Source organism: Haliotis rufescens, unplaced genomic scaffold, assembly GCF_023055435.1.
Source record: "Haliotis rufescens isolate VD_foot unplaced genomic scaffold, xgHalRufe1.0.p SCAF_61, whole genome shotgun sequence".
In the NCBI taxonomy this organism is placed as follows: domain Eukaryota; kingdom Metazoa; phylum Mollusca; class Gastropoda; order Lepetellida; family Haliotidae; genus Haliotis; species Haliotis rufescens.
Genome location: NW_025964346.1, coordinates 1448421 through 1515809, shown reverse-complemented (window position 1 = coordinate 1515809; position 67389 = coordinate 1448421). Strand labels below are relative to the sequence as shown.

At 43.2% G+C, this 67389-nt stretch overlaps 4 protein-coding genes across 5 annotated transcripts; all 4 read left to right on the top strand.

Annotated features, from left to right (window-relative positions):
• Nucleotides 1–7701: 7701 nt before the first annotated feature.
• On the top strand, nt 7702–11470 carry LOC124114428 (ankyrin repeat domain-containing protein 17-like). The gene has a single exon (XM_046474984.2). It carries the CDS (start codon nt 7998–8000, stop codon nt 10473–10475), a length of 2478 nt encoding a protein of 825 aa, XP_046330940.2. The 5' UTR covers nt 7702–7997; the 3' UTR covers nt 10476–11470.
• A 1810-nt stretch (nt 11471–13280) lies between these two features.
• LOC124114429 (ankyrin repeat domain-containing protein 17-like) lies at nt 13281–20933 on the top strand. Of its 2 annotated transcripts, XM_046474986.2 has the most exons (3): nt 13281–13450; nt 17600–18253; nt 18566–20933. In XM_046474986.2, exons 2-3 carry the CDS (start codon nt 17636–17638, stop codon nt 19958–19960), a joined length of 2013 nt encoding a protein of 670 aa, XP_046330942.1. In that variant the 5' UTR covers nt 13281–13450; nt 17600–17635; the 3' UTR covers nt 19961–20933. The 2 variants fall into 2 exon arrangements, with proteins under 2 accessions (XP_046330942.1, XP_046330941.2); XM_046474985.2 differs by having other exon boundaries at nt 17600–20933.
• Nucleotides 20934–23350: 2417 nt separating this feature from the next.
• Nucleotides 23351–34337, top strand: LOC124114431 (ankyrin repeat domain-containing protein 17-like). The gene is made up of 3 exons (XM_048386872.1): nt 23351–23539; nt 31420–31719; nt 32071–34337. The coding sequence occupies exons 2-3, from the start codon at nt 31456–31458 to the stop codon at nt 33853–33855; spliced, it is 2049 nt and encodes a 682-aa protein (XP_048242829.1). The 5' UTR covers nt 23351–23539; nt 31420–31455; the 3' UTR covers nt 33856–34337.
• Nucleotides 34338–37872: 3535 nt separating this feature from the next.
• On the top strand, nt 37873–56275 carry LOC124114432 (kelch-like protein diablo). The gene is made up of 7 exons (XM_046474988.2): nt 37873–38018; nt 43016–44061; nt 45423–45615; nt 46548–46745; nt 47600–47700; nt 49801–49938; nt 52048–56275. The coding sequence occupies exons 2-7, from the start codon at nt 43032–43034 to the stop codon at nt 52239–52241; spliced, it is 1854 nt and encodes a 617-aa protein (XP_046330944.1). The 5' UTR covers nt 37873–38018; nt 43016–43031; the 3' UTR covers nt 52242–56275.
• Nucleotides 56276–67389: the final 11114 nt, after the last annotated feature.

The window sequence follows — 67389 nt, the reverse complement described above, 5'->3', positions numbered from 1 at the left end:
CCCGCTGTATCTGTCGGAGAGTCTTCCACACACACACACACACACACACACACACACACACACACACACACCCTGTATCTGTCGGAGAGTCATCCACTCTCCCCCGCTGTATCTGTCTGAAAGTCATCCACACTCCCCCGCTGTATCTGTCGGAGAGTCATACGCTCTCCCCCGCTGTATCTGTCTGAAAGTCATCCACACTCCCCCGCTGTATCTGTCGGAGAGTCATCCACACTCCCCCGCTGTATCTGTCGGAGAGTCATCCACACTCCCCCGCTGTATCTGTCGGAGAGTCATCCACTCTCCCCCGCTGTATCTGTCTGAAAGTCATCCACGCTCCCCCGCTGTATCTGTCGGAGAGTCATCCACTCTCCCCCGCTGTATCTGTCGGAGAGTCATCCACTCTCCCCCGCTGTATCTGTCTTAAAGTCATCCACACTCCCCCGCTGTATCTGTCGGAGAGTCATCCACACTCCCCCGCTGTATTTGTCGGAGAGTCATCCACACTCCCCCGCTGTATCTGTCTGAAAGTCATCCACACTCCCCCGCTGTATCTGTCGGAGAGTCATCCACGCTCCCCCGCTGTATCTGTCTTAAAGTCATCCACACTCCCCCGCTGTATCTGTCGGAGAGTCATCCATACTCCCCCGCTGTATTTGTCTTAAAGTGATCCACACTCCCCCGCTGTATCTGTCGGAGAGTCATCCACGCTCCCCCGCTGTATCTGTCTTAAAGCCATCCACACTCTCCCGCTGTATCTGTCTGAAAGTCATCCACACTCCCCCGCTGTATCGGTCTGAAAGTCATCCACACTCTCCCGCTGTATCTGTCTGAAAGTCATCCACACTCCCCCGCTGTATCGGTCTGAAAGTCATCCACACTCCTCCGTTGTATCTGTCTGAAAGTCATCCACACTCCCCCGCTGTATCTGTCTGAAAGTCATCCACACTCTTAATGTAGTCTTAAAGGGGCACCGATCTAACGGACTGGTTGTTGCCTTTGTTATTGTTTTTCCCCCGTGAGTACCCGGATGATACGCAACGCAACTGAGCGTGACCAGAGACTGGGGTACAGTCTGCAAGGACAGCTAAATAAACTTGGAGGCTGGAGGCAATATTTGTTTTACGCATTTTTGAACACTGATTGGTTAACTGTGATCTATAAAGATTTCGACAAAGGGCGCATGTTAATTCATTTCTTCAGCCTAAACAAACAGACAAAAAGAACAAGGGAGCTCATCGGACGTCGTCATTTGGAAATACCCCAGATGGTTATAGTTTAATACTAAAAACAGTATCCATGCAGTGAAAGCATTTTCAGATTTCGGCTTGCGTCCATAATACGATTACTACTCCCTTGTTGTCATCCACGTTTTCTCGTATAACCCTACACTTGTGTATTTGTCGTCATTCAGTTAATGAATTTATTACAGGTACAATTAGTGGTAGCACCACTTATATTACCTGACAAAGGTTCCCATTTGGCATTTATTGTGTCTGGGGTAATTATTCAATCTAAATCCAGGTTTGAAGTGAGGTGAAATGTGTGTTAGGTAATATGCACGTGGCAGCCCAGCAAGAGATGAATGATCACTTGATTTACTTTTTTTTGTAAATCAACGGATCGTTCCTAGTCATCAAAGGATTAACAGAAAATACGTTGATTGATTAATCACTGTTATCTTGCACAGTGGATATGTCAAGAGTGAGTGTTTACATGTCTAGGTTTACTAAAACAAAGGGAATACACTCATATCATGGCGCGAAGTGCCGATGTAAAAACACCATACTTTGTTCAAAGGGTTAACTGATAATACGTTGATTGATAATTGTTATCTATGACTCAAAGGAATTTTTAGGAACCGTGGACGCTATGAAAATAGTTGTCACGTGGGCTTTCTCAGCCGACCATTGAGACTTGACACCTATGTAAAACACCTGAAACAATCCAAGTGATCAGTTGAGAAACGAACACGGGTTAAAATATCCCAAAACGATATATAGCTTTTAAAATATGTGATTGTTACAGAGACACGTGACATCGAATAAGTTTCTTTGTACAGCTGCAGACGAGTGGGATATTGTTCCTTTGTGTGGATATTCACGGATACATTCCTCGAACAAGGAAGCTGCCTAAAACTTATACACATAAATTTGGTAGGTTGTAATTATGATATCTGCATTTTGTTTTCCTTCATTTGAACCGAATCGTTCTTGTTTCTCTACGTCTTGGTTAGGAAATTCTTCAATGCGCGATAGACGTTGTTGTCACAGGTCTTTTCCTTTGTAAGCGTGTATATATTACCGTCAATTTGTAAAATGTGATTCTCTCAGGCAATTTATAAAATGTGTAAATATTTCAGTCATTTTGACTAAAAAATCTGTCCAGATTGATCAAGACGATCAAAAGGGCCTACAAACATCACAACAGATTATTATGTAGGATTAAAAGCCAAACAACTTAGAAATGTACTTTTCAACGTTACATTTTCAGTCTCTTGGTGATGACATTAAACATCAAAATGTTTGGAATTCGTTGTCATAATAATACAGATGGAAATGTTTTTCAGTCACTTTGTAAAATAACTGAATATTTAGACGTTTAATAAATTTGTTTCACATTTGACAGTAAAAAAATATACACACTATAAAAAAGCATATGCTCAGGTGAAATATATTCTTTGTGTTGCAAGTCAAAATAGTGTAAACGAAAATCGCAAAATTACCAAGCAAGTGACTTATCAAAACTTCGTCACCATTACCGATGCTACCCACAAAGATACCTACATTTCCTTATTATCTCGAAAACTGTATTTCATTTTGTTGATCAATGTGACCATACGCCCTTATTACTACCCATAAAAGTGACTAATGCGCTTACGAATGGCGCAGCAGAGGTCGCGAACTAGTCTAGATTTCTGCTATACATCCGGGTATTCACTGGGAAAAAACAATAACAAAGGCAACAACCAGTCCCTGGGAATTGCGTTAGATCAGTGCCCCTTTAATGCATGCCCCCATACCCCCTTACATAGCTTCGCGGGGACCCCATTATTTTGAATACCAATGCAATCACTGATATGTACATGTATTTCTGGGAATGTACAGTTAAATTCCGCTGTAAGCTGATTCTTCAGTAGAGTCATAATGTGTTGGATGGGTACAGTGAAGGGAGGGGCGGCAGTCTATAGATATACAACGTATGCATATATATATGAGGTCACGCATGCAATGTTTTATCATATACATATGAATTAAATACTGGAATTTATTACTTGCAATTTATATATTTTTTCGAAAACAGTGTCTGATAAATTACTAAGTTCTCCCTGTCGCCCCTTTACCACCGCCGTATAAAGGGGGTTTGCGAAAAGAATATAGTTCGTGAATAAAACTAGCCCTGTTAATATATGTTATGCCAAATATATTATTTCATATCGAGTATTAAGTTCCGTGGACATTTTTGTTTGTCATAATTAAACGTTCCTGTTTAAAATGAAAACAGAAATCATTTTCAAACAGCGATTATTTCATTGGCGTAGGATTACATATACAAGTAGTGTGTGAGTGAGTTGGGTTTAACGCCGCTTTTAACAGTATTACAGTTATATCGCGGCGGGAGGAAAGCCCGAAGTGATGCAGGTCTCAGACGTTTACCACTTCGGTGAAACCCACGAGCACGGGTATGGTGCTGACAAACCTAGAAACATAATCGGGGCGAACCTGGATTCGAACCCACAATCATTGGTTTCTGGCTCGCCCAAGGGACGCAACTCTGCACAGCGAAACGCGGCGCCTTAGACGACTGGGCCACCCTTGCCCCCTATACAAGTAGTACTGTGACCATGTCGAACGATCAGCTGAGCGCTCTCGAGGCTTACAAAATCCGCCAAATTTGATCAAATTTTCTCACAGATAAGTATGAACGTTGACATAAACACATTTATAGAACCCCTAACATTTTAACTGAAACATTGTTGCTTGCTGTCATGAATTAAATTAGGAAAGTTCAATTCTCGGAAAATTCAAGCCGGTGTCAGAGAGTGGGATTTCCCCCCTAGTCTAAATTCCCCCCGGAAAAGGGGCTATATAGCCTAATTTCCCCCCGGAAAAAAGGCTGTATAGCTAAATTTCCCCCGGGGAAAAATGACTACATAGCCATATTTCCGCTTTAGAGTCAGATTTCCCCCCTTAACACAAGGGGGGAAGTATGGCTATATAGCAGTAATTTCCCCTATATCCCTCAGATTTTTCAATGCAGTATTAAAAAACATAACCTACTGCACCATTTAACAAACATTGATCAAACAGCAATGGCAAAAGCGAACTTCTTGCATGCCATATTTGACAGAGAAATTTGAGTTAAACGTGTCTCAATTGAAAACAAGCTTTTAGTGTTGAAAACATAGACGATTCCGACTTGCCACTTGTTATTCATGCCAGAGAACCTATTTATGAACTGTTGCTGGATACTAGTAAATACTTCACTGCTGAAGAGCAAGAGGTCCCAGGTTCGAACCCCGTTAGTGTTATTTAGAATAAAGCTTTATTACCCCCAGGGGAATTTGGATTATATTTGAAGTGAAAAGAGTATACATACACTCATTACGAACAATACAATTTCAGACCAACACAAATATCTGCACTCATACATAGCACTCCATGCAAACTTACATAACACTCCATGCATGCAAACATACACACAGAACATACATGCATAACATAAAGCAACAAAATATGCAAGATAAAATATGGATTAACACCAGCACAAAGGAATTAAACAATGATTAAGAGACAAGTTGACTTGGTTCATCATTTAAAAATAAAATACTAACGGGAACAAATGAAGATTTGGCTCTATTTTATTTAAAACAAGGTACACGATATCTTCTTCCAGATGGTAAAACGTCATAACAAGGGTATACAAAGTGATTTGGTTGGTCTAAACTTCTATTTGCAGGCTGTAAAACACGTTGATTGTAAAGAGAGTCCAGACTGTTGAATTTGCATCCTTGGATTTTTGCTAGCCACTGTAGTTATTTTAGTTTTTAACCTAAGGGCTGAGATTAGTACAGGTCCTAAAAGTGTTGTCGCAAGCATAGCCTGCAGTTCACAACCCTGTGCACTAAACAGAATCCGATCATCAGTTGGTAAATGAACAGATGACGGAAACAGTACTCACGTATATATCTTCCACTGAAACACGAGTTGAAAAACTTGCGGGGTCACCTTTGGCAAGTGATCTTGTTCATGCATGCCTCTGTCTACAAACAGTAAATGGCTACCAAGGAGTGAATGTGGTAATGGTAGTGTGAATGGGTAATCTTCTAGCGCCTGACAGGCAGCTTTGGTTGCATATTTCACGTGTAGCTGGGAAGTTCTGGAATGCAAAATATACGGACCTCTGATCGGGGCAAGAAACGCCATGAGCACGCACAGATATATGCGCTATATACGTTGTAAATATACCTTATAATATACTTGGCAGTGAGAGACTGAGGATTCTCGATGACAGAAAAGTGATATGTCACTGCAACCATGGTAAGGAGAACGACTGCCGTTCAAGTTTACAGTGCAGACCTGATAGAAATCAACTAGCAATGTGTTTCAACTAGCAATGTGACGTATTGTTACTGAAGACAGTTGGAAGATTTTAGATTCGCTGATTTACCTCAAATACCCAACAACAAAATAAAAAAATTAAAAAAACACATACCCTACTAAATAAATATATAATAAATAAAACATTTCATTTCGTCAGTGACAAAAGGCTGATCTGATCTGTCGAGTGACAGATCCGCCATATCTCCCTGTCGAAATGAACTATCCTCTATTTATTAGAATTAAGAATGTATGGCGCAAAACAAAAACAAGATTTTAATCATGGTTTCTCTTGTAAATTACTCCATCAGCCAACTGTACATCTAGGTACTTTTGATAATAGACATATGTTTAATTATGGGGCAAATCTGACTCCAAAGCGGAAAATTGGCTATATAGTGTATTTTCCGGGTGGGAAATACGGTCATATATTGTGCTTTCCGTGGAAAGTATGGCTATATAGCCAGTTTCCCGGGGGAAATTTGGCTATATAGCCCCTTTTCCGGGGGAAAATAGGCTAGGGGGGGGAATTCCACTCTCTGACACAGGCGCTTCTCGCCTCGGCGGTACGTCTCGCTGTCGCCAGTTGTGCCTAATGTCTGGCGAAGCATGTCCGGCACAAGAGTGATATTAACATTGCCAAAGATGTTATTTCCAGACATCAGACTCGTCAAAAAGTTCCTGTGGTCAGTTGAAGAGAAGTTATGCACCTGCTGTTGAGACTGAGTACAGTCGGCATCTGACGTAAACAAAGGGGGATAACTCTTTAATGTTTTGATTCAGGAGAAAGTAGTCCGGCACCTTGTTTATATCAGTCACTAGTGACTGATATAACTTTTTTTATATCAGTCACTAGTGATCAGTCACTGATAACTTGATCTACCGTCACTGATAAATTCCAGTATTTCATTCATATGTATATAATAAAAATAAAAGATGTATATAATAAATAGAAAATTCAATGACTGCGTCACTCGTGAAAATATTAGACTCTCTCCACTTCACTCGATGAGATAAAAGTGGTATTTGAGAAAACACATTAAATATCCTCTATATACCATTAATATGTATCCTAAAGAATAAATATGTAAAACAGACAAGGTACCACAGCCATCTGTTTCATAGCGAAGGAAGCGCCTGCCTGGAAGCCAGGGCACGTGACAATTAAATGGCGGTAGTCCGACTGGCTGGCTTCAGGTTCCACGTGCTGTATTCAGCCCTCACATGTGAAAGTTGGAAACACAAAAAGAAACTCCTGCCAAAATGGTCACAGGGTTTGGAATGGCATTTTTCTGATGTGTGTGGGATGTTCGGTAACATTTGTCGTGCTTGTTTTGGTCAGTGACAGAAACCATGACTCAGAATCAAGTTCTGACTTGAAAGCTTTTATATGATGCTACAAACATGAACAAAATTACCCTTATTGTCCTATTGCTCGGAGCTCTCTATACTGTCTCTTCCCCTGGTCACAGCTCCCCAGTTCTGCGAGGCGGCCACATCCATACAAGGAATGATTGAGTTGTAAGATAACATGTTAAGATAAGATATAACACTTCATTGTTCAGAAGGAAATTTGGGTTAAATCAGCACTAGGTCTCATACATTTTGTATCGTAAAACGTATTAAAAAACCTGGTACTAGCTGGTTTGAATGAATTTCCGGCCCTGTTTCTTCTCAACATCCGCAATCGTCGTCGGCAGCCAAAGGAAGTTGCTACTCCGAATCACTAAATATTTTTGTTTGTTGGCAAGTCTGATTTCTATTTCATTCCAACTACTCCGTCTTAGTATAGTGAGAACTTTAGGGGAAAGCAGGGGAGGGGGGGGGGGGGGGGGGGGGGGGGGGCGTTTATGTGTAACCTAGAACCTATCAGACTGAACAAACGTAAGACCCTTGAAGATCCGGGCTTCGGCAACCCATGCTTGCCATACAAGGCAACTATCCTTGTCGTAAGAGGCGACAAACAGGATCTGGTGGTCAGGCTCACTGACTTGGTTGATGCATGTCATCGTATCCCAATTGCATAGATTGATGCCCATGATGTCAATCACTGTATTGTCTGGTCAAGACTCGATTATCTACAGACCGCCGTCATAAATCTGAAATATTGCTGAGTGCAGCGTCAAACAACAAACAAACAAACCTGAAAATCAAACACTTCACATCAATGCATTATTCGATATCATTTAATCTCATCTAAGTTACGTTAATATTAATAATCTTTTAATAAAGATAGCCTGTGTTGGAAAAAGACTTCCCCAAGGTAATTTGAAAGTGTAACATCACATATCTGATTATTGGCATCTTGTAGTTGAACGCACACGGTTTGACCAAGGATGTTTTGTTTCTGGTTTGTTACAGAAGGACCCCAAGCTACAGTGTAGCACCTCTAGTCCAATGGGTCAGTGTTGTTCCAAGGAGGTTGTCCACATTGAGAGGCTCAACGTGGCGGGACGTGTGCAAGGCGGCGTAGGACAAACCTACACTGCAGAACACATCACTGGCGGGATAGCAAACGAGGGGTCAGCTGAGCGTCCACACAATGACACTATTACAGTGGGGATAGGACTAAATGACAACCACACAGGAAACATAGGCAGTGTACCACGTGATTCGAGTGGCAAGGGATACACAAACGGTATACCACGTGCTTCGAGTGACATGGGAAAAGAGAGCGGTATACAACGTGCTACGGGTGCCATGGGAAACACAAACAGTATATCACGTGCTACGGGTGACATGGGAAACACAAGCGGTATACCACGTGCTACGGGTGACATGGGAAAAGAGAGCGGTATACCACGTGCTTCGAGTGACATGGGAAAAGAGAGCGGTATACCACGTGCTACGGGTGACATGGGAAACACGAGTGGTATATCACGTTCTACGGGTGGCATAGGGAACACAAGCGGTATACCACGTGCTATGGGTGACATAGGAAACACGAGCGGTATTCCACGTGCTACGGGTGACATGGGAAAAGAGAGCGGTATACCACGTGCTTCGAGTGACATGGGAAAAGAGAGCGGTATACCACGTGCTTCGAGTGACATGGGAAAAGAGAGCGGTATACCACGTGCAACGGGTGACATGCAAAAAGAGAGCGGTATATCACGTTCTACGGGTGGCATAGGGAACACAAGCAGTATACCACGTGCTATGGGTGACATGGGAAACACGAGCGGTACATCACGTGCTACGGGTGACATAGGAAACACAAACAGTATACCACGCGCTATGGGTGACATAGGAAACACAAGCGGCATTCCACGTGCTACGGGTGACATTGGAAACACAAACGGTATACCACGTGCTACAGGTGACATGGGAAACACAAACGGTATACCACGTGCTACGGGTGACATGGGAAAAGAGAGCGGTATATCACGTGCTTCGAGTGACATGGAAAACACGAGCGGTATATCACGTGCTACGGGTGACACGGGAAACACAAACGGTATACCACGTGCTACGGGTGACATGGGAAAAGAGAGCGGTATACCACGTGCTACGGGTGACACAGGAAACACAAGCACCACAACACACGCATCAGGTGAACTGGGACACCCGGTGTCAGCAAGGGACATAAGACCCCCTGACACTCCAGGAGACAGCTGGACCAGAAACTCAACAGTGCAGGATCCTGCGGTAGGAGGGGGTGTGTCATTCCAGGATATTGACGAGCTCAACCTTTACGTGGCATATGCTGTAGGTGGTGAGAAGAAAGTGCAGTGTCTTCCCTTACAGGAACTAGTTGACATCAACAGGAGAGACGACATCGGGAAAACACCCCTGATTGTGGCCGCTTGGAAGGGTCGTCGGGGGGTGTTTGGCCTGCTTGTGAGTAGGGGTGCTGACGCATCAGTCCAAGATGCTAATTCGAACAACATCCTCCACTGGGCGTCTCACGGGGGCAATGTGGACATGGTACAGTATGTCATCTCTAGTGGTCTTGTTGACATCAACAGTCGCGGGAGCCAAGGGTATTCGCCCGTGATGATGGCGGCAGAACGCGGACACAAGGAAGTGGTCGCCTTACTGGCACAGAAAGGATGTGACATGTCGCATGTGACCAATGGCGGTAACAATATCCTTCACGTTACCTGTACTGGAGGTGATGTGACGATGGTAAAGTGTCTCCTGTTGATGAATATTGTTGACATCAACAGCAGAGGGGCGAACGAGAGAACGGCGACGATGATGGCCGTATTGAAGGGACATAGCGCTGTGTTTGAGCTTCTTGTAAGTGAAGGCAGCGATTTGTCACCCGTGAGTAGCAACAACAACAACATCCTTCACGAGGCCTGTGTGGGTGGAGACGTGAGCATTGTCAACTACATCATCTCCAAAGGTGTCGTTGCTATCAACAGTAGAGGTAAGTACGACAGGACGCCAGTGATGGTTGCAGCGGAGTTTGGACATACTAATGTACTCGAGCTACTTGTGAGGGAAGGCGGTGACGTGAACGTCAGGTCGTCTGAAGGCAACACCATCCTCCATGCAGCGTGTCTGGGAGGACACGTCAAGATGGTGCGCCACGTTCTCTCGACGACACGCGTCAACGTCAACGCCAGAGGTAAGAAAGGGCGGAGCCCCTTGATGTTGGCGGCATGGATGGGGCACCAAGAGGTGTTTGAACTCCTTGTGAGTGCGGGTAGTGACGTGTCACTTGTTGATGATGGAGGTAACAACATTCTCCATGTGGCTTGTCGTGGAGGACATGCGGACATGGTGGCGTATCTCCTGTCGAAAGACGTTGCAGACATGGAGGCGATGGACAATCAAGGACTAACAGCAGTTAGGATAGCTGAAGAGAAAAAGAACAAAGCTGTTGTGGGCGTACTGTCGTCCAAGTTTAAGTCGCCAAGTCATTAAACACATTTAGACAAACTCAGAGTGATATGCATAATACGTTAACCTTATGGGCAATCATACAATCAATATGAAGTCGTTTGGGATTTTACTCTGCGGAGCAAATACTTAATTTATATCACGACGTGTCAGCTTAGGGAGAAAGCCGGAAGTTATTCACTATGGCAAAACCCAGAAGTTCGGGCATATTGTTGTTAAACCAAGAAACACAATAACAGCGAAACCGAGACTTGGACTCGAACCACGATCACGGGAAACTCCACTGCTGGTGATGAATGTGAGTGAATGGTGATTTAGGTCTCCGTCTGCCTCTAGAGTCTGGCTGACTTTGTGTAGACTTGTTCCCTGTATAATTGCTAACTCACCCACATGTGGTCCAGGTGCAGATGTCCGCCGTGTAGTGTAGATTGTGTTTGTAGTCAATAAAGGTCGCATCTTTTTAGTGTATTTTATTGTTGAAAAATGATTGTGCCTGTGTGCGCTCATTGCATTGCATTTGGACAGTGATCAGTTGTCAGGAATGTAGTACTGTTTAATGTAAACAGTTTTTGGAAGTTATTATATTTAGATGCAAGGGTGGTATGTAAACGTCCGGTATACCGTGGACTGATGTAGAATATTCTGTAATGTTCTAGTGCTAGACTGGTAAGGGCTCTGGTAAGGGCACTGTGTAGAAATTTTCAGTCATGGTTAGACGGTATGTAAGGGGACAAGAGCAGCCTCTTGTATCTCTCACACATTTTCATCTAAGAATACATCAAGGCCAGCTTTCGTGTGAAGATCACATCCTATTCCCTGCCTAGGCCCATCTCGGAACATTAATCACAATCGCTGCTGGGTGAAAATGCTATCATCACTGACTTTTGCTATCAACACTGCCATCATATATTTTGCCATTGAATATTGTACTACCATTCGATTGTGTACTGCCATTATAATTGCTGAGCAATAATTTGTGTTGATTTGTAAACTTAGTTAATTTTGTATTACATTTGCTGATTGTATACCACTTGTTGGTTGTTTGTTGGTTTCACACTAAATTCTTTTTTAACTTATTGTTTCAATTTGGGAATCGACACGTAAGATGAGAACTTGCGGATAAATACTAGTATACATGTTAGTCACTGAAATACACGACACGGGGCTGACTTACGTTTGCTACTAATCCACGAGTCCATATACGTTAAATTAATTTTTGCTTTTTGGAGATTTTAGAGAGGTGTTCCCGAACATTGGCGTTAAACAATCGGTTGGGATTAGACCAGTTTATGCGAACGTCGCAAGTGCGACTTTCATACATTTGGGGCTCGTCTCTATATATGTCTCAAACAATATCGATGAAACGTTAGATTTGAACTCATTGACTCATATACTGTCTATATGAAGATTCATATTCCAATAACTGGCAAAAAATGAAAATCAGTTCTTACTTATACTGAATCCGTGGCGTCGATCGCCTCTTCTACAGAACCAGCAGTGGGGTATCTAGGATTCCAAACTAAGTTCCCTAGGCAGGCGAACTGAGAAGGACTCAAAATTTCTAACACAATTTGGTATTTTAGAAAAGGTTTTCTCAAATTAGGATGTATGTTAACATTGCGTCCAATGCAGTAGTGTAATACTCAGCACTATCATTGGTCCTGTTGTTAGTGATACACGTCACCGCTACAAAAGCATGACATCGGTTATCATTGGTTATAATTATAACCACGTGACCATACGTCATACTCCCTGAACATAGTAGAGTATATACAGTATCCGGGATTCGCACCCAAGAACAGCACATCCTGGCAGTGGAATCACCTCCAATAGCGCCTTAACCGACTGGGCTGCATGTGACTCATAACTTTATACGACAAATGTTAATTCTATTTGGTAATGTTATGTGCTAGAATGTTAACCCGCCAAAGACATCGCGATGCAGAGTTGCGTCCCTTGGGCACGCAAGAAACCTATGATTGTGGGTTCGAATCCCGGTTCGCCCCGATTATGTTTCTAGGTTTGTCAGCACCATACCCGTGCTCGTGGGTTTCACCGAAGTGGTTAACGTCCGAGAAACAGTTTTTGATATTTTCTCATCTGTGAAACTCAGTCCAGAGTTATAGATATTGTCAGCAGAGAAGGAAATAATTGAACTTGTTCGAGGCAACATCAAACAATTATATATAGATCTTGACAAAGGCATCCTCAGCGGTTTTCTTGTGCTAGCCCACTGAGATACCATGCCGCTGTTTAACATGAATACCCCACTCAGACAAAGTATACTGACTCCGAGGCGACCAGTCCTTGTTTTAGCCCCTTAATGCCGAGCGTTAGGCATCTGAGTATAAGGCAGGCATCTTCTAACGTTGTTTGGTATGACGCGGTCGGGGATCGAACCACGGACCTTCCGGTCTCCGGGCAGACGCTGTACCACTAGACCACGTAAGCGTCAGGTAAGGACAAATGTTGAAAGTTCAAAACTTCATAAAAATACAATAACATCAAGGCCAACCGGGATTCGAACCCAATATCGTAATATTCTGGCACGCCTTAGGGACGCAACTCTACATCGAGTAATACATGTTGAATCCCTGTAGGTTGATATCGTCGCCAGCTTCTTGTACGTGTATGTGTGCAAGCTTTCGTTTACGCTCCAAATATCGGGGTTACAAAATTTATTTAAAAAATGAACAATTACCACTCGATATCCCAGAGACACGTTAGCTACATTGTTACACGAGGAGCACGGCTATGGCGCAGACAAACCCACTGTTATCAGTAGCTCCCAGTATCTAAGGGGCATAACTCTGCACAGCCTTCCCCTCCAACTCTACATGACACAGCCTGGCGACGTACATGGACTAGCTGCGATCTCCGGATGAATAAACGTTCCACTCGTTGTCACAGGATGTAACACTGTATGAACTATGTTGGCGTGATGTGTCGTTGTCAAGGTGACGATGCTGTAACCGACGTTCGGGCTAGCGTACATCATTGTAAGTACTAGGCCGAGGTGTCTGTCTCATTGTATCTACCCGTTTCATTATCATATACATTATTATAACTCCGAGGAACGAGACGGGGCGGGATGACCTGGGTCACCATGACCTAACTACACTAGAACTGGTGATGTCACCTTTAACCCTTTCGCCCCAAAAAACATGTCCCAGTACCCGGCTGGCCGATAAATCGGGCGGCTACTGTCCAAGTCCCACACACGGCTGCCTGATAAATCGGGCGGCACGACCGTGTTTACAAAATCGCTCTTTCTACTTCCTCTATCGTGTGTAATCTCGTTCTAAAAGTAGAAACAAGACGTAATGACACGTCATTCTATGGAATGTCCCCGTGTTTTTTTCCGCGGATATGTGACCTGTTTTCGCGACAGGTAATTTTTCTTGCTTGAATCGTTAATCTAGTGTAATGGCAGCCAAATAAGATTCGGATAGCGATCAGATGACTAACAACGACTCTATCGGGAATAATAATGTGTTTGATTTGAATAATTTACGCGAAGGGGAGAGGGAATTTCGCGAAGATTTTGGTGAAGATTTTGACGGTTTCGACGAGGTGCGTGAGTGTGAGTGTCGTGTGCAAACAAGACTATGATAGCCTGAAATCTTCAACAAAAAAATCCTGATTTAAGTTTATTGTCATTTTATAAAGTATTTTAAACTTCTATTTCCGCCCTAACCTTATATGGACATCGCCAGTGCAAGGCTATGGGTGTTGTGTCGTGCCTTTGTCTACCCGTTCACGGAAACCGTCCTCCATATATACATGCCGTATCAACAACCAATTTATCCAGACAACGCATTTATCAGAAACCAGCTATCTGATGAAATGTGATCAGTGGTATGGACGAGAGAAATGCTATATCATTACTTGTTTCAAACGTTAAGGATACTTTTGTCAGAGTTGTAATATTTGTACCCACAATCCCCCGCTGTATCTGTCTGAAAGTCATCCACACTCCCCCGCTGTATCTGTCTGAAAGTCATCCACGCTCCCCCGCTGTATCTGTCTGAAAGTCATCCACACTCCCCCGCTGAATCTGTCTGAAAGTCATCCACTCTCCCCCGCTGAATCTGTCTGAAAGTCATCCACACTCCCCCGCTGTATCTGTCTGAAAGTCATCCACGCTCCCCCGCTGTATCTGTCTGAAAGTCATCCACCCTCCCCCGCTGAATCTGTCTGAAAGTCATCCCCCCTCCCCCGCTGAATCTGTCTGAAAGTCATCCACACTCCCCCGCTGAATCTGTCTGAAAGTCATCCACACTCCCCCGCTGTATCTGTCTGAAAGTCATCCACACTCCCCTGCTGTATCTGTCTGAAAGTCATCCACTCTCCCCCGCTGAATCTGTCTGAAAGTCATCCACACTCCCCCGCTGTATCTGTCTGAAAGTCATCCACACTCCCCCGCTGAATCTGTCTGAAAGTCATCCACTCTCCCCCGCTGAATCTGTCTGAAAGTCATCCACCCTCCCCCGCTGTATCTGTCTGAAAGTCATCCACGCTCCCCCGCTGTATCTGTCTGAAAGTCATCCACCCTCCCCCGCTGAATCTGTCTGAAAGTCATCCCCCCTCCCCCGCTGAATCTGTCTGAAAGTCATCCACACTCCCCCGCTGAATCTGTCTGAAAGTCATCCACACTCCCCCGCTGTATCTGTCTGAAAGTCATCCACACTCCCCTGCTGTATCTGTCTGAAAGTCATCCACTCTCCCCCGCTGAATCTGTCTGAAAGTCATCCACACTCCCCCGCTGTATCTGTCTGAAAGTCATCCACGCTCCCCCGCTGTATCTGTCTGAAAGTCATACACACTCCCCCGCTGTACCCGTCTGAAAGTCATCCACACTCCGCCGCTGTATCTGTCTTAATGTCATCCACAATAATCAGTGATTGACATCATGAGCATCGATCCATTCAATTACGAATGATACGATGACATGCATCAAACAAGTCAGAGAGCCTGACCCCCCAATCCCGTTAGTCGCCTCTTACGACAAGCATCGTCGCCTTTTACGGCAAGAATGGGTTGCTGAAGACCTATTCTACCCCGGATCTTCACGGGTCTTTATACCTGTCAATGATATGAGACATAAAGCAAACACAGACGGCCATCACAGAGAAATCAATATCAAAGCGTTTTAGGGAGATACGGTTACCGCAGCAGAACCGTATCACACCTCCTTCCAGGCTGATATGGCTTGTGGATACATCGTGAACGGGCGATCAGTATCAGCCCAGGAGGTAAACAATTAGAGTTACGTCTCTAAGTGCGTCGTCTGCTAGTCTTGTCCAAACCAGGTGAAAAAAATACATTTTACAATTTGCTGTCATGGTATATGATAGAAAGGTTATTTTATCGCAATTTTAATATCATAACCACCCCCATCCCTAAATCATACCTCAGGCCCTGGCGTTGATAAATGTTCTAGGGTTGACATCCATGGGGTATCATATAAAACTACCATACACCAACCTCTAGAAATCACGATTGAATATTAAATGTTCTCTTGGTATTAAGAGTTGAAACATGTAATGCTGTTGTTAGAGTGTTATTTGTGCTCAGGATTGCCTAAAGTTCACCATTTCAGGTCTACTTTCAATTAAACCCCCTTACTTAGATTCGCGCCTACGGCCTCGCGGCTACCGCGTCAAAGGGACCCCATTATTTTGAATACCAATGCAATCACTGACATGTACATGTATTTCTGGGAATGTATAGTTAAATTCCGCTGTAAGCTGATTCTTCAGTAGAGTCATAATGTGTTGGATTGGGTACAGTGAAGGGAGGGGCGGCAGTCTACAGATGTACAACGTATGCATATATATATGAGGTCACGCATGCAATCTTATACCCATTAATATGTAGCTTAAAGAATAAATATGTAAAACAGACAAGGGACCACAGCCATCTGTTTCATAGCGAAGGAAGCGCCTGCCTGGAAGCCAGGGCACGTGACAAGTAAATGGCGGTAGTCCGAGTGGCTGGCATGTGAAAGTTCGAAACAGTAAAAGAAACTCCTGCCAAAAAGGTCACATGGTTTGGATGGCATTTTTCTGATGTGTGTGGCATGTTCTGTAACTGTAAACCATGACTCAGACTCAAGTTCTGACTTGAAAGCTTAAAATATGATGCTACGACCATTAACAAAATTACCCTTATTGTCCTGTTGCTCGGAGCTCTCTACACTGTTTCTTCCCCTGGTCACAGCTCCCCAGTTCTGCGAGGCGGCCACATCCATACAAGGAATGATTGAGTTGTAAGATAACATGTTAAGATAAGATATAACACTTCATTGTTCAGAAGGAAATTTGGGTTACATCAGCACTAGGTCTCATACATTTTGCATCATAAAACGTATTAAAAAACCTGGTACTAGCTGGTTTGAATGAATTTCCGGCCCTGTTTCTTCTCAACATCCGCAATCGTAGTCGGCAGCCAAAGGAAGTTGCTACTCCGAATCACTCCAAACAAGCGATGACTGTCATGACGCCCTACTCTTCACCCAGCTAAATATTTTTGTTTGTTGGCAAGTCTGATTTCTATTTCATTCCAACTACTCCGTCTTAGTATAGTGAGAACTTTAGGGGAAAGCAGGGCGGGGGGGGGGGGGGGGGGGGGGGGGATGTGTAACCTAGAACCTACCAGACTGAACAAACGTAAGACCCTTGAAGATCCGGGCTTCGGCAACCCATGCTTGCCATACAAGGCAACTATCCTTGTCGTAAGAGGCGACAAACAGGATCTGGTGGTCAGGCTCGCTGACTTGGTTGATGCATGTCATCGTATCCCAATTGCATAGATTGATGCCCATGATGTCAATCACTGTATTGTCTGGTCAAGACTCGATTATCTACAGACCGCCGTCATAAATCTGAAATATTGCTGAGTGCAGCGTCAAACAACAAACAAACAAACCTGAAAAACATACACTTCACATCAATGCATTATTCGATATCATTTAATCTCATCTAAGTTACGTTAATATTAATAATCTTTTAATAAAGATAGCCTGTGTTGGAAAAAGACTTCCCCAAGGTAATTTGAAAGTGTAACATCACATATCTGATTATTGGCATCTTGTAGTTGAACGCACACGGCTTGACCAAGGATGTTTTGTTTCTGGTTTGTTACAGAAGGACCCCAAGCTTCAGTGTAGCACCTCTAGTCCAATGGGTCAGTGTATACCACGTGCTACGGGTGACATGAAAAACACAAAAGGTATTCCACGTGCTACGGGTGACATGGGAAAAGAGAGCGGTATACCACGTGCTTCGAGTGACATGGGAAAAGGGAGCGGTATACCACGTGCTTCGAATGACATGGGAAACACGAGCGGTATATTACGTGCTACGGGTGACATGGGAAACACAAACGGTATACCACGTGCTTCGAGTGACATGGGAAAAGAGAGCGGTATACAACGTGCTACGGGTGACATAGGAAAAGAGAGAGGTATATCACGTGCTTCGAGTGACATGGGAAAAGAGAGCAGTATACCACGTGCTACGGGTGACATGGGAAACACAAGCGGTATTCCACGTGCTTCGGGTGACATGAAAAACACAAGCGGTATTCCACGTGCTTCGGGTGGCATAGGAAACACAAACAGTATACCACGTGCTACGGGTGACATGGAAAACACAAGCGGTATTCCACGTGCTTCAGGTGGCATAGGAAACACAAACGGTATATCACGTGCTACGGGTGACATGGGAAACACAAGCTGCATTCCACGTGCTACGGGTGACATTGGAAACACAAACGGTATACCACGTGCTACGGGTGACATGAAAAACACAAAAGGTATTCCACGTGCTACGGGTGACATGGGAAAAGAGAGCGGTATACCACGTGCTTCGAGTGACATGGGAAACACGAGCGGTATATCACGTGCTACGGGTGACATTGGAAACACGAGCGGTATATCACGTGCTACGGGTGACATTGGAAACACGAGCAGTATACCACGTGCTACGGGTGACATGGGAAAAGAGAGCGGTATACCACGTGCTTCGAGTGACATGGGAAAAGAGAGCGGTATACCACGTGCTTCGAGTGACATGGGAAAAGAGAGCAGTATACCACGTGCTACGGGTGACATGGGAAAAGAGAGCGGTATACCACGTGCTACGGGTGACACAGGAAACACAAGCACCACAACACACGCATCAGGTGAACTGGGACACAAGGTGTCAGCAAGGGTCATAAGACCCCCTGACACTCCAGGAGACAGCTGGACCCGACACTCAACAGTGCAGGATCCTGTGGTAGGAGGGGGTGTGTCATTCCAGGATATTGACGAGCTCAACCTTTACGTGGCATATGCTGTAGGTGGTGAGAAGAAAGTGCAGTGTCTTCCCTTACAGGAACTAGTTGACATCAACAGGAGAGACGACATAGGGAAAACACCCCTGATTGTGGCCGCGTGGAAGGGTCGTCGGGGGGTGTTTGGCCTGCTTGTGAGTAGGGGTGCTGACGCATCACTCCAAGATGCTAATTCGAACAACATCCTCCACTGGGCGTCTCACGGGGGCAATGTGGACATGGTACAGTGTGTCATCTCTAGACGTCTTGTTGACATCAACAGTCGCGGGAACCACGGGTATTCGCCCGTGATGATGGCAGCAGAACGCGGACACAAGGAAGTGGTCACCTTACTGGCACAGGAAGGATGTGACATGTCGCATGTGACCAATGGCGGTAACAATATCCTTCACGTTACCTGTACTGGAGGTGATGTGACGATGGTAAAGTGTCTCCTGTTGATGAATATTGTTGACATCAACAGCAGAGGGACAAACGAGAGAACGGCGACGATGATGGCCGTATTAAAGGGACATAGCGCTGTGTTTGAGCTTCTTGTAAGTGAAGGCAGCGATTTGTCACCCGTGAGTAGCAACAACAACAACATCCTTCACGAGGCCTGTGAGGGTGGAGACGTGAGCATTGTCAACTACATCATCTCCAAAGGTGTCGTTGCTATCAACAGTAGAGGTAAGTACGACAGGACGCCAGTGATGGTTGCAGCGGAGTTTGGACATACTAATGTACTCGAGCTACTTGTGAGGGAAGGCGGTGACGTGAACGTCAGGTCGTCTGAAGGCAACACCATCCTCCATGCAGCGTGTCTGGGAGGACACGTCAAGATGGTGTGCCACGTTCTCTCGACGACACGCGTCAACGTCAACGCCAGAGGTAAGAAAGGGCGGAGCCCCTTGATGTTGGCGGCATGGATGGGGCACCAAGAGGTGTTTGAACTCCTTGTGAGTGCGGGTAGCGACGTGTCACTTGTTGATGATGGAGGTAACAACATTCTCCATGTGGCTTGTCGTGGAGGACATGCGGACATGGTGGCGTATCTCCTGTCGAAAGACATTGCAGACATGGAGGCGATGGACAATCAAGGACTAACAGCAGTTAGGATAGCTGAAGAGAAAAAGAACAAAGCTGTTGTGGGAGTACTGTCGTCCAAGGACAAGATGCCAAGTGACTGAACACTTTTAGACAAACACAGAGTGATATGCATAATACGTTAACCTTATGGGCAATCATACAATCAATATGAAGTCGTTTGGGATTTTACTCTGCGGAGCAAATACTTAATTTATATCACGACGTGTCAGCTTGGGGAGAAAGCCGGAAGTTATTCGCTTTGGCAAAACCCAGAAGTTCGGGCATATTGTTGTTAAACCAAGAAACACAATAACAGCGAAAACGAGACTTGAACTCGAACCACGATCACGGGATTAAGGCGGCAGCTTGGGCGACTCTCTCACAAATGTGGAAACTCTACTGCTGGTGATGAATGTGAGTGAATGGTGATTTAGGACACTGTCTGCCTCTAGAGTCTGGCTGACTTTGTGTAGACTTGTTCCCTGTATTATTGCTAACTCACCCACATGTGGTCCAGGTGCAGATGTCCGCCGTGTAGTGTAGATTGTGTTTGTAGTCAATAAAGGTCGCATCTTTTTAGTGTATTTTATTGTTGAAAAATGATTGTGCCTGTGTGCGCTCTTTGCATTGCATTTGGACAGTGATCAGTTGTCAGGAATGTAGTTCTGTTTAATGTTAACAGTTTTTGGAAGTTATTATATTTAGATGCAAGGCTGGTGTGTAAACGTCCGGTATACCGTGGACTGATGTAGAATATTCTATAATGTTCTAGTGCCGCTAGACTGGTAAGGGCACTGTGTAGAAATTTTCAGTGCTGGTTAGACGGCATGTAAGGGGACAAGAGCACGCATCTCGTATCTCTCACACATTTTCATCTAAGAATACATCAAGGCCAGCTTTCGTGTGAAGATCACATCCTATTCCCTGCCTAGGCCCATCTCGGAACATTGATCACAATCGCTGCTGGGTGAAATACTATCATCACTGACTTTTGCTACGAGGTATCACCACTGCCATCATATATTTTGCCATTGAATATTGTACTACCATTCATTGTGTACTGCCATTATAATTTCTGGGCAGTAATTTGTGTTGATTTGTAAACTTAGTTAATTTTGTAATACATTTGCTGATTGTATACCACTTGTTGGTTGTTTGTTGGTTTCACACTAAATTCTTTTTTAACTTATTGTTTCAATTTGGGAATCGACACGTAAGATGAGAACTTGCGGATAAATACTAGTATACATGTTAGTCACTGAAATACACGACACGGGGCTGACTTACGTTTGCTATTAATCCACGAGTCCACATACGTTAAATTAATCTTTGCTTTGTGGAGACTTTGGAGAGGTGTTCCCGAACATTGGCGTTAAACAATCGGCTGGGATTAGACCAGTGTATGCGAACGTCGCAAGTGAGATTTCATACATTTGGGGCTCGTCTCTATATATGTCTCAAACAATATCGATGAAACGTTTGATTTGAATTCATTGACTCATATACTGTCTATATGAAGATTCATATTCCAATAACTGGCAAAAAATGAAAATCAGTTCTTACTTATACTGAATCCGTGGCGTCGATCGCCTCTTCTACAGAACCAGCAGTGGGGTATCTAGGATTCCAAACTAAGTGCCTAGGCAGGCGAACTGAGAAAGACTCAAAATTTCTTTCACAATTTGGTATTTTAGAAAAGGATTTCTCAAATTAGCATGTATGTTAACGTTGCGTCCAATGCAGTAGTGTAATACTCAGCACTATCATTGGTCCTGTTGTTAGTGATACACGTCACCGCTACAAAAGCATGACATCGGTTATCATTGGTTATAATTATAACCACGTGACCATACGTCATACTCCCTGAACATAGTAGATTATATACAGTATCCGGGATTCGCACCCAAGAACAGCACATCCTGGCAGTAGAATCAACCCCGATAGCGCCTTAATCGACTGGGCTGCATGTGACTCATAACTTTATACGACAAATGTTAATTCTATTCGGTAATGTTATGTGCTAGAATGTTAACCCGCCAAAGACATCGCGATGCAGAGTTGCGTCCCTTGGGCACGCAAGAAACCTATGATTGTGGGTTCGAATCCCGGTTCGCCCCGATTATGTTTCTAGGTTTGTCAGCACCATACCCGTGCTCGTGGGTTTCACCTGCACCTGCCCTGCCCTGCGAGACCTGCATCACTTCGGGCTTTCCTCCCAAATTAAGCGGACACGCAGTGGTATAACTGGAATACTGTTCAAAGTGGCGTTAAACCCAACTTACTCACTCACACACACACTCAGTCTAAAGACATTTTACTGATCCAGACATTAATGTATATCTCAACATGTAGAAGCGGGGAACGCGAGGAGCAACTAAACTTTGTACAAAAGATGAAGGTGTTTTTCCAAAATGAAGGATTTCCCTTTGTATTTTTCGCATATCAACACAAAGAACTTCCACTTTGTGGGACGGTGGGGTAGCCTAGTGGTTAAAGCGTTCGCTCGTCACGCCGAAAGCCTGTGTTCGATTCCCCACATGGGTACTATGTGAAAAGCCCATTTCTGGCGTACCCCGCCGTGATATTGCAGGGTTCGACGACTGCATACACGGGTTTGGTCTCCTCTCAGACGTGTAACAGTGAGTCAGTCGAGCTTCCTGGTTTGTTGTCCAACTTATTGTATGATGATAGTTATTCTGGAAGTAGCAGTAGATGCGGTGTATTGAATCACTTTGTACACAACAGTACTTTACGGAAATAAAACAGTTTTTGATATTTTCTCATCTGTGAAACTCAGTCCAGAGTTATAGATATTGTCAGCAGAGAAGGAAATAATTGAACTTGTTCGAGGCAACATCAAACAATTACATATAGATCTTGACAAAGGCATCCTCAGCGGTTTTCTTGTGTTTTCTGTTTAACATGAATACCCCACTCAGACAAAGTATACTGACTCCGAGCCGACCAGTCCTTGTTTTAGCCCCTTAATGCCGAGAGCCAGGCATCTGAGTATCAGGCAGGCATCTTCTAACGTTGTTTGGTATGACGCGGTCGGGGATCGAACCACCGACCTTCCGGTCTCCGGGCAGACGCTGTACCACTAGACCACGGAGACGTCAGGTAAGGACAAAAATGTTGAAAGTTCAAAACTTCATAAAAATACAATAACATCAAGGCCAACTGGGATTCGAACCCAATATCGTAATATTCTGGCACGCCTTAGGGACGCAACTCTTCATCGAGCAATACATGTTCAATCCCTGTAGGTTGATACGGCCACCAGCTTCTTGTACGTGTATGTTTGCAAGCTTTCGTTTACGCTCCAAATATCGGGGTTACAAAATTTATTAAAAAAATGGACAATTACCACTCGATATCCTAGAGACACGTTAGCTACATTGTTAACACGAGGAGCACAGCTATGGCGCAGACAAACCCACTGTTATCAGTAGCTCCCAGTATCTAAGGGGCATAACTCTGCACAGCCTTCCCCCTCCTACTCTACATGCCACAGCCTGGCGACGTACATGGACTAGCTGCGATCTCCGGATGAATAAACGTTCCACTCGTTGTCACAGGATGAACTATGTAACTGTAACACCGTATGAACTATGTTGGCGTGACGTGTCGTTGTCAAGGTGACGATGCTGTAACCGACGTACGGGCTAGCGTACATCATTGTAAGTACTAGGCCGAAGTGTCTGTCTCATTGTATCTACCCGTTTCATTATCATATACATTATTATAACTCCGAGGAACGAGACGGGGCGGAATGACCTGGGTCACCATGACCTAACTACACTAGAACTGGTGATGTCACCTCTTACAGTTGTACCCGCCTCGGTGTGTTAGTGTCGTGTGCAAACAAGACTATGATAGCCTGAAATCTTCCAATCTCATTCAAATCAGATCTTAGTTTTCTTAAATTGATTTTCCTGATTTAAGTTTATTGTCATTTTATAAAGTATTTTAAACTTCTATTTCCGCCCTGACCTTATATGGACATCGCCAGTGCAAGATTATGTGTGAGTGTTTGTTTCCTGCCTTTGTCTATCTGTTCAAGGAAACCGTCCTCCATATATACATGCCGTATAAACAGGCAGTTTATCCAGACAACGCATTTATCAGAAACCAGCTCTCTGATGAAATGTGATAAGTGGTATGGACGAGAGAAATGCTATATCATTACTTGTTTCAAACGTTTAGGATACTTTTGTCAAGAGTAGTAATATTTGTACCCACGCTTCCCCACTGTATCTGTCTGAAAGTCATCCACACTCCCCCGCTGTATCTGTCGGAGAGTCATCCACTCTCCCCCGCTGTATCTGTCTGAAAGTCATCCACACTCCCCCGCTGTATCTGTCGGAGAGTCATCCACTCTCCCCCGCTGTATCTGTCGGAGAGTCATCCACTCTCCCCCGCTGTATCTGTCTGAAAGTCATCCACTCTCCCCCGCTGTATCTGTCTGAAAGTCATCCACTCTCCCCCGCTGTATCTGTCTGAAAGTCATCCACACTCCCCCGCTGTATCAGTCTGAAAGTCATCCACGCTCCCCCGCTGTATCTGTCGGAGAGTCATCCACACTCCCCCACTGTATCTGTCGGAGAGTCATCCACACTCCCCCGCTGTATCTGTCGGAGAGTCATCCACACTCCCCCGCTGTATCTGTCGGAGAGTCATCCACACTCCCCCACTGTATCTGTCGGAGAGTCATCCACACTCCCCCGCTGTATCTGTCGGAGAGTCATCCACACTCCCCCGCTGTATCTGTCGGAGAGTCATCCACACTCCCCCGCTGTATCTGTCGGAGAGTCATCCACTCTCCCCCGCTGTATCTGTCGGAGAGTCATCCACACTCCCCCACTGTATCTGTCGGAGAGTCATCCACACTCCCCCGCTGAATCTGTCTGAAAGTCATCCACACTCCCCCGCTGTATCTGTCTGAAAGTCATCCACACTCCCCCGCTGTATCTGTCTGAAAGTCATCCACACTCCGCCGCTGTATCTGTCTGAAAGTCATCCTCACTCCCCCGCTGTATCTGTCTGAAAGTCATCCACACTCCCCCGCTGTATCTGTCTGAAAGTCATCCACACTCCGCCGCTGTATCTGTCTGAAAGTCATCCTCACTCCCCCGCTGTATCTGTCTGAAAGTCATCCACACTCCCCCGCTGTATCTGTCGGAGAGTCATCCACGCTCCCCCGCTGTATCTGTCGAGAGTCATCCACACTCCCCCGCTGTATCTGTCTGAAAGTCATCCACACTCCCCCGCTGTATCTGTCGGAGAGTCATCCACACTCCCCCGCTGTATCTGTCGGAGAGTCATCCACACTCCCCCGCTGTATCTGTCTGAAAGTCATCCACACTCCCCCGCTGTATCTGTCTGAAAGTCATCCACACTCCCCCGCTGTATCTGTCGGAGAGTCATCCACTCTCCCCCGCTGTATCTGTCTGAAAGTCATCCACTCTCCCCCGCTGTATCTGTCTGAAAGTCATCCACACTCCCCCGCTGTATCTGTCTGAAAGTCATCCACACTCCCCCGCTGTATCTGTCTGAAAGTCATCCACTCTCCCCCGCTGTATCTGTCTGAAAGTCATCCACACTCCGCCGCTGTATCTGTCGGAGAGTCATCCACACTCCCCCGCTGTATCTGTCTGAAAGTCATCCACACTCCGCCGCTGTATCTGTCGGAGAGTCATCCACACTCCCCCGCTGTATCTGTCTGAAAGTCATCCACACTCTCCCGCTGTATCTGTCTGAAAGTCATCCACACTCCCCCGCTGTATCTGTCTGAAAGTCATCCACACTCCCCCGCTGTATCTGTCGGAGAGTCATCCACACTCCCCCGCTGTATCTGTCGGAGAGTCATCCACTCTCCCCCGCTGTATCTGTCTGAAAGTCATCCACACTCCCCCGCTGTATCTGTCGGAGAGTCATCCACTCTCCCCCGCTGTATCTGTCGGAGAGTCATCCACTCTCCCCCGCTGTATCTGTCTGAAAGTCATCCACACTCCCCCGCTGTATCTGTCTGAAAGTCATCCACACTCCCCCGCTGTATCTGTCGGAGAGTCATCCACTCTCCCCCGCTGTATCTGTCTGAAAGTCATCCACACTCCCTCGCTGTATCTGTCTGAAAGTCATCCACTCTCCCCCGCTGTATCTGTCTGAAAGTCATCCACACTCCCCCGCTGTATCTGTCTGAAAGTCATCCACACTCCCCCGCTGTATCTGTCTGAAAGTCATCCACTCTCCCCCGCTGTATCTGTCTGAAAGTCATCCACACTCCGCCGCTGTATCTGTCGGAGAGTCATCCACACTCCCCCGCTGTATCTGTCTGAAAGTCATCCACACTCCGCCGCTGTATCTGTCGGAGAGTCATCCACACTCCCCCGCTGTATCTGTCTGAAAGTCATCCACACTCTCCCGCTGTATCTGTCTGAAAGTCATCCACACTCCCCCGCTGTATCTGTCTGAAAGTCATCCACACTCCCCCGCTGTATCTGTCGGAGAGTCATCCACACTCCCCCGCTGTATCTGTCGGAGAGTCATCCACACTCCCCCGCTGTATCTGTCGGAGAGTCATCCACACTCCCCCGCTGAATCAGTCTGAAAGTCATCCACACTCCCCCGCTGTATCTGTCTGAAAGTCATCCACATTCCCCCGCTGTATCTGTCTGAAAGTCATCCACACTCTCCCGCTGTATCTGTCTGAAAGTCATCCACACTCTCCCGCTGTATCTGTCGGAAAGTCATCCACATTCCCCCGCTGAATCAGTCTGAAAGTCATCCACACTCCCCCGCTGTATCTGTCTGAAAGTCATCCACACTCTTAATGTAGTCTTAATGCATGCCCCCAAACGCCCTTACATAGCTTCGCGGGGACCCCATTATTTTGAATACCAATGCAATCACTGATATGTACATGTATTTCTGGGAATGTACAGTTAAATTCCGCTGTAAGCTGATTCTTCAGTAGAGTCATAATGTGTTGGATGGGTACAGTGAAGGGAGGGGCGGCAGTCTATAGATATACAACGTATGCATATATATATATGAAGTCACGTATGCAATGTTTTATTATATACATATGAATTAAATACTGGAATTTATTACTTGCAATTTATATATTTTTTCGAAAACAGTGTCTGATAAATTACTAAGCTCTCCCTGTCGCCCCTTTACCACCGCCGTATAAAGGGGGTTGGCGAAAAGAATATAGTTCGTGAATAAAACTAGCCCTGTTAATATATGTTATGCGAAATATATTATTTCATATCGAGTATTAAGTTCCGTGGATGTTTTTGTTTGTCATAATTAAACGTTCCTGTTTAAAATGAAAACAGAAATCATTTTCAAACAGCGATTATTTCATTGGCGTAGGAGTACATATAAGTAGTACTGTGACCATGTCGAACGATCAGCTGAGCGCTCTCCAGGCTTACAAAATCCGCCAAATTTGATCAAATTTTCTCACAGATAAGTATGAACGTTGACATAAACACATTTATAGAACCCCGAACATTTTAACTGAAACATTGTTGCTTGCTGTCATGAATTAAATTAGGAAAGTTCAATTGTCGGAAAATTCAAGCTGGTGTCAGAGAGTGGGATTTCCCCCCTGGTCTAAATTCCCCCCGGAAAAGGGGCTATATAGCCTAATTTCCCCCCGGAAAAAAGGCTTTATAGCTAAATTTCCCCCGGGGAAAAATGACTACATAGCCATATTTCCGCTTTAGAGTCAGATTTCCCCCTTAACACAAGGGGGAAGTATGTCTATATAGTAGTAATTTCCCCTATATCCCTCAGATTTTTCAATGCAGTATTAAAAAACATAACCTACTGCACCATTTAACAAACATTGATCAAACAGCAATGGCAAAAGCGAACTTCTTGCATGCCATATTTGACAGAGAAATTTGAGTTAAACGTGTCTCAATTGAAAACAAGCTTTTAGTGTTGAAAACATAGACGATTCCGACTTGCCACTTGTTATTCATGCCAGAGAACCTATTTATGAACTGTTGCTGGATACTAGTAAACACTTCACTGCTGAAGAGCAAGAGGTCCCAGGTTCGAACCCCGTTAGTGTTATTTAGAATCAAGCTTTATTACCCCCAGGGGAATTTGGATTATATTTGAAGTGAAAAGAGTATACATACACTCATTACGAACAATACAATTACAGACCAACACATATATCTGCACTCATACATAGCACTCCATGCAAACTTACATAACACTCCATGCATGCAAACATACACACAGAACATACATGCATAACATAAAGCAACAAAATATGCACTATTAAAGAAGATAAAATATGGATTAACACCAGCACAAAGGAATTAAACAATGATTAAGAGACAGGTTGACTTGGTTCATCATTTAAAAATAAAATACTAACGGGAACAAATGAAGATTTGGCTCTATTTGATTTAAAACAAGGTACACGATATGTTCTTCCAGATGGTAAAACGTCATACAAGGGTATAAAAAGTGATTTGGTTGGTATAAAATTCTGTTTGCAAGCTGTAGAACACGTTGATTGTAAAGAGAGTCCAGACTGTTGAATTTGCATCCTTGGATTTTTGCTAGCCACTGTAGTTATTTTATTTATTTAACCTAAGGGCTGACATTAGTACAGGTCCTAAAAGTGTTGTCGCAAGCATAGCCTGCAGTTCACAACCCTGTGCACTAAACAGAATCTGCTCATCAGTTGGTAAATGAACAGATGACGGAAACAGTACTCACGTATATATCTTCCACTGAAACACGAGTTGAAAAACTTGCGGCGTCACCTTTGGCAAGTGATCTTGTTCATGCATGCCTCTGTCCACAAACAGTAAATGGGTACCAAGGAGTTAATGTGGTAATGGTAATGTGAATGGGTAATCTTCTAGCGCCTGACAGGCAGCTTTGGTTGCATATTTCACATGTAGCTGGGAAGTTCTGGAATGCAAAATATACGGACCTCTGATCGGGGCAAGAAACGCCATGAGCACGCACAGATATATGCGCTATATACGTTGTAAATATACCTTATAATATACTTTGCAATGAGAGACTGAGGATTCTCGATGACAGAAAAGTGATATGTCACTGCAACCATGGTAAGGAGAACTACTGCCGTTCAAGTTTACAGTGCAGACCTGATAGAAATCAACTAGCAAAGTGTGTTTCAACTAGCAATGTGACGTATTGTTACTGAAGACAGTTGGAAGATTTTAGATTCGCTGATTTACCTCAAATACACAACAACAAAATAAAAAAATTAAAAAAACACATACCCTACTAAATAAATAATAATAAATAAAACATTTCATTTCGTCAGTGACAAAAGGCTGATCTGATCTGTCGAGTGACAGATCCGCCATATCTCACTGTCGAAATGAACTATCCTCTATTTATTAGAATTAAGAATGTATGGCGCAAAACAAAAACAAGATTTTAATCATGGTTTCTCTCGTAAATTACTCCATCAGCCAACTGTACATCTAGGTACTTTTGATAACAGACATATGTTTAATTATGGGGCAAATCTGACTCCAAAGCGGAAAATTGGCTATATAGTGTATTTTCCGGGTGGGAAATATGGCCATATATTGTGCTTTCCGTGGGAAGTATGGCTATATAGCCAGTTTCCCGGGGGAAATTTGGCTATATAGCCCCTTTTCCGGGGTAAAATAGGCTAGGGGGGGAATTCCACTCTCTGACACAGGCGCTTCTCGCCTCGGCGGTACGTCTCGCTGTCGCCAGTTGTGCCTAATGTCTGGCGAAGCATGTCCGGCGCAAGAGTGATATTAACATTGCCATAGATGTTATTTCCAGACATCAGACTCGTCAAAAAGTTCCTGTGGTCAGTTGAAGAGAAGTTATGCACCTGCGGTTGAGACTGAGTACAGTCGGCATCTGACGTAAACAAAGGGGGATAACTCTTTAATGTTTTGATTCAGGAGAAAGTAGTCCGGCACCTTGTTTATATCAGTGACTAGTGACTGATATAACTTTTTTTATATCAGTCACTAGTGATCAGTCACTGATAACTTGATCTACCGTCACTGATAAATTCCAGTATTTCATTCATATGTATATAATAAAAATAAAAGATGTATATAATAAATAGAAAATTCAATGACTGCGTCACTCGTGAAAATATTAGACTCTCCCCACTTCACTCGATGAGATAAAAGTGGTATTTGAGAAAACACATTAAATATCCTCTATATACCCATTAATATGTATCCTAAAGAATAAATATGTAAAACAGACAAGGTACCACTGTCAGCTGTTTCATAGCGAAGGAAGCGCCTGCCTGGAAGCCAGGGCACGTGACAATAAGATGGCGGTAGTCCGACTGGCTGGCTCCAGGTTCCGCGTGCTGTATTCAGCCCTCACATGTGTAGGTTGGAAACACAAAAAGAAACTCCTGCCAAAATGGTCACAGGGTTTGGAATGGCATTTTTCTGATGTGTGTGGGATGTTCAGTAACATTTGTCGTGCTTGTTTTGGTCAGTGACAGAAACCATGACTCAGACTCAAGTTCTGACTTGAAAGCTTAAAATATGATGCTACAAACATGAACAAAATTACCCTTATTGTCCTGTTGCTCGGAGCTCTCTATACTGTCTCTTCCCATGGTCACAGCTCCCCAGTTCTGCGAGGCGGCCACATCCATACAAGGAATGATTGAGTTGTAAGATAACATGTTAAGATAAGATATAACACTTCATTGTTCGTAAGGAAATTTGGGTTACATCAGCACTAGGTATCATACATTTTGTATCGTAAAACGTATTAAAAAACCTGGTACTAGCTGGTGTGAATGAATTTCCGGCCATGTTTCTTCTCAACATCCGCAATCGTAGTCGGCAGCCAAAGGAAGTTGCTACTCCGAATCACTCCAAACAAGCGATGACTGTCATGACGCCCTACTCTTCCCCCAGCTAAATATTTTGTTTGTTGGCAAGTCTGATTTCTATTTCATTCCAACTACTCCGTCTTAGTATAGTGAGAACTTTAGGGGAAAGCAAGGGGGGGGGGGGGCCGTTTATGTGTAACCTAGAACCTATCAGACTGAACAAACGTAAGACCCTTGAAGATCCGGGCTTCGGCAACCCATGCTTGCCATACAAGGCAACTATCCTTGTCGTAAGAGGCGACAAACAGGATCTGGTGGTCAGGCTCACTGACTTGGTTGATGCATGTCATCGTATCCCAATTGCATAGATTGATGCCCATGATGTCAATCACTGTATTGTCTGGTCAAGACTCGATTATCTACAGACCGCCGTCATAAATCTGAAATATTGCTGAGTGCAGCGTCAAACAACAAACAAACAAACCTGAAAATCAAACACTTCACATCAATGCATTATTCGATATCATTTAATCTCATCTAAGTTACGTTAATATTAATAATCTTTTAATAAAGATAGCCTGTGTTGGAAAAAGACTTCCCCAAGGTAATTTGAAAGTGTAACATCACATATCTGATTATTGGCATCTTGTAGTTGAACGCACACGGTTTGACCAAGGATGTTTTGTTTCTGGTTTGTTACAGAAGGACCCCAAGCTTCAGTGTAGCACCTCTAGTCCAATGGGTCAGTGTTGTTCCAAGGAGGTTGTCCACATTGAGAGGCTCAACGTGGCGGGACGTGTGCAAGGCGGCGTAGGACAAACCTACACTGCAGAACACATCACTGGCGGGATAGCAAACGAGGGGTCAGCTGAGCGTCCACACAATGACACTATTACAGTGGGGATAGGACTAAATGACAACCACACAGGAAACATTGGCAGTGTACCACGTGATTCGAGTGACATGGGAAACACAAACGGTATACCACGTGCTTCGAGTGACATGGGAAACACAAACAGTATACCACGTGCTACGGGTGACATAGGAAACACAAGCGGTATTCCACGTGCTACGGGTGGCATAGGAAACACAAGCGGTATACAACGTGCTACGGGTGACATGGGAAACACAAGCGGTATTCCACGTGCTACGGGTGGCATAGGAAACACAAGCGGTATACAACGTGCTACGGGTGACATGGGAAACACAAGCGGTATTCCACGTGCTACGGGTGACATAGGAAACACAAGCGGTTTATCATGTGCTAAGGGTGACATGGGAAACACAAGCGGCATTCCACGTGCAACGGGTGACATGGGAAACACAAACGGTATACCACGTGCTTCGAGTGACATGGGAAAAGAGAGCGGTATACAACGTGCTACGGGTGACATAGGAAACACAAGCGGTTTATCACGTGCTACGGGTGACATGGGAAACACAAGCGGCATTCCACGTGCTACGGGTGACATTGGAAACACAAACGGTATACCACGTGCTACGGGTGACATTGGAAAAGAGAGCGGTAAACCACGTGCTTCAAGTGACATGGGAAACACGAACGGTACATCACGTGCTACGGGTGACATGGGAAACACGAGCGGTATATCACGTGCTACGGGTGACATGGAAAACACGAGCGGTATATCACGTGCTACGGGTGACATGGAAAACACGAGCGGTATATCACGTGCTACGGGTGACATGGAAAACACGAGCGGTACATCACGTGCTACGGGTGACACGGGAAACACAAACGGTATATCACGTGCTACGGGTGACACAGGAAACACAAGCACCACAACACACGCATCAGGTGAACTGGGACACAAGGTGTCAGCAGGGGACATAAGACCCCCTGACACTCCAGGAGACAGCTGGACCAGAAACTCAACAGTGCATGATCCTGTGGTAGGAGGGGGTGTGTCATTCCAGGATATTGACGAGCTCAACCTTTACGTGGCATATGCTGTAGGTGGTGAGAAGAAAGTGCAGTGTCTTCCCTTAGAGGAAATAGTTGACATCAACAGGAGAGACGACATCGGGAAAACACCCCTGATTGTGGCCGCGTGGAAGGGTCGTCTGGGGGTGTTTGGCCTGCTTGTGAGTAGAGGTGCTGACGCATCAGTCCAAGACGCTAATTCGAACAACATCCTCCACTGGGCGTCTCACGGGGGCAATGTGGACATGGTACAGTATGTCATCTCTAGACGTCTTGTTGACATCAACAGTCGCGGGAACCACGGGTATTCGCCCGTGATGATGGCGGCAGAACGCGGACACAAGGAAGTGGTCGCCTTACTGGCACAGAAAGGATGTGACATGTCGCATGTGACCAATGGCGGTAACAATATCCTTCACGTGACCTGTACTGGAGGTTATGTGACGATGGTAAAGTGTCTCCTGTTGATGAATATTGTTGACATCAACAGCAGAGGGGCGAACGAGAGAACGGCGACGATGATGGCCGTATTGAAGGGACATAGCGCTGTGTTTGAGCTTCTTGTAAGTGAAGGCAGCGATTTGTCACCCGTGAGTAGCAACAACAACAACATCCTTCACGAGGCCTGTGTGGGTGGAGACGTGAGCATTGTCAACTACATCATCTCCAAAGGTGTCGTTGCTATCAACAGTAGAGGTAAGTACGACAGGACGCCAGTGATGGTTGCAGCGGAGTTTGGACATACTAATGTACTCGAGCTACTTGTGAGGGAAGGCGGTGACGTGAACGTCAGGTCGTCTGAAGGCAACACCATCCTCCATGCAGCGTGTCTGGGAGGACACGTCAGTATGGTGTGCCACGTTCTCTCGACGACACGCGTCAACGTCAACGCCAGAGGTAAGAAAGGGCGGAGCCCTTTGATGTTGGCGGCATGGATGGGGCACCAAGAGGTGTTTGAACTCCTTGTGAGTGTGGGTAGTGACGTGTCACTTGTTGATGATGGAGGTAACAACATTCTCCATGTGGCTTGTCGTGGAGGAAATGCGGACATGGTGGCGTATCTCCTGTCGAAAGACGTTGCAGACATGGACGCGATGGACAATCAAGGACTAACAGCAGTTATGATAGCTAAAGAGAAAAAGCACAAAGCTGTTGTGGGAGTACTGTCGTCCAAGCTCAAGATGCCAAGTGATTAAACACATTTAGACAAACTCAGAGTGATATGCATAATACGTTAACCTTATGGGCAATCATACAATCAATATGAAGTCGTTTGGAATTTTACTCTGCGGAGGAAATACTTAATTTATATCACGACGTGTCGGCTTGGGGAGAGAGCCGGAAGTTATTCACTTTGGCAAAACCCAGAAGTTCGGGCATATTGTTGTTAAACCAAGAAACACAATAACAGCGAAAACGAGACTAGGACTCGAGCCACGATCACGGGATTAAGGCGGCAGCTTGGGCGGCTCTCTCACAAATGTGGAAACTCTACTGCTGGTGATGAATGTGAGTGAATGGTGATTTAGGACACTGTCTGCCTGTAGAGTCTGGCTGACTTTGTGTAGACTTGTTCCCTGTATTATTGCTAACTCACCCACATGTGGTCCAGGTGCAGATGTCCGCCGTGAAGTGTAGATGTTGTTTGTAGTCAATAAAGGTCGCATTTTTTTGTGTATTTTATTGTTGAAAAATGATTGTGCCTGTGTGCGCTCATTGCATTGCATTTGGACAGTGATCAGTTGTCAGGAATGTAGTACTGTTTAATGTAAACTGTTTTTGGAAGTTATTATATTTAGATGCAAGGGTGGTATGTAAACGTCCGGTATACCGTGGACTGATGTAGAATATTCTGTAATGTTCTAGTGCCGCTAGACTGGTAAGGGCACTGTGTAGAAATTTCAGTTATGTTAGACGGTATGTAAGGGGACAAGAGCAGCCTCTTGTATCTCTCACACATTTTCATCTAAGAATACATCAAGGCCAGCTTTCGTGTGAAGATCACATCCTATTTCCTGCCTAGGCCCATCTCGGAACATTAATCACAATCGCTGCTGGGTGAAATGCTATCATCACTGACTTTTGCTATCACCACTGCCATCATATATTTTGCCATTGAATATTGTACTACCATTCGATTGTGTACTGCCATTATAATTGTTGGGCAGTAGTTTGTGTTGATTTGTAAACTTAGTTAATTTTGTATTACATTTGCTGATTGTATACCACTTGTTGGTTGTTTGTTGGTTTCACACTAAACTCTTTTTTTTAACTTATTGTTTCAATTTGGGAATCGACACGTAACATAAGAACTTGCGGATAAATACTAGTATACATGTTAGTCACTGAAATGCACGACACGGGGCTGACTTACGTTTGCTATTAATCCACGAGTCCATATACGTTAAATTAATGTTTGCTTTTTAGAGACTTTGGAGAGGTGTTCCCGAACATTGGCGTTAAACAATCGGCTGGGATTAGACCAGTGTATGCGAACGTCGCAAGTGCGACTTTCATACATTTGGGGCTCGTCTCTATATATGTCTCAAACAATGTCGATGAAACGTTTGATTTGAACTCATTGACTCATATACTGTCTATATGAAGATTCATATTCCAAATAACTGGCACAAAATGAAAATCAGTTCTTACTTATACTGAATCCGTGGCGTCGATCGCCTCTTCTACAGAACCAGCAGTGGGGTATCTAGGATTCCAAACCAAGTGCCTAGGCAGGCGAACTGAGAAAGACTCAAAATTTCTTTCACAATTTGGTATTTTAGAAAAGGTTTTCTCAAATTAGGATGTATGTTAACATTGCGTCCAATGCAGTAGTGTAATACTCAGCACTATCATTGGTCCTGTTGTTAGTGATACACGTCACCGCTACAAAAGCATGACATCGGTTATCATTGGTTATAATTATAACCACGTGACCATACGTCATACTCCCTGATCATAGTAGATTATATACAATATCCGGGATTCGCACCCGGAAACAGCACATCCTGGCAGTAGAATCACCTCCGATAGCGCCTTAATCGACTGGGCTGCATGTGACTCATGACTTTATACGACAAATGTTAATTCTATTTAGTAATGTTATGTGCTAGAATGTTAACCCGTCAAAGGCATCGCGATGCAGAGTTGCGTCCCTTGGGCACGCAAGAAGCCTATGGTCGTGGGTTCGAATCCCGGTTCGCCCAAATAATGTTTCTAGGTTTGTCAGCACCATACCCGTGCTCCTGGGTTTCACCGAAGTGGTAAACGTCTGAGACCTGCATCACGTCGGGCTTTCCTCCCACATTAAGCGGACACGCAGTGGTATAACTGGAATACTGTTCAAAGTGGCGTTAAACCCAACTTACTCACTCACACACACACTCAAGTCTAAAGACATTTTACTGATCCAGACGTTAATGTATATGTCAGGATGTAGACGCGCGGAACGCGAGGAGCAACTATATTTTTAAATATATGATTGATTTAAAACATTAAAAAACTGAAGAGAAGCAGTTCATTGTATACAGGTAACTGCGAACAGACAGACATCTTACGCATGAAAATAAGTCAATTTGCCTTTTTTCGGCACAAATTTACATGTTAAACATGGTAGGGGTCATGTGGTTGCAAATTTATTTCTTACGCCAGTTTTCATTGATCCAATTTATTTATACACAAAAATACACAGCCACAGATTACTTTTCACAAACGAGTGAGTGATGGTTAAATAAACGCAATCGCATTCACAACAGTTCATTCAATGTTCAATGACATGAAACTCAAACTCGGTCCACTTCCTTTTGCCCCTCAGTTGATATTTCCCAAGTAACCCGCGCACTTTTTAAACGTATATGTTATTAAGTCCTACCTTTACTAAATTTACTATATTTAAATATTATAATCAACTTATATTTATATTAAAGTCAGAAATTGTACAGGTCCTATTAGCAGGCACACTTTAAAAAATATAGAAACGTAAACATGTATTTAACTCATGAACATTATGTTAGCTATGAATATTAACATGTCGATACACATAATACTGTTTTGTACAGGATTCTAACAGTATCCTTCCCTTGTGTTTGATATGTGTTTATTGTTTTATTGCATCTCATAAGCCTCATGGCGTTACTTTTTGTATATATATACAGCTTCTGTAACGCGTGCCACAAAAATAAATTATCTCTTCCCCCCCTCCCCACCCCGGAGGCAACTAAGTGGATTGGGTGGTCAGTTTAGGTCACTTGGCTGACTGCATGTCATCGTATCCCAGCTGCGAGGATTCATGATCACCGGATTGTCTGGTCATGACTCGATTATGTACATATAGCTGGAGTTTTGCTGAGTACTGCGGCGTAAAACAACAACAACAACAACAAAGATAAAAAATATACTGTATGTATATATTATGGACAAGACGTTCTTGAGGAGCCTCTTACTTATACTTTCTTGACTTCATAACAAAATATTACAAATCAGGTAAAAACATGGTGCGCTTTGACCAGAGTGAGTGAGTGCACGATACTAATTTATCTGAATCAGTAATATTATAAAAACATTATAAATATAATGTTACTTATCAATTTAATAAAATACCTTTAAACTTTATATCGAAATTATGGTAGTATATAATTATGATTGACTGAATTTATATATTTCAAAAGTGTATTTATTTATTTATTTATTTATTTATTTATTCATCCATCCATCCATCCATTCATTCATTCATTCATTCATTCATTCATTCATTCATTCATTCATTCATTTATTTATTGTTTGTTTGTTTGGAGGGGAACAGATTACTTCAAGAAAGATCACAGATAGGCCATACTCAGAATATCAAATGTCTGGCCCTTCTAGACAGAACCGGTTGAGAGAACAACCCCACCGGTAGGTTTTCTACCCCAGCAAGTCATTTCAAAGCCAACCTCGGAAGTACTCACAAAAGTAACGCGTCGTGCAAACTCGCGTGTGTTCGCCCGTTTGTCATTCGGATTATATCGGCATTTGGTTGTATTTCTAAGTATCACGCATGGATCCGAAGCAGATTGAAAAATTGCACATAGCAGTACTGGCTGCGAATGCTTTGTGAGGTTTAGCACGTGCATAAAATGCTCCTAATCCTGTAGTGAAGATTTGTGTGGTCTATTTGTCCTCTTTCAGTGTCATGGTCGCGGAAACAGAGATCATTCTACGTCGTTCCGATTATCCGATTGCGCCGAGGTACTTCCGGAAACTTGTTACCACCTCTTTCCACGATAATGGGCTGAGGTCAGCTAAACTTCAACGTCGAAGAAAGGTGGTGCAAAGAAGAAGATAGAGTGTCCCATTTCACTGATTGCCTGGGCTGTTGTGGGTAAATATGCATAACTGACCAATATCATCTTTGTAATAGACGACTCGAGGTCGGCAATAGCCTTGTGTTGTCTGGGCATGCATTAACATTTTTGTCTGCGTTGAAAGAAATGTTCAGTTTTCGATCACTTGCCAGCGCAGGCGGAGCACGGTTAGATTAAAATGAGAACAGGGATATTCCATCTGCAGAAGTACACTTATATAGTGATTCTGTTATATTTTTGTGTGTTTAAGGAAAATCATGTTGCACACACATTCGTTGGTGATTTTCGTGGGATTTTTAGGTAAGCCTTGTTGGTTCAAACTTGTATCTCGCAAGCTCCAACGTTCATACAGTTAATATATATATCCTTCGATTGACGATTGAGGCATACTCTGATTGACTCCTAGCTAAGAAATATTTTACATTTTCACTAGTACGCAAATTTGATCTGCCACAGAGCGACTCTGTCTGATGATAAATTGATAGACAGGTGAATATCTCACTAGACCTCCCCATTGGCATTAGTAGTCTCACACTAGTGACTTCTGTTGCATTTGATTGACTGACATATTCATGGCTTGATTTGGCTAGATCTATACAACATGTAGAAAACAAGTATAAAACATGCACCAGTGCAATCTATTATTGAAAAATGTGACCTAATATTTACAGAGCGGTTTCTATCTGATACTACAAGGAAGTGTTATTCAGCCTTTTTGAATTTTGCTTATCTTGGACGAGCAGACTGATGTTAATTTTAAACCCTTACTCGAAATAGGTGCATCACTTTGCACTTTCCTTCCACTTTAAGCTGAGGAGCCCCACATATATAAATATATATCCCTACATGGGTACAATGTGTGAAACCAATTTCTGGTGTCCCTCTGCCGGCATATTGCTGGAATATTGCTAAAATGGGCGAAAAGCCGTATTCACTCACTCACTCACTATTTATATAATACAGACCAGTGACGATCCGGTGTAGAATAGGTCTTCAGCAACCCATGCTTGCGGTGATAGGTGACCGTGGTGACAATGCATGTTGTATGAGGCGACTAACAAGATTGTCTGGTCCAGACTCCATTATTTACAGACTGCTGGAATATCGTGAGTGACCCGTTCAACAACAAACAAACAACAGATAGTCACATCCACAAGTTTTGTTGTCTGAGACATCTCATTTCATGTGTTTTGTCATGTTTATTTCTGAGAAGGTTCATTTGTTACTGACTTCACATAATGATCATTGGGATCTCCAATATGGTTTAATAGATGGAATGTCTGCCCAGAAAGTGGATGGTCGGTGGTTCGATACTCAGGCGTGTCATACCAATACAGAGCTCCAGATAAGCTGCGTATCTGCGTAAAATACGCATCAGAAATGCAGAAATAGGCAGTAAAATAAATAACAAGCGTATCAAATAGTATACGCAACGAACATTACAGATATGCTACAAAAATAAAACTATCATCAAAATATTGTGAAGTCACCCTGCGTATTCGATGAGCAAATCAGCAACTTATTTTGAAATTATAAACAGGCATTCCCTCAACCTTGCCAAACTCCAAGATGACAGTTACATCATGATCATTTGCCATCACACTTTCTTGTGGAAGTATCGTTTTATTTTTTAATCCTATAAAGCTCTCGAACCCACACAACACCAGTTTGCAGAGACTAGATGAATAGTGTTTTTAAATATTCAACTTAAATACCCACATGTGTAAAAACTAGTGGGTAACAGAAATTTGAATACCCAGATAGAATTACTGATACCCAATGATTTTAAAATGCATGGGTAAAATGCCCACAACACCAAAAGCTTATCTGGAGCTCTGCCAATAGGCGTTATAAGATGTTACTTTTTGCTTACCTGTCTTGGGCTCGGCATTAAAGGGATAAAGCAAGGACTCAGCTCTGAGTCGGTATACTGTGTCTGAGTGAGGTATACATGTTAAACTGTGGCATGGTATCTCATTGGGTTAGCACTATATAACCAGCACAAGTCCGTACCAGTAAAAGCAGCCAGGCACACACATCAGGGTTAGAAATTAACACTAGCCTGCTAGCCCGAGGCTAGTACAAATTCATTCGGGCTAGTACAAATTTCCCCATTGTTTTAACATTACAAAGTCATTTTATCTTTACCAGGGCTAGTAAAGCTTTTGAGTTAAGTTCTAACCCTGCACATGTGCATACATATTTCAGTGAAAGCGCAAAATTCTAAACACAGCGTTAAACCCTATCTCGCCTCACCTACTGACAGAGTACACACAGGACAACCCTATCTCACCTCACCTACTGACAGTACACACAGGACAACACTATCTCACCTCACCTACTGACAGAGTACACACAGGACAACCCTATCTCGCCTCACCTACTGACAGAGTACACACAGGACAACCCTATCTCACCTCACCTACTGACAGTACACACAGGACAACACTATCTCACCTCACCTACTGACAGAGTACACACAGGACAACCCTATCTCACCTCACCTACTGACAGAGTACACACAGGACAACCCTATCTCACCTCACCTACTGACAGTACACACAGGACAACACTATCTCACCTCACCTACTGACAGAGTACACACAGGACAACCCTATCTCACCTCACCTACTGACAGAGTACACACAGGACAACCCTATCTCACCTCACCTACTGACAGTACACACAGGACAACACTATCTCACCTCACCTACTGACAGTACACACAGGACAACACTATCTCACCTCACCTACTGACAGAGTACACACAGGACAACCCTATCTCACCTCACCTACTGACAGAGTACACACAGGACAACCCTATCTCACCTCGCCTACTGACAGAGTACACACAGGACAACCCTATCTCACCTCACCTACTGACAGAGTACACACAGGACAACACTATCTCACCTCACCTACTGACAGAGTACACACAGGACAACCCTATCTCACCTCGCCTACTGACAGAGTACACACAGGACAACCCTATCTCACCTCACCTACTGACAGAGTACACACAGGACAACCCTATCTCACCTCACCTACTGACAGAGTACACACAGGACAACCCTATCTCACCTCACCTACTGACAGAGTACACACAGGACAACCCTATCTCACCTCACCTACTGACAGAGTACACACAGGACAACCCTATCTCACCTCACCTACTGACAGAGTACACACAGGACAACCCTATCTCACCTCGCCTACTGACAGAGTACACACAGGACAACCCTATCTCACCTCACTTACTGACAGAGTACCCACAGGACAACCCTATCTCACCTCACCTACTGACAGAGTACACACAGGACAACCCTATCTCACCTCACCTACTGACAGTACACACAGGACAACACTATCTCACCTCACCTACTGACAGAGTACACACAGGACAACACTATCTCACCTCACCTACTGACAGAGTACACACAGGACAACCCTATCTCACCTCACCTACTGACAGAGTACACACAGGACAACCCTATCTCACCTCACCTACTGACAGTACACACAGGACAACACTATCTCACCTCCCCTACTGACAGAGTACACACAGGACAACCCTATCTCACCCCACCTGCTGACAGAGTACACACAGGACCACAAAGTGAGCTTGCTCTGTCAGTTATTTCATTATAAGCGTGTTCGTTATATCCATCAATTTTATGTGTTAAAATTTACAGCAAATGGCCGGGACCAAACTGTTTGTTATAAGCGTCAGTTTGTTATAAGTGTATCGGTTATTAACATAGTTTACTGTATGTATGATATGATCAGGTACATATGCCATTCGCAGGAATTTGTAAAGTTGCAAATCAAACACGTCCTGATGGTTGATAGTTCATTGCATGTACAAGAAAATTTAACAAGTTAACAAAATGACAACTTAACCATGATTAATAACTAGTCCTGGGACGGTGCGCCAACTGTGCGATCCAATACGTATCACGATATCTTACTTACAGTCCAATACGTATCACGATATCTTACTTACAGTCCAATATGTATCATGATACTTGCAGGTGCCCTTATCTGTGGTCCCTTAGCCGTCCCAAGTACTTGATGTACAGTCGGCAGTGTCAAGTAGGGCACAATGGATGAAAATAGTTATGTTTTCACTACAAACTTTCATTACTAATTAGTGTTTAGTTTAACAGTTATTAAAGCAAACATTTACGGTAAGAATCAATACGTTTTACTTAGTATGCGACTGTGGTTGATACTTATGCTTATACTGAGAAGTAAATTATCGCGATGCATTGGTGCATCGTCCCAGCACTATTTTGATTTTGATCAGAGCAACGTTCCTAATGTTCCTGAGACACCTGATCTTGTTTCACCTTTGTATTTACCCTATATTTACCCTGTATATACTCACTGCCAAAAGAAACGCAATTACCATACATGTTGGTTAATATATAAAGACTGACTAACATTCAAGAGTTATAATGTGGGCACGGGTGGCCCAGTCGTCTGAGGCGACGCGATTCGCTGTGCAGAGTTGCGTCCCTTGGGCACGCCAGAAACCTATGATTGTGGGTTCGAATCCCGGTTCGCCGCGATTATGTTTCTAGGTTTGTCAGCACATACCTGTGCTCGTGGGTTTCACCGAAGTGGTAAACGTCTGAGACCTGCATCACTTCGGGCTTTCCTCCCACATTAAGCTGACACGCCGTGATATAACTGGAATACTGTTAATAGCGGCATTAAACCCAATTCACTCACTCAAGAGATATAAGATTGGTTTGAAGCAGAAACAATCATAGAGCTATGTTGTGTGAACCCGATCCTCATGAACGCATCACACGTGACATAGATCCATCACTCGAGGTGCACCATTTGTCTCAAGCATGATTAGCGTGTAAAAATTGGAAATAAGTAAAATATTATAGTCACTCTGTGTGTTTTGTCATTAAGTGGTACACATTGGACACATCTCTTCTTAACGTACTTGTGTTTCACCTGTGTATTCACCTGTGTATTCAACTGTGTTTTCTCCGTGCAGGTGACAAGAGTCGAGGATGGACCACAGCGCTGCCAGCATCCCCGAGTCTGTCATCTCCCAGACCAGTGAGGCTTGCTCCAGCGTGGGTGAAGATCGGTTTGTCGACCAGGATCGAGCACCAAGTCTCCTCATCGGATTCTCCAAACTCTACAAGAACAAGGAGTTTGTGGATGTGATCCTATGTGTCGGGATGCAGGAGTTTCCCTGCCACAAGAACGTCCTCGCAGTCTCCAGCCCCTTCTTCATGGCGATGTTCTCAAACAACATGGCCGAAAGCCACCAGGAGAAGATAACTCTGAAGGACATGGAGTGCCAGACGCTCGCCCTCGTCTTAGACTATATTTACACAGGACAGGTTGTGTTGACAGAGGAATCTGTTCAGAATCTACTCTCCGCGTCCAATCTTTTTCAGTTGATATCTTTACGCGATGGCTGTGCTGAGTTCATGATGAATCACGTCACAGTCACAAACTGTATCGGGGTGTATTTTTTTGCCAAATGTCATGAATGTGGTGTCCTTGCAATGAAAGCCAAAGAAATAATTAATAATAAGTTTTCCACGTTGTGCAAACAGCAAGAGTTTCTCTCCCTCCCTGCGGACAAACTCGTGGAAATCATCAGCGATGATGACATTAACGTGACGACGGAGGAGACGGTGTACGAGGCGTGCATGGAGTGGTTGCAGCACGACACCGACGGCAGGCTGTTGCACCTCGTCGACATCATGAACTGCGTACGTTTTGCCAACATCAGCTCCTATTACTTCTGTGATCGAATCGACACGTGTTCGTTGTTGTTGGAGAGAGAGGAGCTACGCAAGACACTGGACATGATTAGGTATTACCACATGTTGAAAAATCGGCAACAAGAAATGGACTTGAGTTTGATGCCCCGTCGGGGAATGGCGTACGAGAGAGGTGTCATGATCATTGCAAACCCTTATACAGAAGACGCTCTCAAGAAATACAACAGTATGGAACTATTGATGCCTAAGACAGGGGAGGTAATCCATATCTGCAAACTGCCACAGAGCCTCTACACACCAGGTAAGCAGAATTCATGTGTAACAGTTAGGCCTGGTACAATGCACCGACTGTGTGATCCGATATGCATCACGATACCTTGGTCACGATCCGATATGCATCACGATACCTTGGTCACGATCCGATATGCATCACGATACCTTGGTCACGATCCGATATGCATCACGATACCTTGGTCACGATCCGATATGCATCACGATACCTTGGTCACGATCTGATATGTATGTAGGCCATGTCGTGTGTAGGCCATCTTATTTATGGCCAGGATGGCCAAATACCTGCCACACTGACGATTTACAGTTGGCAGTGTCAAGTATGGCACAATGGATGAAAATATTTAAGTTTTCACTACTAATTAGTGTTTGGTGTAACAGTTATATAAGAAAACATCTTAAGTAAGAATGAATATTTTTTACTGGTTTTGCTGTGATCAATACTTGTGTCAAGAAGGAAATAATCGCGACCCATCGAGGTATCGTTTCACTACTAGTAACAAAACTGAAGCACTTCAAAAACGCATACTGGATTTTGACTCTATAGCAAGTGACTGGAAGCTTTGGTCCAGATGTGACAATGTGAGTGAGGGTTCAAACTCGGACAACATTATTACAGTGTTGCTTGCCTTCAGTCCTCACTACAACATCCCAATGTCTCTGTCTCTGTTCGCTGAAAACATTTTCCAAATTCACCTGCGTTTTCATAACTGTTGTCTTTGCATGGCTGACTGTCTGATGTAGTTTGGCGTAGTTTGGTGTTCGTGGTTACAGAGTTTTCAAATAGAACTCATTGTCTGGTTTCAAAATTCTTATTGAATAAAAAATTGGAAAACACAACTGAATGGGAAGAGTGCTGCTACAGTCTCACACATGAAGGGGAAAGATGCTGTCTGTATCATTATCAGCTGATTAACTGAACATAGGTTAGATAATTCCTTTTTCCCTTTAAGGGGGCACGGGTGCAGAGTTGCGTCCCTTGGTCATGCCAGAAACCTATGAATGCTAGTTCAAATTTTTATTGCCCCGATGATGTTTCTAGGTTTGTCAGCACTGTGCCCGTGCTTATGGGTTTCACCAAAGTGGTAAATGTCTATGTCCTGCATCATTTCGTCTCTCTGCCCACATCATCATGATCATAGCAGTGTTAAATCCAGCTCATTCCCTCACACTCTCACCTTTGATGTCTATAGTTAGGTAGCAGATTGTGTTGAACCAGACAATCTGTAGCCTGTTTTTCCCTGCCTGTAGAAATACAGGAGGTAAATTAAACAAATTTTAAGAACAGTTTAAAAAACACTATTTGTTGTGCCTCTTCTCACATATGCCATTGTTTAGTAAATTGCTATATAATTGTTACCATGTTTACAGGTTGTGCTATATCCGGAGACAACCAGATTTTCCTGGCAGGCGGGGCGATCAGGAAGATCAACTACCGGGGGTCGATCACCACAGAGGGCGTGTCCAACAACCTGTACATGTTCGACCAGATTGAGGGGGCATGGCAGACCAAGGCAAAGATGCACATGTCTCGTTCCCAGTTCTCTCTCACAGTCGTTGATGGGTGAGTTTATAACCACACATGTACAGCTCGTGGGACCGACCATTAAGTATTAGAGGGGGGGCAGCTTTAGATTTTATTCAGATTTAGGAAACCTTCAAACAACGTTAACACATACAGTGTTTGTTTTGCAAATGGAAGAGCATTTTTCACAACAAGGTTTGTCTAGACAAATAATTTTTCCCAAAGGTACAGTAAATGTGCAGTGATAAACCTAGGATTTTTTATAGTGGGCCCTAGATCCCACAGACCTTGACAATAGAGGGCCTGCCATGAATATTGTGGGTATGTAGTAATGTGATGCCCGTAAACATAAAAAAAGAACAGATGAAGCTGAGCTGCAAAATGTATTTGTTCAAAAGGAAACTTTTGTGCGTCTATGTGCTTTACTGCAGCATTTATAAGATTAAATTAATAAAGTTAATTCAGTACTTTCATAAAATTGCAAAATTTCAAAGCACCCTGCAACCCGGCAGGTCTTCTACTCACCTGTTGTGGCAAAAAACAAGACAACATTGTACATATAAGACATAATATCACTGTGTCATGAACAATTATTAAGGCAGGATGCTGAAACACTGATCGAAAACAGGACAATGGTATTGTTACTCAGAATGAGACGATATTTTATGAGAACATTTCATTGGTCTTTAGAAAGTCTGTTAGTCAATCAGAAAATGTATTTGAGATCTGGAAGTGAACTCAAAACTCGGAATCAGTTTTTAATGTTTAAAACGATTTTGGCTTCACCCGTACATAATGCGCATGGAAAGGAACAGGTTTTTTAGAAGCAGAAAATACCTCTGAATTTAAGAAAATATGAATTCAGAACAAAAATCATGATTTTGAACAAACAAAATATTTTTTCCCGATTCTTTTTTAACCTGCCAAGGACGTTTAGTTTGAAATACCAGACTCCTTGTTCCATGTCCCAGGTTCGCCTTTGCTGTCGGAGGCCAGGATGGTGCGGAGATACTGAGCAGCGTGGAGCGCTACGACCCCCACACCAACACGTGGATGTTGGTGGCCCCGCTCCCACAACCCCTGCGCTTCACCACCTCACTCAGCTACCGCGGCAAGCTGTACGTGTTCGGCGGAGAAAACACCTCGGAGATCAGCAGCAGTGCATACAGGTCACTATCTATTTGTACCTTGGTTTGTTGTCACTGACAAATTCTCCCTCAGATTAACAGGTTTTCATGCAAAATGACGTCGGTCATACAGATACTTTTGTCTTATTTCTTTGGTTGTGAAAGATCTCGATATGGGTGAAATAATGCCAATGCAACGTTCAATTTTTAGTCACTCATTGCGAAACTCATAACTGATGCGGGGGCATGGGTCACCCAGCTGTCGTAGGTGCTGCAGAGTTGTGTCCCTTGGGCACACTGGAAACCTATGGTTCTAATCCAGGTTATGTTTCCAGGTTAGTCAGCACCATGCCTGTGCTCGTGGGTTTCACCAAAGTGGTACCCATCTGAGACATGCATCACTTTGGGCTTTCCTCCCATATTTAGATAACACCCCGTGGTATAACTGGAATCTTGTTCAAACAGTGTAAATGTTGAAAGTCACGGGAATTAGCTTGTTGCGCTGGTTGCTTTTTTCCACATTATATTTACTTCTGTTAATTAACGCATCTCACAGATTTATATTACAGGGCTAGAAATAAGTGTTAATTGTAACATATTTCCTTTCAGCTGTATTGATCCACAATTTATATATTTCCCTAAATCCTGCACGTTTGGTAGATACTGACAGCCATGATGTGGCACATTAAAAAGCTTTGAATGTCTTCTGCCTCCAGTGTTGGTGATGGTGCCGGTCCAGACATGACATTTATGATCAGTCATTTTTTAGTGTAGCCTTTTCAGTTAGTGGAAGCAAAATCCGATCTGTAAAAAGAAGTTGAATAACAAGCAAGATGAGAGCTACTATAAAAAAAGCTCTTGATCTTCCATGAAATCAAATATATGTTCTGTCGTAGATATGATCCCGCGGAGGACGCCTGGGTGGAGTTACCTCCCATGAAGAAGCCGCGCGTGCTGGCTGGCAGTGTGGTGTACAAGGAGAAGATCTACGTCATCGGTGGGTACACAGCTGAGGTTGATGGGTGGTGTTAGGGTTGGGTCTTGCTTTGATGTAGAGGGTTGATGTTGATGTTGATGTAGAGGGTTGATGTTGATGTTGATGTAGAGGGTTGATGGTTGATGTTGATGTAGAGGGTTGATGGTTGATGTTGATGTAGAGGGTTGATGGTTGATGGTTGATGTTGATGTTGTTGATTTTGAATGTTTCTTCCACAGTTTGGATGTGAATTGAGAGTTGATGTTGAGAGTCGATGTTGAGTGTTGATGTTTGGAGTTAAAATTGATGTTGATTTTGATGACACAGGGCTCATTTAGCTATATAAAATATGCACAAGTGCAACCGAAAAATGCAACCTATGGCTAAATTTATTTTTTTAAAATAGTGTTGGTTCTCAGGCACAGCCACATCATCACAAAGTCACAAATCCTTAAATATTCCGCGTCTCGAACACACGACCCTGGCAGTAAAAACAATGTGAACCAGTATAGCACACAGTTACCTCCCTTTGCACGCACACTGCTTTACTGCTCATCTCGTGTTATGGTCATGGCGGCAATAGGAGTCAATGACAACATGAAATTTACGATAAAACATCACCAGACATGATGATTTACAAATTCAATGGTATTTGTGTACTGTCTGACAATGTTTCATATAGCAATCAGCTGTTTACACATTTTCTCCCCGATCTATGGGAGTTTTAGTTAAAGAATACTTAATGTCATGGCCAATATCTTAACTGAAAAGAAAATTCATAGGAACAGGAAGACTGAAGATTGGTATCTCTAACGACTAATGTTTGTTTCAGGGCGAGTTTATGGTGAGTTGATGTGATTTGCCGATCAGATCATACACGATATCGCCCGAAATTAATTGATCAAAATCGAATGAAATCTTGTAGAAAAGTAATATGATGGATTACAAACGTAAGTCCAGATACACAATGAACACTTGTATAGCCAGATAGTGAAATAACAGGAGTAACTTGCATACTTCGGTACAGATTTGTTGACTTGCTTCTTCTGGTGTTGAGTGCTCACGATGACGTTTTTGCTTTGTGAAATAAAAAGGAAGCTCACTGTATGTGTGTATTGTGCACACTCTGCTAGTACAACGGCAGCCAAATACTGTTTTCCCGTATTTTACTCATCATGGAATACATTTATGTAGGGAGGCCCTTTCCCAGGTTGATTGTATACAACTGTTTGTTTGGTTACTTTCTAGTTTGAACAACCGAAATTGAAAAAAAAAAATGGCTGCCAGCCTGCACTATATTTTCAAAAGGCATTGTCTGAGAACCAAATTATTTTTTTTTAAGCCTTATATGTATGTCTCCTTGCACCAAGTACATGTAAAAAAATTCAAGTTTGTCTCTGACTAACCCTTACTCACTGTTACTAGGCCCACACAAAGTTTATCTTTGATACTCAATAGATCAACAGTATACTTACCATGCTACATCACTAATCCCTGTTACGTGTAACTTGCCATGCTTTCTTAGGCTCTCTTAGTTTCTTAGTTCCTCTTACATTTTACAGCAATGTATTGGGGGCACGGGTGGCCCAGTCGTCTACCGCGCCGCAATTCGCTGTGCAGAGTTGCGTCCCTTGGGCACGCCAGAAACCTATGATTGTGGGTTCGAATCCCGGTTTGCCCCGATTATGTTTCTAGGTTTGTCAGCACTATACCCATGCTCGTTGGTTTCACCGATGTGGTAAATGTCCGAGAACTGCATCACTTCGGGCTTTCCTCCCACATTTAGCTGACACGCCGCAATATGACTGGAATACTGTTAAAAGCGGCGTTAAACCCAACTCACTCACACAGCAATGCATCATTAATTTATGGGACACTGGCAGCAAGCTGGCCTGTGTCAGCTTGGATAACTGTATGGGACCAGGGTGCAACCTGTGTTTTGGGTGCAACTAGGTTTTCATGTCAATATGCACCTAGTGCAAGTTAAAATAAGTTCCTTAAAACAAGGCTTGTCTTGAGAGTCGATGTTGACATTGAGTGATGTTGTTGATAGTCGATGACTCCATGTTGATGTTGAAGTTGATATTGATGTTGATGTTGATATGTGCTTCCTCCGACCAGGCGGCAACTCCTGCATCAGTGACAAATGGCGGAAGGAGTATCTGCCGGAACACTGTGTCAGCTCCGTGGAGATCTTGGATCCTGCTGATGAGACATGGAGCCGGGGACCGGAGCTTCCTAATGCTCTGTGTGGAGCTGGTGAGTGACTACTGTGTTCTTATGTTTAGGAGAGGCAGGGTTGGCCCAGTCATGCCTGTGCAGAGTTGCCTCCCTTAGGCACGCCAGAATCCTATGATCATGAGTTTGAATCCCAAATTAGCTCTGCTTATTCTAATTGGTTTGCCAGCACCATAACTGTGCTCTTGGGTTTCCCCAAAGTGGTAACCTTTAAAACCGGCATCACATCTGGAGTCAGTCAGGAGACTAAGATCTAGAACCCTTATTCTAATTACTGACGACGGTTAAAATTATGTTTACGATTTAACAGTATTTGTTATTGTATTGTACCTTATAATTGTGTATTGTATTTCCATCAACTTTGAAAATCTTTTGATGAAGGTTAAGTATATTACTGCATTTCATACTAAATTCAAGGGGTAAATGTCCCCACATATTTATAATAAGGGCTGTGGTGTAGCCTAGAGGCTAAAGTGTTTGCTCGTCACACTGAAGACATGGGTTAGTTTCCCAACTTGGGCACAATGTGCCCCCTCCATGATATTGCTGGAATATTGCTAAAAGCATCATAAAACCACTCATGCATTATTAATTATCAGGGAGTCTCTATCCTCAGTCTTACACTATCGTTGGCAGAACTCTTTCCACTCCCATTCCTGTCCCATTCCTCTCACACTCCTCTCACTTTCCACTCACATTCCCCTCACATTCTTCTCACATTCCTCTCACTCTTCTTACATTCCTCTCACATTCCCCTCCCATTCGTCTCACATTCCTCTCACTCTTCTTACATTCCTCTCACATTCCCCACCCATTCTTCTCACATTCCTCTCACTCTTCTTACATTCCTCTCACATTCCCCTCCCATTCTTCTCACATTCCTCTCACTCTTCTTACATTCCTCTCACATTCCCCACCCATTCTTCTCACATTCCTCTCACTCTTCTTACATTCCTCTCACATTCCCCACCCATTCTTCTCACATTCCTCTCACTCTTCTTATATTCCTCTCACATTCCCCACCCATTCTTCTCACATTCCTCTCACTCTTCTTACATTCCTCTCACATTCCCCACCCATTCTTCTCACTCTTCTTAAATTCCTCTCACATTCCCCTAGCCTAGTGGTTAGAGCGTTCGCTCGTCACGCCGAAGACCCGGGTTCGATTCCCGACATGGGTACAATGTGTGAAGCCCATTTCTGGTGTCCCCCGCCGTGATATTGCTGGAATATTGCTAAAAGCGGCATAAAACCAAACTCACTCACTCTTCTCACTATCCTCTCACTATCCTCTCACACTTTTCTCACTCTTCTCACTATCCTCTCTCACTCTTCTCACTATCCTCTCTCGCTCTTATCACACTCCTCTCACTCTTCTCACACTCCTCTCACTCTTCTCACTATCCTCTCCCACTCCTCCCACTCTTCTAACTATCCTCTCTCACTCTTCTCTTCTCACTATCCTCTCACTCTTCTCACATTCCTCCTCTCACACTCCTCTCTTCTCACTATCCTCTCACACTCTTCTCACTCTTCTCCCACTCCTCTCACTCTTCTCACACTCCTCTCTCTCTTCTCACTATCCTCTCACACTCTTCTCACACTCCTATTACTCTTCTCACTATCCTCTGAGACTCTTCTCACACTCCTCGCACTCTTCTCCCACTCTTCTAACTATCCTCTCTCACTCTTCTCTTCTCACTATCCTCTCACTCTTCTCACATTCCTCCTCTCACACTCCTCTCTTCTCACTATCCTCTCACACTCTTCTCACTATCCTCACACTCGTTGCACTCTTCTCACTATCCTCTCTCACTCTTCTCACTATCCTCTCACTCTTCTCACACTCCTATTACTCTTCTCACTATCCTCTGAGACTCTTCTCACACTCCTCGCACTCTTCTCCCACTCTTCTCCCACTCTTCTCACTATCCTCTCTCACTCTTCTCACATTCCTCTCTTCTCACTATCCTCTCACACTCTTCTCACACTCCTCTCAATCTTCTCACTATCCTCTCTCGCTCTTCTCACATTCCTCGCACTCTTCTCACTATCCTCTCTCACTCATCTCACATTCCTCTCACACTCTTCTCACACTCCTCTCACATGCCTGTTCCGTTGCTCCGCCAGGTATTGTGAAGTACAGCAACACCATCCTGATCGTGGGTGGTGAGGACGACAAGAGCTGGATGGCGGGGCTGTGCTGGCTGAAGGAGGACCGGGGCAAGGAGTCGTGGGTGGAGGGGCAGGAACTCCCCACCGTCATGAGCACCTTCGGCTGCGTCGTCGCCAACATCCCGCACGAAGTTCTCAAGCAACAATGACACATCATCATCATGTGCACACTCCAGAGACAGCGATGGCGACAGTGTGCAGACAGTACATGCTGAGCAGACGGCACATGCTGAGCAGACAGTACATGCTGAACAGACGGCACATGCTGAGCAGACGGCACTTGCTGAGCAGACGGCACATGCTGAGCAGACGGCACATGCTGAGCAGACGGCACTTGCTGAGCAGACGGCACATGCTGAGCAGACGGCACATGCTGTGCAGACGGCACTTGCTGAGCAGACGGCACATGCTGAGCAGACGGCACATGCTGATAACATGACAGACACCTTGAAGACAAGACGGTGTAAAACAGCTGACACAACAAATACATACACAATAAAACTGTGAATGCAGGTCACAGATTTTGTGCAGACACAGTGTTCTGTTTGACTGTCAATACAGCAGACATTGTGCAGTGTGGAAGTAGTGTCGTTCTAATGTCATGGAGTGTCATGCAACATGTATTTCGAACACAGTGGAAACGATTGATATGGTGTTGTAGGATTGATATGGTGTTGTGCGATTGATATGGTGTTGTGCAACATGAATCCATGACACAATGCAACATTGTTAACAATGGCATTTATTGTAAAGATGTGTAACCTGAAATCCTGATATTGATTATAAACAAAGTGCGATGCGAGGAGACTTTCTGACATGAAATGAGTTACAAACATGACGTGGTCACAATCGACCTGAAAGTGTGAAACATTGACTGCAACTCATCTCATGAAGCTCATGATGCCTACAAGTGACCTGCAGTCTGTGGCACTGAGCACAGTGGGGCCCTTGATTCATTCTTGCATGGACACAATCATTGAGTCATAGAATCGAGTAGAGTCCAGAAAGGACTATCTTGTGGACTACCACTTTTATCCTTAGGTAGATGGCAGCACTCGTGAAAATAGATATTTATTTCTAGTCCTAGTCTGGATGAATTCACAAGTGTCATTATCAAGAATGATGTCATCAAAAGCAGTGTCATCATCAAGTGGACTGTCATTGTCATCATCAGGACAGTGTCATCAAGGGCAGTGTCATCATCAAGTGGACTGTCATTGTCATCATCAGGACAGTGTCATCAAGGGCAGTGTCATTGTCATCCTACACGTGCTTGTGAGTTTCACCAAAGTGGTAAACGCTGGAGATCTACATCATTTTCACATCAAGCTGACCAGCCGTGACATAACTAGTTCAAAGCGGTGTTAAACCCAACTCACTGACTCACTCATTATCATCAGGACCTGAAGCTGTAGATGCAAGGGTCTTTGTTCAGATGTCACTCACTGACTCACTCATTATCAGCAGGACCTGAAGCTGTAGATGCAAGGGTCTTTGTTCAGATGTCACTCACTGACTCACTCATTATCAGCAGGACCTGAAGCTGTAGATGCAAGGGTCTTTGTTCAGATGTCACTCACTGACTCACTCATTATCAGCAGGACCTGAAGCTGTAGATGCAAGGGTCTTTGTTCAGATGTCACTCACTGACTCACTCATTATCAGCAGGACCTGAAGCTGTAGATGCAAGGGTCTTTGTTCAGATGTCACCAACCACATAGTTCCTTCATCACCTGGTACTCAGCCAACATCAATCTCAGCAACACAAGTACAGCGTGGTTACCATGGCTACAGCTTCACAAACTTTTCACATACTGACAGAAGTGTGTGATGAGAGCCAGTGTGGTAAGATTAGTGTGTGGGTGTGACAGTGTACCACTGTATCACTGTACCATGTAAGATACGTAGAGATCTGATTATTGTTTCATTGTGGGCTGTGTGTGTTACTAGTGTGAAAGCGTTACCATCGGACGACAAGGGAGATAACTCCTGTGTATGGGAGTTGTGTTTGCTTATTGTCTTACAAGGTATGTTCGCGTGTTTGTGCAAGAATTGATTTTGTCTGCCAGATTGTATTATATGCAATAGCTAACTGATAACCATGGTTACAGCTGTGATTGTGTGTCACAGACAGTATTATCAATCATGTAAGTGCAGATCACAGATAGTGGTCCAGTACTTTGCTTATTGCCAAGTTTTTGTTTTCAGCTGTATATAAATATCCAATGTCTTTCAGTGAATTGTTTGGTAATATTATACATATCATTTGTATCGAGGGCAGTCTAGCCATTTGATACTTCATAACTAGATCTGTTATGCATCTAGTCAAGATAAGGTTTTCTAGGCATTTCCCAATGGCTGAATATTGTGTTTCACTGTCTTCTCATGATCACATATTTCCAATGTCGCCACTCTAGATTTCATCTATATATATAAACAGTGATGTTCAAGTTACTTCTGATATATTTCTGATGAACTTTTTACCATGGTTACTCTTTGGCTTTTGCCCCCTTTAGAAAATACCTGAAGCTGATCACTCACCAATCGTCTTCACTAATCTGTCTCCATCTGTATGGTTTGTAAGTCAAAAGACGGGACTGGAATCTTTCTGAATCTCATTCCACAAATGAAGTGTCTTGATTGTTTGCATATTGATGGTGAATGTGTTTGTGCGCTATTCAATTTTCAGTTCAAACCTTTGAATGTTTTCAATACTACTTTGATGTCAGTTTGTGTTATTTTTCCAGAGTCAGTTATGCCAGTTGTGGACACTACTGATTATTGAATTGCCAAATTTGAAATTATATATTCAAAACATACATGGTCCTTCTCAGAACCCTGATGTAAACAGTTGTAATGTTGGAGTCCAAATTTTACAATAATATTGTAGACCATCAAGTACCCCAGGGTAACTTAGCTCACCTGGTTAATTAGCTCAAACCCAGGGTTACTTAGCTAACCCCAGGGTTTTTAAGCTCACCCCAGGGTTTATTAGCTCACCCCAGGGTTACTTATCTCACCTGGTTAATTAACTCCCCCACGGGTTAATTAGCTCACCTGGCTGAAAGTCAAGTGAGGTTATGTTGCGGCATGTTGTCTGTCCAGTTGTCTGTTCGTCCGACATGGCGACCATATTGAAAATGCCACTCTTGGCCTAACACATTGCTTCTAAGCATTTCAGTCAGTGGCTGCCTTCTAGTTCTCATGAATATCAACAGATTACCACGATGTCTGCTGATTAGGGATGGGTATTGGAGGTTTAAAGTAGATCGAAATATTTTATGATGCCCAGGGTCGTATTGCGTTACGTATCACAATATATTGCATAGTTCTAAATTTTTCATTCAGAAGCAATTTGAAACAGTAGTTTATGAATTGAAGTTCATAAGTGGAACAAAACAAGATGACGGTACAAAATGTTTACTCAGTCAATAAAAGGCATGGATGCATGCTCTGGATTCACACCCTGGGTTAGACTAACATCTAGTCTCTGAAATGAACATATTGTACAGAAAAAACAGTTGTTCAGTTATCTTAATAAAATTATTATAAAAGGGAGCCCAGTGACTTCATTTTCAGATACTGCAGTAATCAAGACTTGCCAAACATTACAGACTTGCATGGGCTGTATTTGATACATATTTGTATCAGGGTCTGTAAGACAGACTAACCCTGGGTATTTGGCCAGTGTATAACATACAACACATGATAAAAATTGCCATTTGAAATTACCCGATATATCAAGGATTTAAATATGATATTGTGATACGCATCGCGGAGAGAGTGAACCTCAATAGGCTGATATATCGGTAATACCGCACACCCTTACTGCTTATCATCAATCATCATTTAGAGCCCTGGGCCTTGTGCCACAAAGCGAACACAGTATGATTATCTCCATTCTTCCGGAACTAAATGAAACCCAACTCTTTGATTTCAGTAAATGTAGTGAGTGGGTTGATTTTAGTGATTTGAGTGGGTTGTCGATCTGAATTATGGAATCACCGACAACAGCCTGTAAACAAACTAGGGCACTGTATATGCTCAAGCAGTTTGTTTACACTGCAATTCTTCACTCGAACGTATGTAGCATGGAAACTTTGTGCTAACATGAGGTGGGCTCCCCAAAAGGCATCCTCCCGAGGCAAGAGAGTTAACTGACTTTAAAAGTCCAGTTTCCACCCTTGCCGAACTAGACTGGAATTACTGGGCTAGATCGTAGCGCCACCAATGGCTATTACCAGTTATGTCCCTTCTAAGCCTCACCTTTGGACCAATCAGATTCCACTTCTCGTATCACATGTGTTTGCTTCACACAAAATGGTGGCGCCCAGTCAGGACAATCTGATCGATAATAAAGATCTATATTGTGATAAAATGGGTCTTACATCGTGAAATACATCAAATCACCTGAGCACCTTGATTAAAAACATGAAAACATTTGGAAAAAATCTGCTGACAACGAGTTGGCGGTGCATATGCTTTACAAATCCTGCAATCGACCGAAATCTGCACGACAGTTTACGAACCGGATTTCGATTTCGGTGTGCTATTTTGATTGGACTATGCATAGACTTGTTAGTCCAGCCAAAATGTAACTCCAAAATTCCAGCCTAGTTCGGCAAGGGTTTTCCGGAAACTGACTTTTAAAGGCAGTTAACTCTCTTGCCTCGGGAAGATGCCCAAAAGGAAACTAAGCAAGCCTTACTAAAGTTTCTTGTTATGCCGCACGTCACTATTATGATGCCATACTGCTCATTGTGATAAGATAAGACAGAGTTGTTAGGAGAAAATGACAAATTCCAAGCTTCCTTATGTCCCCAAACATTGAAATTCATTCTCTTGGCAGATTTCTATCATGTTTTCTGCACAACCTGTATTGCCACACATCCTTTGAATATTGGAGTCACCACAACTTCGTATTTTGACCCCAACATAAGCTAATCATAATGTAAATGACTGACAGTGACTATCATGTATCTATTATGTACTATGTGTATCACCCTGCGAAGTGATGCGGCCGTCAAATCGTCAGTCAACCTCTGATTTGTCAGTTGAACCATCACAAAACAAACTAAAGTAATCTGATTTGTGTAACAGTTTCTTCACAATCGTTTACCTGTCCTGACTCCACCATCCCCATCTCCAGGACATGCAGTAGTTTGAAAGTCGAGAGGGGATTTTATTGTGAAGGTTTAGTTCTTTCTATGTCCACATTTAGAACAAGATTGTTCACCTCTCCTGACTCCACCACCCCTATCTCCAGGACATGCGGTAGTTTCAATGTCAGGGGGTGACTTGATTGTGAAGGTTTGGCCTATCTTTGTCCACATATAGAACAAGATTGTTCACCTTTCCTGACTCCACCACCCCTATCTCCAGGACATGCGATAGTTTGAAGGGAAGGAGGTGACTTTATTGTGAAGGTTTGGTTCTTTCTTTGTCCACATTTAGAACAAGATTGTTCACCTCTCCTGACTCCACCACCCCTATCTCCAGGACATGCGATAGTTTGAAGGGAAGGAGGTGACTTTATTGTGAAGGTTTAGTTCTTTCTTTGCCCTCATTTAGAACAAGATTGTTCACCTCTCCTGACTCCACCGTCCCTATCTCCAGGACATGCGATAGTTTGAAGGGAAGGAGGTGACTTCATTGTGAAGGTTTAGTTCTTTATTTGCCCTCATTTAGAACAAGATTGTTCACCTCTCCTGACTCGACCACCCCCATCTCCAGCACATGCAATAGTTTGAAAGTCAAGAGGTGATTTTATTCTGAAGGTTTAGTTCTTTCTTTGTCCACATTTAGAACAAGATTGTTCACCTCTCTAAACTCACACACCCCCATCTCCAGGACAAACGATAGTTTGAAGGTCAAGAGGTGACTTGATTCTTAAGGTTTAGTTCTTTCTTTGCCCTCATTTAGAACAAGATTGTTCACCTCTCCTGACTCCACCACCCCCATCTCCAGCACATGCAATAGTTTGAAAGTCAAGAGGGGATTTTATTCTGAAGGTTTGGTTCTTTCTTTGTCCACATTTAGAACAAGATTGTTCACCTCTCTAAACTCACACACCCCTATCTCCAGGACATGCGATAGTTTGAAGGGAAGGGGGTGACTTGATTCTTAAGGTTTAGTTCTTTCTTTGCCCTCATTTAGAACAAGATTGTTCACCTCTCCTGACTCCACCACCCCCATCTCCAGCACATGCAATAGTTTGAAAGTCAAGAGGGGATTTTATTCTGAAGGTTTGGTTCTTTCTTTGTCCACATTTAGAACAAGATTGTTCACCTCTCTAAACTCACACACCCCTATCTCCAGGACATGCGATAGTTTGAAGGGAAGGGGGTGACTTGATTCTTAAGGTTTAGTTCTTTCTTTGCCCTCATTTAGAACAAGATTGTTCACCTCTCCTGACTCCACCACCCCCATCTCCAGCACATGCAATAGTTTGAAAGTCAAGAGGGGATTTTATTCTGAAGGTTTGGTTCGTTCTTTGTCCACATTTAGAACAAGATTGTTCACCTCTCTAAACTCACACACCCCATCTCCAGGACAAGCGATAGTTTGAAGGTCAAGAGGTGACTTGATTCTTAAGGTTTGGTTCTTTCTTTGCCCTCATTTAGAACAAGATTAATCACCTCTCCTGACTCCACCACCCCTATCTCCAGGACATGCGATAGTTTGAAGGGAAGGAGGTGACTTCATTGTGAAGGTTTGGTTCTTTCTTAGCCCTCATTAAGAACAAGATTGTTCACCACTCCTGACTTGACTACCCCCATCTCCAGGACATGCAATAGTTTGAAAGTAGGTACCAGCAGGAAAAATTTTAGCTACCTTTTTTGACATAACAAACTGACTTTTCTTAAACTTTCAAGGAATACAAGCAAACCAAAAAAAGAATTATGAAGATATCTTTATTAGTTCTTGAGATATTGACAATCGAACATCCATTGTGGGCAAATTTAATTACATTTGGACAAGTTCTGCATTTATTCATAACAAAACAAAGACTAACACAAGCAAACAAAAAGTATTTGAACAAAATATATATAACTCTAAACCATTTGTAGAATTACTGTCCACATCTGAGGACATATAATCAGAAATATTGAGCTCTAAAAATTGAAAAATGTTGGAAATTAAACTTGAAAATTTAGTCGTTTACCACATTTCACATCACCATAAAAGGAATATTTCTGACAGCAAAAGGCATATAAAACATTTTCCAAACACAATTGGTTATATATTTTAACTCTATTTTTTTCCAGGTCTCTGATAATGCAATTGAACCTGTTAGAAGCTACCAAAGATGACAAAATCTTAAATTTTTGTTGCGGAAAAATGTCAACAGATTGCCTGTTTGTATAATTTTTCATTTTTCTCTAATTCCTTAACTATTCAAGCAGTAAAACTTTGTAGACTAATAGTACACATGTCTGTCAATGACATATTCAAATAACAATATATTACAGTAATAAATGATGTCTTGTACAAATAAAAAATATGGAAAAATAAAGAATACGGACAATCAACCGTAGTGAATACCAATTCATGTTTTTATACATACAACACAAAAGTGGGCCAAATTCAATGTTTCAATTTCATTAGTTTCAGTAGTTTGATTGTCAACATGTCTAATATTGTCAACATGTTTGTTTGTTGCTACTGCAACAGCTCTACTAAAACAACAAACTACTAGTAATATCGGCAATAATACAAAAAATTAACAATAAAGTTCTTTGTAAAGCTTGTACTTTTGGCCCAGAATAATAAACCGCTCAAGAGTGCTTATACTCCACATTCTGGCATTGGTTGTTGTGACTTCAAAGTCCCAGTCAAACACAAATTCTGCTAAAATTGTCTCTACATCTGACTTAGACCATCTAAAAATGTTCTTCTTCAATCGACACTTCTCAAGGAAGGTCACTTCTGCTTGCTCTTTAGTTGCAACAGACAAAACTTGGCCAATATAAAAATCATTGTCAAAGTAGACAGCTACGAATTGTCCTTGATTTGAAAAGCTGAAGCTGCCAAACTGAGCATCATTTATGATGGCTTCTTCATCTGCAGCAGCTTCAGCTTCTTCATCCGTGTCCAATTCTGCCATGGTTGTCTCTGCTGACGGCAGTTCCTCGTCACCAAGATGGGCTTTGAGATTGCTGGCAAGTTCTCCGATACTGCCACACAGTTTAAGATGATTTTTCAGGAAACCTAAAACAATCTTTTGATATCTAATTTCTTCTTTAAGGAAGTTCAGCTTTTCTGTATTGCTGTCGAAACGTCCGAGCAGTTTGTCCACATCCCTTGCACGCTGACAGGGTCCTCCGTGTTTGTGTACGGACTCAGACAGCTTTTTCTTTCTAGCAGCAAGTTGAGCTTCCTTTCTCTCCTTCTTCAGTCTGTTTGCTGCAAGGATTTCCCTTTGCTTGCTGAGAACACTTGATTGTTCAACTTGATGTGCCTTGCGCAGGCCTTCAGACCTCTCTGAGCAAAGTTTCAGCAACTCATCCTGTTCCTTCTCAGATTTGGTGTTAAACCAAACTGACGTCTTGTTTCTTTTCAACATGTTCATGGTGCTGTGATGATGAAGGGATGCATGTCGTCGCTTGAAGATGCTGAAGTCTAGGTCTCCAAAGCAAGCTTCACCAATCAGGTTGGTTATCTTGGAGTGCTTCATCTTGTCGATCTGCTGCTTATCCTTCACATCATGGTACTTGCCACCAGGCAAGAAATCACAGAGCTGTCTTTCTACAACAACCAGGAACTGCGCACAAAGTCTCTGGAGAAGTAGGGTGACCGTTGAATGTTTGTTGGTGCTGTTCCCGTGGTAGAGTCCAGGAAAGACATTGCTGTCCACTGTGATATCAAAAAGGGGAGGACATTGGTCTTCAGCAAGTTGACTGGCGTCAGCCTCCCACCTCTTCAAGGAATCATGCATTCCTGTCACATACTTGAAGAAGTCCAAGTAGGTGATATCTCTGCCGATCAAGATCCAGTATGGGCCAGTAATCTTCTGGTAGATGATCCCCAAAGATATGATGATTGCATCAACGTTATCGCATTCAGCATCATTCAATACGCTTTCCTGCTTCAGGTTCAAGGATGGCATGAAGTTCTTCAAGAAATCTATGACTTCTCTTCTGTGATGGTGAAGGGATGCAGCAGCCTGGAATAGATTGTTAAATCTGTTTCCTCTGAAGCTGGTAATCAGTGAATGAAGATCTTGCATGCTACAGAAAGCTTCCCATGAGTCCTTACATCCATTTTTTTCATCGCCTCTGGGTCGCAGTATGTCACATGCAGTTCTTATATATCTAGCTCCAGCATTTTCAGCATTTGAGCTGAACCTCTTGAACTTGTCTGCACAGTCACGCCCTATCTTCTCTTCTTGTTCTTTCTCCCACTGCTTAAGGACCTTGTCTGCTGCTGAGCTCATGCCAAGAAGGAAGTGGGCATTACAATGCAGAAATTCCATACCGTCAACGTCAACCAAGGTCTCGTTGCGTTGTTTCTCAAAGGCCTTGTTAAAGGACTTCATTACACTGGCTCGATCGCTCATCAGACCTGTAATGTTTTTCAACATTGTTTGGAAGACAGCATCAATTTCATTTTCTGGGTACAAGTCTGCCAGCTCCTTCAAGAGGTTGAATGCTACATCAATCAGAGTATCAGTGTCTTCTCTGCATACAGGAGCAAAGCCACATGACAACAGTTGGCCTCCATCTGTTGAGAGCTGGTGTCCAACTACTTTGCTGTGATCCCTTGTTGTGCCATCTGAGTGTAGATCAACATTTGATGCCTGTAAAAGGGTTTCTGCCTGCTGTCGTTTTGCAAGAACATGTCCTTTGTCAGCATATCGAAGAGAAGATCTTTCGGATGGGAGGTCTTTAGAATCAAGCTTTATAGCAAACAAATTCCTCACAACAATGTCAATGACTGAACCACAGTTCTTGCCTGAGACCTCTGCTCTTCCCATCAGTTCAATGACACACTTGACCACATCCCTTGTGAATTTGTTAGAGTTCCCCTCACGCATACGTAGTGATGCCTCATTCCTGTCATCCTTTGGAAGCCGATCATCTTTAACTTCCTGCACTTTCAAGTTCAATCTGACCTTTTCCTTCATTTTCTTCTCTTCTTGCCTAGCATTGGAGAGAAGTGTTTGAGATTTTTTGAGCTTATGCTTTAGGTTTTTTATTGTCCGTTGAGATTGGAGACCATGACTTTTGCTGAAGCTGACCTCTTGCTCTGTGAGGTTTTTCTCCCATCGTTTCATCCTTTTGTAGTATGGAGCATGACGAAGTTCTTTCCTCGTACGTTCCAGAGATGATTGGGTGGCTTCTTCTTGCAACTTTAAATGTTGAATGTCCTGTTTTAATGATGAAATTAAAGTTTCCCTTGATTCCAAATCTTGATTCTTTTGGTCCATTTGTTTCTCAAATTTAGATATCTTATCTGAAATAATGTCTCTTTCTGTTTTCTCTTTTTCTAATTTCAGTTCTTTGATGGAAATCTCCAATTCACCCTTAAGCTTTCTTATTTGGTTACCTTTAGAAGCGGACATGAAGGGCAAATTTTCTACTGCTGACTGTGGTGACAGTTCAACCTCACATACATAAGGCAATGTTGTCTTGGGGCTATTGTCAACAGGGATGTCATCCAACTTTATTCGCTTACGACAAAGAGGTGTGGCAGGTTGAGGTATCGAGGGTGGACAGACTTTAGACACTGTGATGTCAGTATCTTTAATGTCGAGGTAGGGTGTTGCGTCGAAATCACTGTACCCCTGTTTGTCCCTATGCCGTGCTTTACTTTTCTTCCTTGCAGATTCTTGAATTTTCTTCAAATCGTTTCTGAAGGACTGTTTATCCAACCGAACACCAGAAAGATAGCTTGCTGCTTGACTTATCCAGGACAGAGGAAAATCCAAGTCCAAGATTATTCCATTGGTTAAAGTGACCAAAGTAGACCTCGACTCACTTGTTTCATTGAGTAATTCAGTCCGTGACACGTTCACTTGGCGAAGATAATGTCCCACCAAATCCATCTCGACAGAGAGAAAATCTTTCTAAAACATTATCCTTCAAATGTTTGGCTTCGTTGTGAGTTTTAAGAATTAATGCTCAGAGTCGTGGAGGCTGAAGTTCGGTTATGCTTGAGGCAAAATCTGCAACATTGTCCCATGTCTTGTTTCCGTCTTTCAGGTAATAAAACTGGATAACAAGATGGTTGTTGCAGATTAGGTTTGTTGGTGCCGAAGGCCGTCTACCTCTTCCAGATGAATTGAAAATAGATTTCAATCTCTTGAAGTTTTCATCATCTGCAAAAAAAACCACAAGTTCAATAAATAGTTCAAATCATGAGAAAAATATGTAAATAGGTGTTTCAGTTCCATTATAAACAATAAACATTTTAATTGATAAAAAAACAAATCATTTAAGTTCCATTATTAAATAAAAAGTATACACTTTTGGTATGACTAAATTAATTTACACAAATCACTGTTCCTTGGAAATGCTGATATATTAATGTGTTTATCTGCAGCCATGAATTGCCAAAATGTGTGTAAGCTAGGTGTTGTCGTGTTAAAATCCGCAAACATCAATTGATAATATATGACTTTCATCGGATGTCAGCCGATTGACAATAAAATATTAATAATAAAAGAATTTCATCATTTTATTATCAATGTGTGAACATTACTCTTATTTGGAAATTACAAAACGAAAGTGGCTTTATTTCGATAAATATCATAACAGTAGACGTAAATCGTCAACCGAAATTACATTATTGACAAATAAATACATTTTGTCCTATCAAAAAGCCTTACGCCAACGTGTATCAACAAATGTATGCATATTCAGTGATAAAACATTTGCATGAAAGCTGACTCCCGACATCCGCCATCTCGTATTTTTACGAGAATTTTCGTGTCTACATTCTCAAAAACAGATCGTAAATATATGTTCGAATAATCATTCTTCAGATATGATATTAAAACGCTACCTAGTTTAATCATTCAAAATGTTAAATACAACTTCATTTTTTATCAATCTGCATTGAAAACCGTCGTAAATAATAATAACAACTCTCCACACGGCGATTTGTTTACGTTTTCTTAGCCAGATCATCGAAGCAATATGAATCACTAAAATAGCCACTTTTATATTTTACATCGGCAACTATGAACTTTCCTGTGTTAAATGCGCGAGAGTGAAGAAAAAGACTGTGTATTTTCCGTTGGGGTGAATTTCTTGAGGCGAGTGTCCCGCGGCGCTAATTAATGAGGTTCATTAGTGCATTGCCAATTAAAATCAGATATATAATTGTTTCTCAATGAACAAATAACACACAACACATGAAGGAAAAAGGACAATCTTATAGTAGTATTTTTAAATTTGTTATTACTCCATAAATAAGAAAGTTATGAGCAAGTGAAAACGGACCATTTTTGAGAATTTCTATGGATTCCACTTAGTTTGCAGGTCTGCTGCCGGTACCTATTAAAGGTCAAGAGGGGATTTTATTCTGAAGGTTTGGTTCTTTCTTTGTCCACATTTAGAACAAGATTGTTCACCTCTCCTGACTCCACCACCCCTATCTCCAGGACATGCGATAGTTTGAAGGGAAGGAGGTGACTTGATTCTTAAGGTTTGGTTCTTTCTTTGCCCTCATTTGGAACAAGATTGTTCACCTCTCCTGACTCCACCACATTTTAACTCGTCCCAAGAATTGTTCTCAAAATCTTTTGCCTTAAACCATTTAAATGCCTTGGTGTACCTTGGTTCACCTCTCCTGACTCCACCACCCCTATCTCCAGGACAAGCGATAGTTTGAAGGGAAGGAGGTGACTTGATTGTGAAGGTTTAGTTCTTTCTTTGCCCTCATTTGGAACAAGATTGTTCACCTCTCCTGACTCCACCACCCCTATCTCCAGGACATGCGATAGTTTGAAGGGAAGGAGGTGACTTGATTCTTAAGGTTTAGTTCTTTCTTTGTCCTCATTTGGAACAAGATTGTTCACCTCTCCTGACTCCACCACCCCTATCTCCAGGACATGCGATAGTTTGAAAGAAAGGAGGTGACTTGATTGTGAATGTTGTCCACTTTTCGAACGCAATTGTTCACCTTTCCAAACTCAGTCACTCCAATCTCCAGGACAAGTGGTTGTTTGAAAGTCAGGACACCTGACACAACACGTCGTGGTGGTGGCAAAGAATGGTTACTTTATTATCACAGTAGAAATCTGCAGAACCGGGCGATCAATAGTTACAGAGACGGACAGAGGAAGGCGGCGAATTCACGTTGACACTTGACAGCTGATGGGCTGGGCTGGTCACTGTTCGCGCCTCCTTGTCCCTGGTCTGCCTTTCTCCTGGGGTGACTGCGCTCCGATGGTTGCCCGCTCTGTCTTGCTTGCCCAACCTGCCTGCTTTGAAACGCAGCTGACCGATTATTATTTTGCTTAGCTGGTCATTTCTGATTAACTTAACATTTGTAATGTCGGCAATTATGCTGGCCATATACATATAAATAGGTGAACACAGATTAGGGTCGTACATGACATGCTTATTATGTTTTTATTGATGTTGGATTGTGTCAATATGACAAGTTTTGCACAAACAGATTTTCTGATCCATTTCATTTTAAGCCATTGTCAAATATCTTGTAATTAATTTTGTCATAAGAACAAACTTTCTTGTGCAATTTCACCACAGTGTCATGCAATAATCGCTTCTGACGTTTGACTTTTGCAAATCACGTGATTTGTCTCCATATTCTACTATTTATATTGTAGTGTAGAATCATTTTCAAAAGGTTATTTTTAATATCTAAACTGAGCTGCTAAAAACTGGGTTTTACAAAAATGGACCAGAATGTTCACCTCTCCAAACTCCATCTCCAGGACATGTGACAGCTTGAAAGTCAGGAGGTGATTTTATTGTGAAGGTTTAGTTCTTTCATTTTCCACATTTAGAACACAATTGTTCACCTTTACCCAACTCGCACACCCCTATCTCCAGGACATGCAATAGTTTGAAAGTCAAGAGGTGATTTTTTTCTGAAGGTTTAGTTCTTTCTTTGCCCACATTTAGAACGAGTTCGTTCACCTCTCCTGACTCCACCACCCCCTTCATTCTGAACTGTTTGTCGTTTTTTTGCCCACATTTAGAACACAATTGTTCACCTGTCCAAATTCGCACACCCCCATCTCCAGGACATGCAATACTTTGAAAGTCAGGAGATGACTTCATTGTGAAGGTTTAGTTCTTTCTTTGCCCACAAAGACTGTTCACCTTTCCTGGTTCCATCACCCCCATATCCAGGACATGCAATGGTTTGAAAGTCAGGAGATGACTTCATTGTGAATGTTTAGTTCTTTCTTTGCCCACAAAGACTGTTCACCTTTCCTGGTTCCATCACCCCCATATCCAGGACATGCAATACTTTGAAAGTCAGGAGATGACTTCATTGTGAATGTTTAGTTCTTTCTTTTCCCACAAAGACTGTTCACCTTTCCTGGCTCCATCACCCCCATATCCAGGACATGCAATAGTTTGAAAGTCAGGAGATGACTTCATTGTGAAGGTTTAGTTCTTTCTTTGCCCACAAAGACTGTTCACCTTTCCTGGGTCCATCGCCCCCATCTCCAGGACATGCAATACTTTGAAAGTCAGGAGATGACTTCATTGTGAAGGTTTAGTCTTTCTTTGCCCAAAATAAGAATGAGAATGTTCACCTCTCCAAACTCGGCCACCCCCATCTCCAGGACTTGTGACAGTTTAAAAGTCAGGAGATGACTTCATTCTGAAGTAGGGGGCATGGGTGGCCCAGTCGTCTAATGTGCGGCGATTCACTCACTCGCTCACTCATTCTGAACTGTTTGTCCTTTTCTTGCCCACATTTAGAACACAATAGTAGTATATAGTGCACTTTTGCCCGTGTTTTAATTGCTGCCCTCTCATTGGCTGATTTATGTCCGCAGGGGTCTTCATATTTCCATTTGTAGAGTTTAGTACCGCACGTATAACACTGAAAGCAATCGTTCATTCCCTTGTAGAATAACCCGCACCTGGCCAGCTCGAGAGGAGTCTGCTAAAATACCTGCAGGAAGGATGATCGGGAATATCCATAATATCTGATCCAACTGTCCACGAACTCCGACAGCTATCCGCATCCAAACATTTACATCCGTAGTCGACACTAGCGTCGCACTCTGTGCTTAAATCTGAAGAATCCATTTTCACGTCCGATATCTCCAAAAGCTTGAGCCGCAAATGATAAAACCGCAATGAC

Coding starts and splice junctions, on each gene's coding strand:
- LOC124114428 (XM_046474984.2), top strand. CDS start 7,998: ATGGGTCAGTGTTGTTCCAAGGAGGTTGTCCACATTGAGAGGCTCAAC.
- LOC124114431 (XM_048386872.1), top strand. CDS start 31,456: ATGGGTCAGTGTTGTTCCAAGGAGGTTGTCCACATTGAGAGGCTCAAC. Junction 31,720..32,070: donor TACCACGTGCTTCGAGTGAC/ATGGGAAACACA, acceptor GCTTCGAGTGAC/ATGGGAAAAGAGAGCGGTAT.
- LOC124114432 (XM_046474988.2), top strand. CDS start 43,032: ATGGACCACAGCGCTGCCAGCATCCCCGAGTCTGTCATCTCCCAGACC. Junction 44,062..45,422: donor ACAGAGCCTCTACACACCAG/GTAAGCAGAATT, acceptor CCATGTTTACAG/GTTGTGCTATATCCGGAGAC. Junction 49,939..52,047: donor TAATGCTCTGTGTGGAGCTG/GTGAGTGACTAC, acceptor TTGCTCCGCCAG/GTATTGTGAAGTACAGCAAC.
- LOC124114429 (XM_046474985.2), top strand. CDS start 17,636: ATGGGTCAGTGTATACCACGTGCTACGGGTGACATGAAAAACACAAAA.